Source organism: Lytechinus pictus, unplaced genomic scaffold, assembly GCF_037042905.1.
Source record: "Lytechinus pictus isolate F3 Inbred unplaced genomic scaffold, Lp3.0 scaffold_20, whole genome shotgun sequence".
Lineage (NCBI taxonomy): Eukaryota > Metazoa > Echinodermata > Echinoidea > Temnopleuroida > Toxopneustidae > Lytechinus > Lytechinus pictus.
The window spans coordinates 6,288,927-6,361,015 of NW_026974141.1; the positions used below are offsets into that span (position 1 = coordinate 6,288,927).

Genomic DNA, 72,089 nt, shown 5'->3' on the forward strand with positions numbered 1-72,089 from the left:
TCATTATCATTTCTTTTTTTTTTCAGCTAACTATATAACATAACCCGACTGCGGTCTTCGTGGATACCAAATGATATCTCTTGAGCTAAAGATTATATTGCTCGAGATTGAGCCAAGAGTGTTCCTCTTACTTACTCACGATCACAACATCATCTTTAAACGTCTCACCTGGTTTGTGGCATCCGACGAATATTTTGGTATGTTTTTGTAGTAGATAATGTGTAGATTCGGAGATGCGCAATCCCGTAAGCACACCTGAACACTATAGTCATGTAGATCGCGGTGGTATATTTAAAGGTATTCCATCATTGAGTTTACTGAATCCAAGCTGATGATAAAGTAATTGGGTTTGACTTGTGGCTTACATGATAAACATATAGATCAGTTGATTCCAACTGCCGTCTGACAGTTTGACCTCCAGTTCGTAAAGAAGAAAATATAAACGGCAAGAACGTCAAAGGTGCAACACACGAAAGAGTTTGATTAAAGTAAAGAACATGCACACACAAAAGACGCCTGCAAAAATACGCCAAAATGTGTTGAGAAAATACAGGTAGAGAATTGCGTTTAAGTCTCTGTGCGCGCTATGAGTATATGGCATCATAAATATATGATTTGTCATCATTGTATTTTACTACCTTTTTTGAGGGGGTGGAATATAGGAGGGAGGAGATTAACCCTTTGCACACTGATGTTACAATTTCGTACGGTCGTGTAACTAAATTTTAAAAATCGTAATAATTAGTTTTCTCCCCTAACTTGATATTAGAAAAGCTAATAATTGGCAAAAGTTCTTGGACAACATCTATATAACAATCATTAGTATCAATTTCTTTTTTAATGAAAATCTTGATATAAAGAAAACAATTGTAATTTTCATCCCCCAAAATTAATTCAGCGTGCAAAGAGTTCATAAACTAAGAAACTTTCATTACAATATTTTTTTCATTAGTACAATTTTATATTTCTGTATCAATTGATTTTCCCTTAGTCATAGCTGACAACAAGAGGCTTTGCCGACTTGATGATTATAAAATTTCAGTTAATATCAACTGCCGGCTTGAAAGTGAAGAAACGGGAAATACATGTTATGATTTCAAATAATTTAAGAACTTAATTTCTATTTTGATTATTGTTCAAATGTGATGATTTAGAGATTATCAATTTTACTCAGCTACTCCGACGCTTTCTTGAAAATCACGACACAATGAACTACAGTTTTCTTCTTATTTTTTTTATTGTTTCTCTCTTAATTTCATCAATTCCAGAAGAACAACATATTTCCAGATTATTCAATTCAGTTCAATTCTTTATTCATTCAAAGTCAAATAGGTTAAAAAAACACATGTACAATGCAAACAAATTATAAATGCATAAAATTATACAGAGTAAAACATATTATACATAAACAAAACATTGACTTGATTAAATATCATAATTGAATGAAAGAGAACTTGAGAAGAAAAGCACAGAGGCCTTGTGAGAATAAGTTCTCACAGAAATCACATTTAAAATGGGCCCGATACTTTTGCAAGAAAACAACAACAAAAAAATCGAATTTGTTACCACTAGGAAACTATACTCAATATTTAACTATAACCAATATTGATAAAAAACATATTTCAAGGAAATATCAACAGTGATGAATGATATTGCAATAAGTTACAGGCGCTTGATAAATGCATATCAAGAACTAATATTTGAATATAGATAAAACTATCGTGTCTTAGCATCTGATTAATGTATGAATAAAGAGTTTGATTATAGCTTTATATCTTCAACACATCTTTTGAAAGCTTTTATTCTCCCCAACCAACTGCAATGAATATATGTAATGAAAGTCATTACGACTGTTCATCTAAAAAGAACTACTACATTACGGTATAAATATCGTTTTTGCTATCGCTTGAAATACTCAGATACCATTTTTTAATGTGCGCATATTTACAATGTCTGTATATCAAGAGGAGATCCAAACACACATACAAAGCAAGATCAATACTCGCATTTATTTTGTTTTTATTTCACTTATATCGAAAAGAACAAGTTCAAGTTCAAGTTTGGTTTATTTTATTTCGACTCAACTCAATGCATTACTGATAAAAGATTGTTTCAGATTGTCCAAGTCTTTGTTCCTCATATTTGAATTTAGGTTTAATATTTGATTACTTAAGTACATGTAATATGAAGCCCTTGTTAACATTTAATTAAGATGATTTTGATTTTAACCGGAATAGCTTAATTTGGAGATTTGATGTATAAAATAATTATTCATAAGCATGGCAACAAAATGCAAGTTACTTCTAAAATGTATTAATACAAACAAATCCATATGAAATTTCTCCGAATAGTAGGAATGAAACACATCACCAAAAACAGAGAGGATTTTAAGTAATCTATGTTTTTTTTCTCATATCATTTATGTTTCTTTGTGTAAATATTTCGTTTTGTAATCATGTTTTTTCGTCATTCTTCTTTATCTTTTCGTACAACGTATTGTCATCGCCGATGCCGATTCGAGCAAGATAGCTTAACGTGGGGTATCATAGTCCTCGTAGTTATGAGTGTTGCGGTCTGGTTTGAGGTAGGGTTCCGTGTACAAGGACTTGTCACCTGCAATGTAACCTGCGTATCCCGACGGGACGTCGGGGAGTGGTCCCCGGTCTTTATCATGCATGTATTCGTTCGAGGATGAACGGACCCGACTGCCACGAAAAAAGAGAAAAATGAAATGAAAAGAAAAACCCAATAATGTTAGTACGTTATAGTATTGAGACTGATAAAACCAACCTGGACAGTTTGTTTGTGTGTTGTGAGGTAGTTTTTATTTTATTTTTTCAACACATCAGTAAATCATACAAACGAACGAATATTGCAAAGACTTGCATCAAAATTGTTTTCGGGTATTGGTCAGAGTAAATGGAAAGAGCATTGTCTGATTTTATGATATTGCTAACAAATATTTATAATTCAAATATACATCCCAGGAAAAAAAACGTTCATTATTTTCAGTGGTTGTTTCATAAACCTATAACTGCATGACATTTCAATTGGGTTGAGTAAATCCGCACTGAACATGAACACTCGACGAACCATTCAAGAAAACTCATTTCAAGAGTACTGTAATTAGATTATTACCAAATCAGACCAATCGAAAGTTATATATATCAATATATATATATATATATATACAAACCCCTCAAAAAAGTTTGGAAATCTGAGTTTGGCCATTAATTTCTCCCAACTCCCAATTCTACACAATGCATATTTGACATCATTCACAAGATCATTTAATTCTCTTTAAAATAATACCATGCTTGTTATGACCATACCAAAACGCAAAGACCAGGATTTAAAAGCGTTGGGTGAGGTCTGAATTGAAAAGCTGCAAAACGAGCAGAAATAGTGATGAAGGGTTAATACAGAACATGATTCTTTTGTCTGTGTCAATAGAGAAGAAAATCCATTCAAATCAAGCCCCTGCTTCTTCATTCTGGGAGATAACATGGTTTGAGTCGTGGTTTGAAATACCTATGCATGTGTGTTTGTTTGTTGTGTGTTTGCTTGTGGAGAGGTGTATTTGATTCCATGTTAATGTTGATGTTAAGGTGCATGAAAACAATTAAAAGAAACAGCTGAAAAACGAAAAACTCACTAACTTTCAATATCGTGTCATTTTGCAACTTCTTTAATTTTGACCTTGACCCACATTTCAAGGCACTGCACCTTCATGTGAACCATAATCAAATCATATAGGGTACCATTTTAAAGATAATTAAATGATCTACTCATTAATATTAGTAACACATTAATATTTACTAAAACCGAGGAGAAACACACTCATCACCACGGAAAAATAAACAGTTACTTTCAATATTGTGTCATTTTGCAACTTTTGAATTTTGACCTTGCCCAACATTTCAAGGCACTGCACCTTCATGTGAACCATAATCATAACATGAAGGGTACCATTTTAAAGAACATTACATTATCTTTTTATTGATATTAGTTACACATTGATATTTACTAAAACCGAGGAGGGATTATCGATCAAAGTCAGATTTCCAAACTTTTTTTGAAGAGTTTATATATATATTATACATATATACATACATACATGACTTTCGATTGTGCTGATATATATATATATATATATATACATATAGAATTCTACATCACACCACAAACCGAACACACGACACTGCACACCTCCGAGTCAGCCCGAAAGACCCGAAAGACCCAGAACCCATGAAGAAGGCCTAAGGCCGAAAGCTCGGATTAATTTGTGGTCTACAGCAACGTCAAATCGTCTTGTCATTTTTTCGCCTATATATACATATATATATATACATGTATATATATATATATATATATATATATATATGTGCGTGTGTGTGTGTATTTATATATATATATGTACAAACAAACAAGTAGAAATTAGTGTAACTCCATGCACTACAGATTTGTTTCGTAGGAACAGCAAGAACGCTGCTCCCACTCTTCAGTTAAACTAATTTCTACTTGTTTAATGCTCCTATGTAGTCGAACACTCTTAACATGGTGTTTTGCACTATTCATATGCGGATTAAATATGTGTGTATATATATAATGACTATACGAAACTACAGTTACTAAAAAGTGCTCAACTACATGTACATATATGAGCTTCATGTAGTATAGTAATAGGGTGGAGCGAGTTGCTTAGATTTTAGTTGTACAGACTGTTTCCCCCTGAGGGTTCATCAGCAACTAAATCAAATTTAATGTTGAACTAAAGTACAGTTAAAGAGAACAATAACTCTAGTGCAGTCAATCAAACAAACAAAATACACAATGTAAGGGGGATAAATGACTACAGTGAACAGATAATGGCTATTCTTTAAACTGAGTAAGGAGAATTGGGGTAATGTTGGGGTGGAGTGGGTTTGACACATAAGGGGGGGGGGGGTGTTCTATGGTTAACCATAACCTGAAAGTAAAAATTTCCTCTTGTGTTTACAAGTTGAAATGAGTTCTGTTCTTGAGTTTATCATTGCTGCTTTCTTGGCCGTGATTATGTGGTACTTCTCCCACAGACACAGGTTGCATCTCTTTGTTTTGGGTGAGTAGGGCTGCGCAAGTCTTACGATTCTCCATTTGACTAAGAAGGGCGTTCCTTCATCCTTCAGTCTCCATATGTACTCGCTGAGCTTAGTTTGGTGCCGTATCCCCCGATTGGTGATGCTTGCTTTGTGGTTTGCGTACCTTGTCTTGAATGGAGTTGATGTGAGCCCGATGTACACTTTCCTGTCCCTAGATGCCACTACCTCGGCTTCATAGATGACATTGGTGGCCATGCATTTTCCAGGGATCGGACAGTATGATGAACCCTCAGGGGGAAACAGTCTGTACAACTAAAATCTAAGCAACTCGCTCCACCCTATTACTATACTATATATATATATATATATATATATATATATATATAATGATAAAGGTTAATTAGCATAATACTGACCGTTTCACGAAGATCGAGAAGCCTGCCATTGACATCAACACCAAAACGAAAATGATCGTCGCAGTTACAAGCAGGGCCGTAGTTAAGAAACCTCTGCTCTCCTCGGCTTTTCTATCTGCAGTATTTCCTATACAAAATACCAAAAGGTTTGAAAAAGGGTTTTAATCTAATTTTTTTTTCCATATCATATTTGGTGCTTCATGTTATATATAACCATGTCAAATAACCACTGTTTTAACTTTTTCGGTTAGTAAAGAAAAAAAGAGAAACCTCTCAATTATGTAAATGTACTGAGATGTTTCCAAACAAGGTGTATGATGATAATGATAGATACATATTGATTAGTTTTTACATATTAAGCAATTTAACAAGAAAAAAAAATATTCATTTGATGTAATTTGATATAAACAAATTGCATATACAATGAAATTAACAAGAGGACGATTAATATACACAACCTACTTTTCAGCATAGATGTCTATTCATGGTATTTTCATGGCATATTATGGTACATTATAATTTTGAAAGCCGAATGCATTGATCAAATACATACCTGGAACGGGACTAACATGGCCAAGGGATGGTCTTGGAATAGGGCAATCAATGGCCCTTCCCCGCCATTTACCATCCCGGTGACATTCCCAAATGAACCAATCAGAGTCGCCGTTGCAAGTGACGTTGACCTCGTCGCCGACCTTGTAGCGAGGTTTTAAATTCTCGACAGATGAAACAGCCGGTATGATTGGTGGGTTGCATTCTATACAGAAGTACATGTAGGGAAGCCATAGTCATGATAGTGGAAGTTACAATGAAAAACGTCAATTAGGAAAGACGTTGTTGTTCACTTTATCAATCTATATAAAATGTTGGTAGTTTGTTAATCCTTATTACTTCTTGAATTCGTTCTGGTGTGGGATTTCGAAAACTCGTTATCGAGTTATACGAATAGGACTAGACTTATTGATCCAACGGATCATCCGAGGGATGTGGCTAGCGAAACTTAGGCAGGGTTGGGTCATCATTGAATATATATATACATATATATATATATATACAGTGCGTATCAAAAAAAGTTTACACTTTAAAAGGCCCAGGGAAATAAAAAAAATATACAACATATGGGTATTTTTTTCACATGTATTCTTGGGTTTGGGTCTCTTCTTTCCAATGAATGTAAAAGTTTTGACAGAATGTTACACTTGAGTGAGCACTGTCCATTTTTGTAAAGCTCGCATATTTCTGTTTGCGTAGAAATGCTCGTTTTTAAGCTGTGTCAATGGGAAAGGGCGAAATCAAACTTACCCTGCTAAACATTTCTCTTGCACTTTTAGTCAGTTGAAATAAAACGGATACATTCAAGCATTTTGTAACAATTTTGCCACCCAAATTGAAATGTTAACACTTAGTAAGCACAACCTTTACCTTGTTGTGCCAGCTAGATCTAAGGACATAACTGAATCTGAACAAAAGTTTATATCAGATATCTCCAGCATATTTTCACTAAGTTATTTATCATTTAAAGTGGTTTACATTTCATTTTTCATTTAATACTTGTTTCTCCACACTTTTTCCAAGCTTGACAATGATTAACAAAATGAAAATCAAACCTTAGCCATTTAATGTTAATCACAGCTCAGTGTAAAGCAAATATCGTCACGATGGCCTCGGTGTGTGGGGGAGTGGGGTGGGGCGCAATGCACTCTTCGAAGTGTTTTGGGCAAAGAAACAAGTTAAAAAGGTATAAGATATCTTCAAATCAATTTTACTAGCTAAATTTCATGTGTTCTTCATTATCAAGGCCTACTTTTATTTGCATAACTATTTCAAAGTTCTGCACAAATCATTTTTCGCTAACTTTTCAAAAGTAAGTGGTGCTCACTCAAGCGGAAATATTTTTCGACAGTTATATCGTCATTTGCTCAAATGGTTCTGTACCAATGTTAAAATGTGGAAAAATCGTCAGGATATTACAAATGTATAATTTTACATGATTTTTTCTAAGTGTAAACTTTTTTTGATACGCACTGTATATTGTTTGTTTCGTTTTGCTCATTAGAAATCATGGATATATCTTGCGAAAATTGGCTTGTAAATTAAAATCATAATTGTTTTATTTGTTATTGACTTATTAGTTAATACATTGCTTGCCTCTCCTGATACAGTTTTCTAATTGCCTAACGGTGGAGCGTTGTGACAGCATCTTGTAACAAAAACTCGCTGATGTGGGGGTTTACATACCTACATCTGGTTCCTTGCACACTATGTTTTGTCCGATCCATAACCCTTCTCGACATACCAAGAGGAAGGAACTATGATCTTCATTGCATGTCACGTTAACCCTATCGCTAGGTTTGTATGAGAGACGAAGATTCTGGTTGGTTGAATGACGGGGAATGACCGGAGCACTACAGAAGGTTTGATGGGAGGCACCTGTATGTTTTCAAAACGCCAATACGATTTAATGGAAAAAAAAAATATTTAGATAATATTCAAACAATTTAAACTTGGTGTAATACACAATGAAAACGTTGTTTAAAATTTTAAGCACGTTTTTAAACTTGTCACTCACAGCTACTATTTAATGTCATCTAAATTGTTAAAACAAATTAAACAAAATAATTTTAAAAAAATGGATTGAAAGTTTATTAGGGTAAGATTGGTACCATTGGTGATTTTTGAAATTTTCAAAAAATTGTAGAATGTAGTAAATTTACAAAGGAGTTTTCGGTGGCAATAAATAGGCGCGCAAAACACACTTTAAAAGAAAACTAATGTTCAACGTTTCGTTTGTAATGGAAACGTCTCTGGAGTTTATAATTACGTTGTATGCCCTTTGCAGGCTAGGCTTTCTTGTGCCCTGAGTGAAATTAATCATAACTATTTATCATTAACACATTTATCATAACTTTGTTCATGGATTAATACATAAAATAAGCATGTATACATTTCGGGAAAAAAACTAAAGTAGGAAAGACATACCCGGATCAGGCGCAGGGCAAGCGATATTTGGTCCAGTCCATATTCCATCATTGTTACATCGAAGGGTGAACTGAGAACTACCTCCGTCACAGGATACAATCACCTCGTCATTAGCATTATAGGCCAATTGTTGTCCCTCAATACCTGAATATCTCGGGATAGCAGGAGCATTGCATTGTCTTGGAACTATTTTGGAAATGGGGGATTTAAATGGACATGAAATGAAATATAAATTAGAATAGATTTCCCAAACTTCATTTCCTTTTTGTCCTCATCTCTTTATCGAGGATCTGCACATGAAAGGAAATGATACAATACGCCCGAACATTTTTTGGGGCAGTAAAATTTAATATATTATGTGTTTAAAAACGTGATGATTTTCATAACACCTATTGTTATCCTAGAGAGGTATAGAACAAAAGAATGCAAATGTGTCAACGTACTTGCAAAAAAACATATAAAAAAAATCTATATTATTTGTATCTGAACTCAATGTCATTACCAATACAATGACTCTAAATTAACTCTAATAGATGACTATTGCAGTAAAAAATATTGATGAATTTATCATTAATTACCTTGTGGAGGTTCTGGACAAGATACCGCCTGCCCTTTCCATAGACCGTTCGTGTCACACTGTAGGATAAACTGAGTGGAGCTTCCATCACATGTCACAGTGATTATATCACTATAGTCATAGCTCATTTGAAAGTTCTGAATTGTTGCATATCTTGGGACGTATGGTGCGTTGCATTTTACGGGAGCTGTGAATTTAAAAAAAAAATCATTAATGAAATGATAGGATAACAGTTCTCAGAGATATTCTTAGCTTTAGCGTAATAATTCAATCTAAGACTGAGAAAAAAAATATATTTACTTTAGTCATGTTTATAAGAACAGATACCAAATGGCAAAAGAAAGACCAAAGAAATACGATGCGATTAAACATGATCCCATGTTTATTACACATATCCTTCACGGACATGTTTTAGTGATTGGCTCAATCACAAAGAAGCTACAGAAAATCAACATCAAAATTGAATATGACTGGAACAATCGTACAGCCACACACAAACCATTATGGTGATGTCCCGGCAAACGGGGATAATCTGAAGACGGTATGTGTCTGCGTGTACCCCACTCAGCCACACATAGACATAAACTGTGCTCAGATTATTCCCCGCTTACTGGGACATCCCCTGGGATCTGTGTGTGGCTGTGTGATTGTTCCAGTCATTTGAAATTTTGATTTTAACTTCCTGTAACCCTTTTGTGATTGAGCCAATCACTTAAACATGCATTGAATGATATATTCAATATACTCGAAAGTTTGTTTTATCCCATCTCATTTTCAATACATTTGCCATTATTATACACTCTAGATTCTGAACCAATTAATGTGATTGGCTACATACAAAAAACATAAAAGAACAAAAAATACAATTACTAAGACATATTGAACTACTGGTATGTATTAAATCAAGAAAACCATGTACGTTGTCAATACCCTGCTGGAAAAACACAATGTGAATATATTATTTACACTATGAAAAGGCTCAAATTCAAGAGTGTAAAGATATTTTTACACTGTGGACATCTCGGCAGTGTGACTGTTCACAGCATGTTCGAAATCATGATCAACTATGTCAACATGTGATTCATGCTTTTAAAATGCTCAAATTTAATACTGTGAAGGTGATTTCACATGGCGTTCCACACTGTGGGTTATTGTACAACGCCTTCTTAGCTTGTTGTACGCGAGCAAATGGGAGGCTGAATGTCAAACATTCGTACCGTTGCACAAAAGACGAACCATCCAAAATGTACAGTTGCACGGCTTTAGGAGGTGACGTCACAATACGATTTAATTCATTGCGCTCGGTAAAAATGAACAATACGCGTATAAGCCAGCTGGCAAAATGCGCAAGGCTGCCCAAGGTCATGTGCGCTTGTGGGATTTTGCTTTCTGCTTTCGGCATTTTTGCTCCCTTTTCATAGATTACTATAGGGATAAACTCTTAGTTTTTTTATATTTTCGCTTAATTCCGAGGCGTTGTACAACACAAATAACGAATATTCTTATTCGTGCAATGGTGAAAGAAAGAAACGCTCTATTCAACTCGGCTCACGCCTCGTTGAATAGAGCATCTTTCTTTCACCTCATGCGAAATCTTGCACCATAGCACTCATGCCTATTCGCTATTTGTATACTGTCTTCTTTCCAGAGGGTCAAAAGGTAGATCGCACCAAGATTTCTTCTACAATTGGATTACTTTCTTACGTCTGTAAGGTTCTGGACAAGATACCACTGGGCCACTCCAAAGGCCATTCGTGTGACACATGAGGGTGAACTGTGTAGTACTGTTGTCACACGTTACGGATATTCTTTCATTGAAGTCGTAGCTCATCCTGAGGTCTTTTATTGTGGCATACCTTGGGACGTAAGGGGCGCTGCATTGCACTGGGGCTGTTGAAAAAAAATAATTAAAATCGAAATAATTGATATTTATGTTTGCTACACATTTTGACATCAAGACACAGTTCACCGTTTAATAAAAATTGAGGCTAAATAAGGATAAAAGAAAGTCACAATGTCGAAGAAAAAGAAAAAATCCCCAGAATAACAAAAATCTAACATTGATATACATGCTACCGACTTGAATGAATTATGAAAACAATGTACACGCTTTTAAATAACACGACAATTATAGAGATGCGTTGAACTTCTTTTAAATACCAATATTATAATGTTATGCATATTCCAAAGGCTAAATTCTTAATCAGAAGAAGATCATTGAATAATCTTTGTCGACAATCACAGGGATTTCGATACCCACTCTTAACAACTTCACAAAAAACAAATTAAATTCTTACGTCTGTAAGGTTCGGGACAAGACACTACTGGGCCACTCCAAAGGCCATGCGTGTGGCATCTGAGGGTGAACTGTGTAGTGCTGTTGTCACACGTTACGGTTATTCGTTCATTGAATTCATAGCTCGTTTTGAGGCCCTGGATTGTGGCATACCTCGGGACGTACGGGGCGCTGCAATTCTCTGGAGCTGTAAAGACAAGATATAACAAATACCAAAACAATAGGGATTGATAATAATATTCAGCATTTATATAGCGCTTTAATAACACGTCGGAAGGACGACTCTAAGCGCTTTAAATATATTTTTATCACACCGGTCGTCGGATCCTCGCATGCCCACTCTGAGATAACAAATAATAATAATAATAATAATAATAATAATAATAATAATAGGCATTTATATAGCGCCATCTATCTAGAAATGTTCTATTCCGAGGCGCACAAGAAAAGGAAGAATGAGAAAGTTTTGATGAGTGTCAAAGTGCCAATAACTAATACTGTTAAAGTAAGGTGCATTCATGGATCTGTTTTACCTCAACGCACACATAAACCATCAACAATGACGAAAACAAAATATCGACTGAATTGGATGAAATGGTATCACTACCTTCAATTGGTGCAGGACAAGAAAGAACGCTTCCCATCCAGAATCCATCAGAGTTACACCGAAGGTTATAGCTGTCCGTACTGTTGTCACATGTGATCCTAACACTGTCGCCAACATTGTAGTCCAAACGAAGGTTATCAATTGACCCATACTTCGGGATGTACGGACTGTTACATCGTATCGGTTCTGTAATGTGACAAACACATTGCAAGTAAATGATGTCTTATACAACGGGGCCTGACGTAACGAACCACCCTATATGTGGACTGGTAACTCGCAGAAATGATTTCTGTAATAATTTCAAAAGGAAATCCCTTCACCATGTTCACATTACTTATTTCAACGTACAAATTACATTAGATCATTGACAGACAAGGTGCAAAATCACAATATCACTGGAAAAATAAATGAAGGAAATCGATGTGAATCATGTACGCAGCCTATTCATGTCATTTGGAATAGTTTCAATACAAAATAAAGTGGCTTTTGGGAGAAAGAAAAGTTTATATATTTTAACAACTTCTATAAATTAACGTTATAATTCCATATACTGATAATGAATTCTGGAACAAAAAGTGACCGTTGTATCATTGCATGGGCAATGGCAGGGATGATGATTATGTAATCTTAACAACTCAACAAATATCAAGAATTGGTGTAAGTACTTACGTCTGTAAGGTTCTGGACAAGACACGACTGGGCCACTCCATAGGCCACGCGTGTGGCATTGGAGGCTGAACTGTGCAGTACTGTTGTCAACTTCACAAATATAAAAAATATAAAAAAATCTTACGTCTGTAGGGTTCCGGACAAGACACCACCGGGCCACTCCATAGGCCATGCGCGTCACATCTGAGGGTGAACTGTGTAGTACTGTTTTCACATACTACGGTTATTCGCTCATTGAAGTCGTAGCTCATTTTGAGGTCCTGGATTGTGGCATACCTTGTGACGTAAGGAGTGTTGCACTGTTCGGGGGCTGTACAAAGTAATATTTGAATGTTTAAGAAAATAATATGTAAATTAAAATGTTAAGGGGTGGAAGTTACAATGTTACAAATGAAAGGGAATATTACATTAATAGAAACACTACCTACGCTGATAAAAAACAAACAACGCACACAAAAAACAACGATGTTTTCGAATACTAACACAATTTTAGAGATATATTGACTAACTTCTTTATACATGTTGGTAAACATTATTAATTAAGATACATTCCATATGCTGATTTGGGGGGATTAGAAAGCGAATATTGAACTGTTTTTGTCGACAATGCAGGGAATTCGATTCGATAATCTTAACAAGTGATCAAATAGTAAAGTTGGTCTATATTCTTACGTCTGTAAGGTTCCGGACAGGACACCACCGGGCCACTCCAAAGGCCATGCGTATGACACATTAGCGTAAACTGTGTAGTGCTGTTGTCACACGTCACGGTTATTATTTCATTGAAGTCATAGCTCATTCTGAGGTCCTGGATTGTAGCATACCTTGGGACGTATGGGGCGCTGCACTTTTCTGGTGCTGTTAAGAAAACAAATCGAAAATGTAAGTGCAGTATCAATGGATTATCACTTTATATTGACATGAAGTAAGTTCATGGATCCGTTGTCCTAGCTTTACCAAAATCAACATATAAACCATAACAATGACGGCACAATAGCGAGTGAAATAGTATGGAATGGATATATTGGATGAAATGGTATCACTACCTTCAATTGGTGCAGGACAAGAAAGAACGCTTCCCATCCAGAATCCATCAGAGTTACACCGAAGGTTATAGCTGTCCGTACTGTTGTCACATGTGATCCTAACACTGTCGCCAACATTGTAGTCCAAACGAAGGTTATCAATTGACCCATACCTCGGGATGTACGGACTGTTACATCGTACTGGCTCTGTGATGTTAAATACACATTGTAAGTAGATATGGAATTGATAAGGGTGACATGACAATAACTGGGGGACATTTATTTCACCGGCAACTCGAGCCTAGTTCCTAAGAGAATTTCAAAAGGAAATACATGATAAAATATATGTTGTAAAATTCACATTAAATCATTGATAGACAAGATGCAAATCCTAGGGAATATTGCCAGGTATTTACTGTAGTTTAACGAATGTACCTCCGTCACTTCATATTGTTATTTTACTTTGCTTTTTATTAATGTCTTGCAAATTTTTACTGATTGACCTTTACATCAATCTTGGTTTAGGTGTTAGACGGAAGGATATGTAATTAATCACCTGCAATTGGCGGAGGACATTGTCGCATTTGGCCAATCCATAATCCTGTGGTATTACATTGAAGTGTAAAGGGTTGAACACTGCTATTGTCACATTGTACATTCACACGTTCCCCATGGTTATAGCTCAACTGAAGGGATTGAATCGCGGAGTACCTTGGAATTATTGGCGCGCTACATTTAGCTGGAAGACCTAAAGGGAAATACAAAAAGACATTATATATTAATGGGATGCATCACTCAAGAAAAACATGACTGCTGCCATTTCCTTGCAACACACTAAAGTTTTTAGTCAAATATAATCATCATGTTTTAGTCGAATCGCAAAGATTTTTCAATTCATTTATGCTAATTGAAGGAATCTTATTCACCGACTTCGTTAAATTCCGAAAAAAATAGACGATTTCTTTGCTACGATAGCTTTAGAAAGTACTTCGATTTCATCATACCAAGTGGATATAATGGTGCAGGACAGGAAATTACAGGGCCACTCCAGAGTCCCTTGTTGTGGCACTGAAGGGTAAAGGTATCCGAGCTTGTATTGCAAGTCACAGTTATCCTGTCACCAAAGTTATAGTTCAATCGGCGGTCTGTGAGGTGTGCATGGACTGGAATGTATGGGGCGCTGCAATTGATTGCTCCTGTAAAGATAATGAGAAAATTATGAAAAGGAATTTTGTTCAATTTCCCAATTTCTAACCATTGGTTTCCTAAATGTCTCAGTTGGTTGGAAGCATCTGAGAAGATAAAATGCTTGGTATCTTGCTGAATCTAAAGTTGATGAACATTTGATAGTTTTCAAGCTCGTACGATAATCTCATCACTTTGGACATACGGGCCGTGATGGTAAACTGAGTTATCATTCAGAGCCATTAAAACATTGTCAGTTTCAGCATATTTAGATGATTTTGCATTGTTGACTAGCAAACGTTCGACTCAGATCCCCCCACCCCCCAAAAAAAAACCTGCAAAAAGTGTTTTGTATTCTCACATCAATGATAACGACACATCTAGGGGATTGCCTGTAGATGACATTTTCATATAAAATATGGATATGATCATGCCCATCCCATAAGCCATATCAAATGTACCACATACTTAAGACACAACACAGCAGATATGTTTTGAAATCAACGTAATGACACAGCAGCTACCTTGATGCCATTACTCTGATGTAGGATACTGATGAGGCCCACCTACCACAGATGCTTTATCGCGAATGACTTATTTTTCTGGGACTAGCATTTTTTTCAAATTAGAAGCTCACCTGGTTTGTGGTATCCGACCAATGCTTGGAGTTTGTTTGAATATGGGTAAAACGTGTATTATTGTTGTTCCAACACTGTTAAGCGCAATCAATACTAAGGACATTGGTATGTGAAGGCAATGACGCTTGTCATTTAAGTTAATAGATAACAAGCTGATGACAGATTTTCGGAAGATACTGGTCTTTCTGAATGCACTTGCACGGGAAAAGTTGTCCATGCCATGCCCAATCAAAACAAAGCTTGAAAAAAACGAACACACACGGAACACACATACACACATCACACCCATACATGCACTCCATCATTTAAATACCAGTTAAAACATGTACATGATGACCACAAATCATCGGGGAACACCTAATGTATATCTGACAATCAGCATTTTGCACGATATTGATATGTATGTCAACTTACATTTAAAAGTCAACACATTTATTCCCATCAGTTTATAGGAATAAAATATTTCAACATATTGATAAATCCTTATCCCCATCATTGATTGATCTCAAAGCAAGCTATAACCAGTTAATGTCATGTCTTGAGATAATGTAAACAGTCACGTAAATGAAATCATCAATTATTTACATATTCATTACACCCGGCGATAAGCAAAACCACCATGGTTGCAAATGCACGTTAATATTAATTGGCAAACTATCGTCGCGACCCTAACTACCGTTGCCGACCCTAACGAGCCGACGCGTCGGCTCGTTAGGGTCGGCAACGTGTCCTGAAAACTGAAAGGCCAATATAACTTCTGATATCCGCAACGCCTGAAATCGGATCAGGTTCACCAACAAGTCACACAATTATCATTACTTGAAAAGAGTAAATCCATGATCTAGATCAGTTAGCTTCGGTAATTACATTATTTATAATCATAATACTACTCCTTATCATTCTAGAGGGGTTACCTTTTTACCTTTGCACAGTTTTCAACTTTGTTAAACCAAAAAGTTTTGGGACTGCAGTTCCAACGGGCAACAAATGTATTCAAGCAGATGTTAATCTCTCAAGAAGCACTACAGAAAGTACGGCACTAATTTTGCTTTTGATGTCATCCATTCGAAGCCACCAGTTTCATGTGAAAATCCGATGAGTGATTTTAGGAAATAATCATTTGTGTTAATGTTTCATAATTGAAATGAAATATTAATGGGAAAAAAAATGAAATTTGAGCAAATAGTACAACATCAATACCCAAGCAATAGTTGCGCCAAAAAGAAATTGCCAGATTCTGTCAAATAACCTTTGATCAGTGAAACAGTAATAGTTTTACCTTTTTATAAAATCAGGATTTGACACTTTTCCAATCGTTCCCCCCAAATGAAAATTAAAATGCGTTCATTAGAATAGTGTTCTTCATTATTGTATATGTCAAATCAGTAGCCGCCCACGACCAGTCTAGTAAATTTGAGTCATATTTTAAGAAACGTTGCATCATTTGTTTTCGCATGTCCCCGAAAGAGTGAAAAAATTAAAAATACAAATAAATGAATGAATACATACAATAAACTAAAGCATACGTACTGCTCATAACCAGACCAAGATGCAGCGAGAAAGAATTATCATCACAAATGCATACTTCCCCTTGTAAATGACTTATAGGTACGGGGTCATACGGGAATCTCCCCATTCACAAGGATGGCCGGGCAAGGTGCATGCCTGGCAATTTTCTGCATGTGGCATCGAATGTGTTTCAAAGGGAATACGTTTGCTCAGCTGTTACTTCATCTCATTTTAAATATCCGGGATTAAAATAACATTTAAATTGTATAAGGCTATGGTTTTTTTCAAACGTCTCACCTTGTTTGTGGCATCTGGAAATTCTGGAATTTATTTGGCAATTGAGTAAAGACACAGCCTATTGTGGTGAAATGAATAATATGCATTTTTTGTGTCAATTTACATCTGGGCAATATGGCAGATATGTGCAACGGTAATTACCACTTGTGCTCCCTTTAGACCTAAAGACACAAGCTCACCGGGATGTATACAGAGTGAAAAAATACAAATTCCTGAGTCCCAACGGCCGAATAAAAGTTGATATCTCCGACTGCAGAATAATGATCAGGTCAGCCACGGAGCCGCAAATTGGCATTTCATCATCATTTCTCGTAAATTCAATGGCGTCGGTTAATATTAATTGTACCTTGAATGTCTTAGCTATAAGATCACAATCTTTACCTCTGTTAATGATATGTTACACATATGAAAGCCTCAGAATTTAATAATTGGTCAAACGATGACCATTCAGCCAAAGGCATCTTGGAAATGTCTGCACATTTTCTTTTTCTTCCTGTCTGTTTTTGTACCCATATATAGTACAAGCCAAAGTTGAAGACCTGACCTCTGAAGACATTTGAAGTTAACAAGACCTCTGAATGTTGACCGATGTCGTTGACCCATCATACTGAGCAGCTACATGTAAGTCAATATTTTGGTAAATAAACCTGCTATAGTACTGGGTAGGAATGACTTAATTTTTTCAATGATTTGTATAATTAGCACAATATGAATCTAGAAGCAGCTAACATTCCAAAATCTCACCTGGTTTGTGGCATACGACGAATGCTTGGAATGTGGTTGTGTATGGAGTAAAAGTGCAGTTTGTTGTGTGCAATTCTGTTATGCACTTTAACTCGAGGATCATAGTTGCCGAACGGGTATTTTATTATCGTCACATTTCACGAGTTGCCATTATTAAGTTTCAGACAAATGTTCGGAATATGCTGATATTGACTGTTACAATTGCTGCAGGTTAAAATGCAATGGTTCAATTTTGAAGAACCAACATGATCAACGTAGATCGAAAGTGATCGTGGAAAAGGCAGATTTTCGTAAAGGATGAATTTACATCATGCCTACAGTGTACACGTTTAGATGTCAAACCGTTCATTATGGCATCTATGTAGGAAGGGGGGGGGGGTCTAACTAATACATTAACTATTATACCAACAATTGTTTTGTCTAACCATACGCATATTAATTGTAAGACTAACTGGCATTCGTAATGCAATTATTCCATAAACATTTCTAAGATTGAAAATGCTGTTATGAGGAGGGAAGTTGCTGAGTGTGTTAAAACTAAAAATAAATGTCATACATTTTGAAGGCGGAGGACAGAAGCAGAAAAGAAGGGTAACACAGCGAAGCAAGATGCCTTACCGCATCGTCTTGTAATTAAAAATGTTGGTCACGTTGATGTCTACAAAGCTTGAATAATGATCAGGTCCGGAGACGAGCCGCACACCCGATTATTTGTAGCACATCCAGCAACAAAAACGTAATATCGGTCTATTCATATTTGCGAACATGAAATGAAAAAAAAACCATAGTGTTTCCTGATGAGTCTTGACATCTTTTGTTGCTGATCGAAAATACAGCGGTCGAACAAATACATTTAACACAATTTTCTAACTTTACCGCACGGTTCTGTCATCGTTGACAATATGCTATATATCACAATTTCAAATTTTTAGTATATTGATATTTTTGGGTTTTGTAATATAATTACGTCATACTCATTTGAGCTATTGTTTGATTTCAACGTTTGGCTTGGTTCGTGCTATACCGACCATATGCCTTGGTTTTCAGTATCCAGGTTTATATAAGATGAATTTTTGTTTCATTTCTCCATCACACAGTTTAGAATTTGTCACTATTTAAAATCAATGTATGGAATGTTATCTGTAAGGGTTTCAGTATCTTTCACTTTAAAACCTCACCTTGTTTGTGACATCTGACAAATGCTTGGTATTTTGATTAATATGTAGTGAACGAGCAGCTTTCGTGTTTCAAATCACGTAAGCGCATCTTGTCACTTTCGTCATATGGATCGTGGTGCTGAATTCAACGACATTCACTAACATATCTGAGTAGAGTAACCACAAAAATCTATCGCGCTACTGACCAAATATGCCCAGTAGACCTTCTGATATTCCGTACATCCACAGTTTCGGCTACTTTCTTGAATAGATGATGTAGCAAGGGTATTTTGCCTATTAAATAAGGGAATTTATGAGGTTTACCATCTTGATGTTTGGAGATATGTTAGGGGCAGTTTTTATGTTTCCTTTCTCGAAGATATATCCCAGGAAATTGGTTATGGGGCTTTAGTTGCAGGGCAACATTGCGCAAGTTCTACCGTCACAAATTAAGCGCTTCTGATTTATTTGCCTTGTGTTTGGAACGACAAATTGACAAAAGTAAAATGCAAAACACTTCTCAGTCGTTTTATTAAAACTGTCTCACATCCCTCCACCTTTTCATCCGAACCCTCATATGCAAGTGTGTAATGACCTGCTAGTATACATCAACTAACTTAGGATGCATTTTTTTTTACATATCGAACAAGAAATTGATCCAGTGAGATAGGGGACAAACCCTTCCATTCCGTTGTTATCTCTCTAATGGCCCCCATCATTTTTTTATATAACCAGTTATCGCCATTGCTTTAATAACACAATATATTCTTTGTCTCATCTGGTTTGTGGCATCCTACAAATGCTTGATATTTAAATATATGTACTGTCATAAGCGAATAGCTTTAAGGTTTTCAATCCCGTAAGCGCAACTTGTCACTTTGGTCATAGTGATTGCGGTGCTGAATTTGAGGACATCCCACCAAAGAATCTTCCCCGTTTCAAGCGATATTTTCCATGTACAGTTATATGAGAGCATGCTAGTTGTTTTATGTGACAAAAGGCGTCTCACCTGGTTTGTGGCATCTTAATAAATGTTTGGTATTTGAATATATGTACCGTCATAAGCGAGCAGCTTTAAGGTTTTCAATTCCGTAAGCGCATCTTGTCACTTTGGTCATAGTGATCGCGGTGCTGAATTTAAGGACAGCCCACCAAAGAATCTTACCCGTTTCAAGCGATATTGTCCATGTACAGTTATTGAAAGTGTTTCATATGAGAGCATGCTAGTTGTTTTATGTGATAATAGACGTCTCACCTGATTTGTGGCATCTTATAGATGCTTGGTATTTAAATATATGTACCGTCATAAGCGAGCAGCTTTAAGGTTTTCAATTCCGTAAGCGCATCGTGTCACTTTGGTCATAGTGATCGCGGTGCTGAATTTAAGGACAGCCCACCAAAGAATCTTACCCGTTCCAAGCGATATTGTCCATGTACAGTTATTGAAAGTGTTTCATGTGAGAGCATGCTAGCTGTTTTATGTGATAACAGACCTCTCACCTGGTTTGTGGCATCTTATAGATGCTTGGTATTTGAATATATGTACCGTCATAAGCGAGCAGCTTTAAAGTTTTCAATCCCGTAAGCGCAACTTGTCACTTTGGTCATAGTGATCGCGGTGCTGAATTTAAGGATATCCCACCAAAGAATCTTGCCTGTTTCAAGAGGCACTGTCCGTGTAGAGTAGGTCCTACTGGCAAGTGTTTCATATAAGAGCATGGTAGTTCCCAAGTTCCCAACCATTTAAAATCAAGGAAAGATGTAAAATCTTACAACTTTTTGCCACCAAATTTCGATGACGTGTTTCCCTCCTCACACCATTATACCACACTTTTCATAACATTTCCCAACAAGAAGTTTGCCGATTGTTCATTTGACTACAAGGTGAAAGAAGAGTATTTTGTCAATCAAAGGCTCACGTAGTGTTTATTTGCTAGTTGATCCTGTCCATTTTACTTGATAAGTAGTAAGTAGGGGAATAACAGTTAACTTGTTTTCAATCTTGAAAGTGCACAGAAGCATCATTGCAAAGAACACTGAATTTAACCATGTTCCACAAGGTCTACGTGAAGTAGACATTGCACATACCTTATGTTCGATTGGAAAGTAAACGGATAAACTAGTGTCACCAGTCAAGAGACTCCCTCGCTCTGAAAGTTTGACTGCTAAGAATCGGTATTTCGTCAGGAAAGCACTTTAAACGGAATATTAGCCATGTTAAACCGAACGAGCTCTGTTAGCGCTCTTTAGTAACCCTTACAAAAGTCTCACCTGGTTTGTGGCATCCGATGATACATAGATGTAGAAACTAGCAGACCTGAAATAGCATTTTCTGGCACTGTAAGGATAAGCGCAACTCAATACTAATGTCATACTGTACGAGCGGCTATAATCAATATATTGCTACCACTTGAGCTCCCCGAAACCAAACGTCATGGACGTTATCATGGTTATTGCAGCAGTAAGTGGGAAGACCAGAATGAGAATAGGAAAAGCAGCCAATGTCTACTTCCTAAGCGCATAATATTGAACATTTATTATGGAATGCATAATTTGATCAGGTCCTTCGACGAGCCGCAAACTAGCATCATATTAAAAGTAACCCAACCTTCAAGCATGAATGTCAAATTCAGTTTTTTTTTTCACCATATTCTTCCATCTAGAATATTTAATTGAAACATTTATGTTTAACAATTTAATTTGGGATATAAACTGCTCTACTTAACACGGAACTGGTCACAATAGATCAGGTTGGATACAGTTACAAAAAATATTAATCGAATGAATATCAAACAACTTACAATATATAGAGATTATAATTTTGATTAACATGTATTCATGTATTCATTATCTTTAATCCATTTATTATAATTTTTATTAATTCTTTAATAATTATTATCATGGGGGTATCAATTCGCATGAAGAATTGCAAGACTAGCAAGACTTATACAAATGACGCAGAGAAAGAGTGGACAAATGTGTATTTTCTATCCCCATTGTTTAATTTTCGCATAAACGCCTCACCTGGTTTGTGGCATCTGACATAGAAATTTCGTTTGGCGCTAATGTAGGAGAGCCCATATTCGGTGGTCAATAATTCGTAAGCGCAACCATCCACTTTTGTCATACTGCGCGTGCTGTCAAATTTAAAGATATCCCATCATTTGTTTTTAGTTACCATCTTCTGTATACTGAGCAAACATCTAAAAAAATCCAAGTCAAAGTAATTTTGAGTGTTGGTTACAATGCATGTAAGTCACTATTTTATCAAAACATTAAAACTGATCAGAACGTAGATCGTGCAATTTAAACTTAGAAATGCATTCATGGACTACGCCGGTGGAGAATCCGGGATTAAATACGAGTAAAGGTCGATAATAAGGTAGACCATTTCTTTATCCCATGTAAACGTCATAGCTCACATACATTTGTTATATCTTGATGTGATTTACCATCGCATATTTCAAAAATATAATCATTTGATACTAATTAGGTATTGGAGTAAAATGCCTAACACTGTGCAAACGCGAATGCGTACAAAGCAATGGCCCACAATGGCACAGGACGGCATAATGCTCGGATCTCAGAGGGTGCTACTTCAAAACGACGCAAGAATAAATGTGTATGCTTAACTTCCTTACACATTCTCATATTCAGAATCTAGGTGATCTTGCAACGTATTACATGAGGTAAATAATTGAGTTTAAGAACGGTGAAAAATATATATAACGTATTACGACCATCTATTATTTAGATGATAATATCAACAATATTTTAGTATTTATTATACAAGATGAAATGACTTCCTTTTAATGCATTTACCCTAAAACAACTCCCATACTTTATCTTTTTTTCCCGTTGGCTTTAATTTTGTTAGAACGAGGAGGATCGTATTCTTGTTGTTTAACGTTACCTGGTTTTGATGGTTGTGCAATAGACGAGTTCGTAGTTACCCCATGGACAAGTTTGTTAAAATGATATTTTTTCTAATTTCAAAGCAATATTTTTGTGTAAGCATGCCTGAAAAAATATAGCAGGGTGCAGAAAATGCAAAGACCATGTGATTGGAACAGCGCATCAATGTACACTTAATGAAGGTATTTCTACTCTGCATGAAGTGACATGTTAGTAGTATGTACTTGGCCATCTGACATGTCTGATAGGCCTAAATATCATTTACTAATGACGCATTATTTCTGTCCTGTGGATCTATGAAAAAGTGAGGAAAAAAACAATTGAAGAAATATATGATTAGTGATGTCATTAAAGTTAGAGTATATCTTATTGAATACTTAACAACAATGTCATTCATTTTGATACTACGCAGACTGGAATTACGAACTTGTCAATTTGCCATTTTGACCTCTACCCAGCCTGTGTACTGATCAGGTCCCCAGACGAGCCCAAAAACTGAATCACTTGAATAACTGTCACCATACTGAAGAGTCCCCTGCCCAATATATTTTTAAAACCCACTATTTAATTCAAATTTGCCCAAACCCCAAACAAATAAATAAATAAAACGCAGGTGTATAGTATTGCACAGACGGTAAATATTAAAACAGCATGCGCATAGATATACGGCCATGTTGGGATACTGGAAAAGAATCATGTCATTGAAACGACAACAAATTATGTTCATTCAATATATGATGTTTGTTGACTTAATAAATTTATCATTTCTTGATGAAGGCTTATAGACAAAATTTCCCCAAAAAAAGACTTGTATTGTCTCTCTACCGTTTTTTCATTTATCCTGTATTTTGTTTTGTCATGTTATAGCTTAACGTACATGTATCCTAAATACTTAACAGGCCCGTTGACGAGTTTAACGCCCGCTTTACTTGGTTACTATATTATCATGATTATATTTGGATGACATCAGCTAACTTGACGAAATTCGACATAAAGAACCTTTATAATAATCGAAATATGCCAAAGCATAAATCTCCATGGTCAAAGCAACTTCTGCGGAAAATCTATGAAAGAAGGATTGTGGTATTAAAAAGGAAAACACACAAAATCGCTCATCCCCCGAAAAAATAGAAAATTAAATTAAAGGATACACTGCAGCTTAAAAAATAAATCTTCTACATCAATGCACATATGGACAACTTTTAAAGTAACTTGAAGATATGTAATATCAATCTTTTTAATGGCATATTTTCCTTTACTTACAATCGGAAATATTTCAAGAAATCCAAAAGTCTGGTGAGAGATTTAAATTACAAGTTTTGAAGACGAGCAAAATTATATTCTACTTCCATTTGCTAGCTTGACCTGGACCAAGCCTGAATACTAATCAAGTCCGTAGGTGAGCCCAATTCCTGCCTCTCTTTTGGTTTGGTGTTAACTCAAATATGCCCGCATTGACTTGACATTGAAAAAGCATGAATAGTGAAGTTTGATAGTAAACGATATATGTTGTGTTAGCACTACGGTTAGATGAATTAACAATATTACGGAAAGGGATATCCTACACTCTAAATCCATGGGGTAAAATATCGCCGAGGTAAACACAAGAGTGCTCAATATTGAGCAATAATGTACTTTTTACAACGTACAAGTCTCCTATATTGAGCAAACTCTGACTATTTACTCTTTTTTTTCCTTTTTAAGTTTTGATCATTCTTGTTGAGTAAAGTTTGCTCCAATTTTTGTCTATTTTTAGTTTTGCTCATTCTTGATGAGTAAAGTTTGCTCCAGTGGCATTAAATTTTACTTAACTCTGTGTAAATTGCACTCCCAGATTTACACTGCCTCCACGAAAAGCCCTGCACAGCACGCGGCCGCATAGGAAAAAAACCATGTGTGCATAATACTAAAGGCCATATAGATCTATTAGTACCCAACCTGAGTACACAGCGGTGAAATGGCGGACGACAAAGTTGCTTCGTTGTTGAGGAAATGGGAGCTGACCGACCAAATCGTCAATTTTAGAAGTAAGTATGCATTACCAGTAGACCAGAGTATATATTTCTTTCTAATTCTTCAACATGAGCTCGAACGCACAGCCATTGTACTGGGTGGCGCAGCCCCGGGCTGAGCCGGCCGTGGTCGCGTGCGGTCCTGCCTCCTAGCTGGTACCTGATTTTGGTCTGTGTATGCTGTGTCTAAGTTAAAACTAGGTCTACAGCAGTACAGATTTTTCTTTGATCTTGAATCAACATTGTATAGCATTTATATATTTACTCCATCTGATCTAGATTCTAGGCTACTGACTAACGTTAAAAGACTGCCGAAATCGAAAGACTTCCGAATTCTGAGTTTGCCCGAAATGATATGAGATAGGGAAAATTGTTTATACCAAACAAAATTATAACAAAGATAAATCCTCTTTATTTTTTTTTTCCTACAGGTGTTTTTTGTTTTTGTTTTTTATTTGACTCAAATCATTATAAGAACAAAGCTAGATCCTACAATGTATAGAGCCGAGGGGTCTACATCTAACTTAGATATAGATAGAAATGACTGAAGTAAAAATGCGATTGTCATGTATTCTGTATGGATTGAATCACACCTAGTTAATCATCGTTGTATTGATAATTGATATTTCTTTACAAAAAGTGGAATTTACCATATCTTTTTCTTTCCATTTAGATTGTGGCATTGACTCATCAGCATTCAAGCTGCTTGATGCAAATCTCGTGAAGGACGTGATCCCGCAGTTGGGTCCAAGACTTAAATTCATTAACCGTTTTGATGACTGGAAGAGAAAGGTTAGTAAGCAGCCATAAGATATTCCTGGAAAGAAAATGTTTTCGTGTTGCAAATGTGTGAAATCATTTGAAAAAAGTGGGGATCTATGGAACCATTTAAAGATCCATAACATCAATACGAAGACCAGAACAAAACTTGTGTGTCATGTGCAAGAATGTTTTAAAACATTTTATCATGGTTATAGCTACAAGCGGCACTTACAATATCATGATTCCATTGCACAAAATGTCAGTGATGGAAATGCTGTTTCTGATGATGAAAGTGTATCAGATCAGTCAGAAGTGCTGCCAAATGAAAAACCCAACGAGGAAATATCAGCAAATATCAAACATTCTGTTTCTGAATATGTAGCAAAACTTAAAAGCTCTTCCCTGCCATCATCTACTGTGCAAAGCATCATTTGTGACACACAGGAGCTGCTCAGGAATGTAAATGAAGCAGTTCTACAAGTGTCAGCCCCCGTCATTGAGGACATAGCTCATGATATCAAACCGTCAGATGATAAAATTGACAGTCTACAGTCAGTCCTCCACATGGTGAAAGATCCATTTGATTATTTCAGTTTATCTACTGTCCACAAGCAAAACCAATATGCCCACGAATGTAAAGTTCTTATTGAGCCAGAAGAAATTGTTTTGGGCAAAGCATACAGAGAATGTTTGAATGTGCGTACTGGAAGGACTGAGCAAAAACAAGTTGATGAAACTTTTCAGTATGTGCCAATAGGAGACAGTCTTAAAGTGTTCTTGGAACAACCAGGCTATATGTCGGTCATCAGTCAAGAAAAAGACAGTGCTGGTGAGAAAGAAGTTCTTCAGACTTATAGAGATGGATCATATTATAGGACTTTTGAAGGGAAACAAAACTGTTTGGATATTGAATTGTTACTCTATAATGATGACTTCGAGACAGTAAATCCCCTCGGTTCAAAGAAAGGGAAACACAAACTTCTTGGAGTCTATTTAACTGTTGCTTCTTTGCCCAAGAAATATCAAGCTAAGCTTGAAAATGTACTTTTGGTCGCTTTAGCAAAATCTTCTCTTGTGTCCAAATATGGTGTTAATGCTGTTCTGCAGCGTATTTCTGATGATCTTGAACTTCTCTTTACGGAAGGTCTACATATAGATAGTCCAGATGGATTCAACGGCACCATTCGTCTGAGACTTCTCCAGGCAGTCGGTGATAACTTGGCTCTCAATACCATACTTGGCTTTGCTGGAAGTTTTAGTGCAAACTACTATTGCAGGTTCTGCAAGGCACTTAAGGCAATATGCAGAAAACAGGTAGTTGTTGATGAAAGGTTACTTCGTACTAAAGAAAACGTTGATTATGATATCAGTTTAAAAGATGTATCCCAAACAGGACTCCGGAGATCATGTGCTCTCAATTCACTGAGCTATTACCACGTATCACAAAACTATGCTCCTGACCTGATGCACGATTTCCTAGAAGGGTTACTTCCATTTGAGATGAAACTTGTCCTGTCTGAGCTCATACAACAGGGCAGATTTAGCCTTGATGAACTAAACAGTCGTATTCGGTCATTCAGCTACGGCGTAACAGAACACGCAAACAAGCCCAGCCTCATTCTTCAAAGTCACCTTAACAACCCATTAGGAGCAAGTGGTCAAAAGGCATCACAGATGAGCTGTCTTGTTGAATTCATACCTCTGATTGTGGGAGATAAAGTTGAAGAAGGGTGTGAATACTGGAGGTTGTTCACAATTCTTCTGGAAATCTTCCAGCTGGTCATAGCACCAAACATTAGCATTGCTGTTACCTACTACTTGCAGTCAAGGATTAGTGAGCATCATCAGTTGTATTTGCAACTATTTCCTGATAACCATCTCCTCCCCAAGCATCACAATCTTCTCCACTATCCCCGAGCAATGGGAGAGCTAGGTCCTTTGTCACAGTATGCTTGTATGAGGCAAGAAGGAAAGCACAAGCCTTTGAAAAGGTGGGCAAAAACTTGCAATAACTACAAGAACATTGCCAAAACAATTGCACGTAAACACCAGGAAGATCAAGCATTCAGAATGCTCAAGAAAGAAAACATCAACAGCGAATGTGTATGCATCCACAGTTCAGAATTTGTTAAAGTGTGTGATCTTGATAGTGAGGCAGAAGTATGTCAGCTGTTGAGCTGTGAACCTGATGCTGTACTAGAATTGTGTGATAAAGTAACATTTTATGGATACACATACAGACCTAATATAATGTTGCTAACTGACTGGTGTGGTGAACTACCATCTTTCTCAAGAATTGATTGTCTTATGAGAAAGCAGGATAGACTATATTTGATGATCCAACCATGGAAGACATATTACTTTCATGATCACTTTCAAGCCTATGTTGCATCAGAAGATGAGTTGGCTACATTGCAGTTGGTTGATCCTGAAAACCTGTTTGAACACAGACCTGTTCATGCAGTGAAGAGTCATGGTATTGCAGATCATCGGTGGTACATTCCTACCCGATACATGCTGTCATAAGTGCATCAAAGTTAACTCAGAGCCAAAAATGATGTACAGGTACAATACACTGTAGTTTCAATTCCTCAATACCAGTTCAAACTTATGTACTTTCTTTCAACGAATAAATGTGTATGTACAATTTTTTTTCTTAATAATAGCCTTTACATAGAACTGAATATTTAGAAGGAGCAAAGTAAACCCCTCAAAGACATTTTTGTAATATAACTTTGATCATCCATATCTCTGTTTACTGTAGCACTTCTATGCATCATTATACATTCATATAATAGGAATGTCAGTTCATTTCCATTTCAAACAATACACCATCAGTATTGAATCTCAAATAATGGAAGGTATAAAACACCTTAAATGTAAACACTATTAGTTCAAAAGTGTTTAATTATCTTTAGGATACAATGTTGGCACTCATGCAGAACCACTTCAATATGACAATATCAATTACACTCTATCTATCCTAAAACAAATTAAGAAATTTGACATCGACAGTGAACACTAATTTTCACTTTTGACATGGTACCGTAATTCAGTTGTCTTACACATTCCATAATGTTTAATTTTATAGCTATTTGAACTAGTACAATCAGAAGCATCTTTTCAAAGGAGAATAGACATACATTACAAGTACATTTCAATAATTTTGATTTCAAGTAAAATGATGTGAAAAATCGAGATAATAATTTAAATGTTGAATTGCAGAAACCTTTTGACAGACTGTGTATTTTCATCCTTTCAGGATAAAGCAAACGATTCTGCAGAATCTATACTGACAGGCATGCAGATGGGCTGGGAGTCACCCGAGCTGTCTGATGATTTCATGATATCAGATGTGGAATCAGTTGCTTTAGACCTTTCTCAGGCTTCAACTATTGCAGTAGATGAAGATTCATGCTCATCAGTAGTCAATGATTTGAACAGCAGCAGTGACACGCCACCACTCAAGCGCCAGAAAGCAGTAAGATACGTAAGTTCACATTTCAAAAAAAAATTGTAATTCATTCAGTCTAAATAATTAGGCCATATTATATTATTTACGTGTATTTATATCATGGCTATTCTAAATGTTCTCTAGGTTTTCATGGTGAGTGAGTATTCACAATTGAAAGCTTTCGTTAAACAATCACAATTCCGCTAGCACCGGACCCATTTGTGCGGTTACCACTGCATAAATTGCACTGAATGATTCTTTGAGTTATACTCCTGACGACGAATAGAGCATACTGTTCGAAACATGTCGAGTCGATATCTCCTTTTATTGAAATAATACTATAGTTACAAATATTATAGTTAACCCTTTCAAGAAACCAACCGTTCTTTACAGAAATAAACTCAACAAGGAATACCAACAGTTCTTTTCAGAACTAAACTCTTCGAATTTGTGAACTGGTCACACATTTTCTGATCTTGATCTTTTTCTATTTTTCCTCTTTCCATTTCATTTCATTTTTCAGTGTTTTCAACACCAAAACAAAAAGCTAAAAACGTATCAAATTGAAACCTGAAAAACAAGTCTTGTGTTTGTGTTTTTAAATTCAAATTCCATTGCATTCACTTCCTTTCTTTTATTCCTCTAATTGCCCTATAAGTGGGTCCCTTGAAGAAAGATACATGTATATCAACGGCCTTTTCCCTAAGGCTTACCACATGGCGTTAACGAAAGCTTTCAATCAGATCTATTCTTTTTTATGTGGAAATAAAAGTCAAAACCACTCTGTGTGTCCCTGAGCAAAGTATTTAAGAGCCACGCTGTCTATGATGTTAAGTTCAGAACAATAATAAAAACATTGAAATTGTAAGTCCCTTTAGAATACAGAGATGTAATTAAATTGACTCCCAGTTGCTATTTTTATCACCAAGGTCTGTTGAAAACAAAGAACACTCTATCTGCTGGGTAGCACATTTTTTGCATGTTATTTTGAGCTGTGATTATCCCATTTATTACTATGCATGCAAAATCGATCAAAAATACATGCACTGTATCTGTAAGAATCCCTTTTTAGCAAATGCTTTTGGAAGATGTTGAAATGTGCCAGAAAAGATTTAATACCACCTGTACTATTATGAAAAAAAATTAAAAAACACAAACACAACATTTTCTTAACTCGTGCAATTCTGATTTTTTTATAGGATGTGGGTGAAATTCTAAAGAAAACCATGGAAGGAAGAAAAACGTTGGCGGAAGTAACTCGAATGAAAGTCTGCGCACCACACAACACTCGTGTCGTCTGTAATTTGTGTACAGAGCACCTTGTAAACTTGCATGGCCTAAGGTAATGAATGTTACATGTATTTGCAATGGCTCATATGCTATTGCCTTGTTTCTGTCTGCATTGTGCATTCTTCTTCTTTCTTTTGCAAGAAATCACATTCACTTTACAGCTAGACTTTGACCTTCCTGACTAGGTCCCTTTCTCATGTCCAGTTGATTTGAAAATCCTCCTTTCCCTCATCAGGCATCTCATTTTTCAAAGTATGGTATAACAGGGCTCTGAAGGATATTTGCCAAGCTTAAAATATACCTGCTACTAGTAACCTTGAGTCAAGTGAGACAACAAATAACAAGGCTAACACCGCATATTGTATGGTCTATGGAGGATGAAAGTTTATTCTGGAACTCCCTTCCAAATCATTCAATCTGTATATGAAAACAGAGAGAATAAAAACACATTGTTTAGTGCAATACTCAGAGATTTACATCTTCTTGTCTGCTAATAAACATATATCGCTTCATGGAATAATCAGTTGTCATGAGTGACTTATTTATACGTCAATAGTAGCAAAATTATGTTTTCTTTAAGAATTCAGAAAATCACAAGCTTCACTTGGTTTAAAGAAATTCAATTAACTAGTTGACTAGAAATTTAACGTCCTGTGGAAATACCGAAATCTCCTTAAAACACATGCAATGTATAATCTTTCAAATGTATGATTTTCATTCAAACTACCTAATTTGCTCTTTACTGTATTTAAACCAAACTAAATCCTGAATAAATAAATAAACATTAAACTGTAATGTTAATTTCTCTTACTAAACAGACCTGGCCCTGACATGAAACGGGCAATGGCCTCCTCAATCGTCGCAGAATTCCCCTTCTTGAAAGATCCAGCTGGAAATGGAGATGTGAGTAGACAGTTTGTGGAGACTGACTTTGTGTCAGTATTTCAATTAAAACTCATCTGTGGCACATATCAGTAAAGTCCTTTTAGTCCAAAGAAAAATTTCCTGTTACTCATTAGAATATTGTGATAGGAAGCACATTATTAAATTTTCCCCTGTGCTTCATGATGGAAGTTTCAGTTTCAAATTTTCTGTCTGTGAGTTACTTTCATCTAGCTCTTTATTAATGTGATAATGGCCTGATTAATATTTTATATTTTCTCATGAACTTTGAAGATAGTAATTTATTTGAAGTTATGGCTATATAGTTTACTCTTTGAATTGTTGCATTATTCATGCTAATGCAGATGATTTTTTTTTAAAGGAGGAATGGTACTTCAAAAGCTCCAAATGTCCTGCAGGTGGTAGGATAGAGAATAGACTCAAGTATTTAAGAAGAATAACAGCGGAGAAAGACAAGAAGCAAGTCGGGGTTGGCAGTCCTGAGGATATAGCTTCAACATCTTCCAGTGAGGATCTAGCATCTCCTCAGATGAATTATGGTATGCACTTACAGATGTTACCAATAATTTCCAAAGCATATAACAGTCTAATGCAACCTGTAGAATTTTTACTGGTCCAGTTCAACTGGAACAGTATTATTTTGTTCCAATTTCCAGAGTTACCAGTTGAATTTTTACTGGTGTAACTGGTCCAGTTGATTCCGGTTCTCCTTTTGGATAGTCAAGCAGGCTTAAAAAATACTTGCCCAGTAGCAAGAAATTTGTTCCCGGGGTTCAAGCTAGTAAATAAACATAATTATATGTAGATTGTGTTAATTTTCATAGTTTGGCCGCCATGGGCATGTTTATAGCAAAACTTAGAGAAAGGGATCCGACTTTCTTTGCATTTTTCGAGTTGAATGTAATTTTGTATTTCCTTTTTGTCCCATTGAAGTACTAATTTCTTTGGTTGGGGTCTGGCAAATGCATGTTATAGCAAAATCAGCTCTTTTTGAAGGGAGTAAATGCTGGTAATGTGACACCCTTTTCAATTACAGGTAATTTGGCTATGTTGAATATTTTGGGACCATAGAAATCTGTTTTGCTTGGGAGAAATTTAACCTAGAAGAGTATACATTAAAACATGTTTGCATAATCTGGTCTTAAAGATTGCTTTGACTTGGGCGAATATTTGACGTATGAAAGGTCGACTAATCAGGTTTAACTGTATTAAAAAATAAGTCAAATACTACCTGGTAAAACCTTGTTTACTTTGATACTAATTAGCAGCCAAATTAAATTTTAATGCTGCCTGATAAAACATACAGCTTAAAGTTAGAAAAATACTAGGATGAACAGGAGGTTCATCCATTTTAACTTGGGCTTGATTTGATAATGATTGATATCTTAAGAGTTCCATTATTATTGATCAGATCTTGCAGACATGAAAGTCATCACTGAATGGTTGAAAAGTCATAACACCCCCCAAAAAGATGTTGTGGCCAAAATGCAGCTGACATCAGCATACAGAAAGGACTTTGTACATTCAACACTGCCGGGAAGTTCCAGACAAAAGCCTTTTGTGGCTGAAGTGCTGGATGAGTTTCCACATCTCCTTTCCCCTGGAATGGTAAGTAAATGTTTAATAAGCAGGTCCCTTATCTAACGAAATCAAGATGAAGGATATTAATACAGTCGGTTATAGATCTATGTATGTGATATACGCATGTACACATAAAAATAACTGCTTTTTCTGTTATATCTACATGGAGCATTCAACAAAAACAAAAAAAATACCTGCACACATTCTGAAAATGACATTGTATGAAGAACTCCTCAAGAATCGTCCAGTGAAGTGGTTAGAAAAGTAGGTTAGGGTCTTTTTTTTAAATTTCACCCACTTTATTAATTGTCCAGACATGTTATCTATATTTTCTTTTTTATCTTTTTTTTTGTTGATTTCATTCCCAGAGGAATTCCATGATTCAAAATGTTACATTTAAGCAAATTTGACTGGGATAAATTTTGATACAGTTTATTCAATATCTATTTAATTTGAAGTCCTAGTCTTGTAAATATGCATTCACCCACCCAGTATTTGCTGGATCACATTGCAGACTGTGCACGACTTGTGTTACTTGTACTATTCTTATGATTTTCATGTCAAATTGATGCAGCCAATACATGGCCAAAAGAAGAAAAAAAATACACCCATAAAAAAAAGACAATGAGATATGCATGCTATTGATTTTATCTTTCTGATTCATAGATTGAGCAAGACTACGAAATGCTGTTTTCGGGGAGAGGAAAGCACCTCTATACAAAGTGGCCGGTGGTGTCTGCGTGCATCCTAGAATATGCAAACCGAGTAAGCCCAGGGTGGAAGGCCAGATTTAACGTTCAGCATAGAAAAGACACAGACTTCAGTCAAGGTATGATATTGTTTACAGATATAGTAAGCAAATTGGCAAATAATTGTACTGCTCGCTTCACCATCACCCAAAGTTTTTCTGTAGTTCTTATTGTGTTATGAAGAAAATCTATGATTGAGTAGTTTGTACCAAAATAAAAAAGTTTTCAGATTAAATCTTATTGACATTATGTTTGAAGAAGGAACAAATAACAAACCCATATATACATTGGAAGGGGGGAGGGGTTAATTTTGACTGTGCAGTTGTGATTCCATCTTTTTTTTTCATTTATAGATTTCAGCATTAAAAGTCGTCACAAATATTTTTGTTTAAGTCGATGGATACAATGAAGGCCGAGTCAAATAGTGCATGAAAATATGATAAACATGTATCATCAGTCTAAAGAAATTTTCTTTAATATTATTGATACAGATGAGAGGATGAACCTGGCATTTTGCCTTCTCTCGCATTTGTTCCCTGGAAAGAAGTCAACAAAGGGAGGAAGAGCTTCCATCCAAGAAGCCTTGGATAATTTCATTGACTTTCAAAAGGTAATTATAGCAATGAGAAGATTCATGGCCATTCCAAAAAAGAACTGTTTTTTTTTGGTAGATTGGGAAGGGGAAGTGGTTAGAGGGTAAGAAGGTGAAAGTGAGAAGCATTACATGAAATAGCCCTTCTCTCAAATTTTGTGGGATGATACATTCTATGGCAAATATTTCACAATGGGCTGTGGATATATGTGGCACCTTAGCTGGAGATATTTCTACTTATTTTTGCAACTTTCCAAGACACAATATCACTATTGTTTCTTTCCATACCCAGGAATAACTAAGTTGGTCGATAACAATGTCACTGTATATTTAAAGATTAGATTTAATGGTCAGTCAAATAAGTAATAATACCCCCTGGATAATTTCTGATGCACCTAACATTACATTTCAACTGTACTTCAGCATATGAGAGTGTGTTACAAGCAATTTTTATGCACATTTCATGGTGGCATTTTTTTTTCTTTTCTTTCATGTCAGGAGGGGACCAATGTAGAGGCATATAAATCTACGCATGGGAGAAAGCAACCGTTCATCCTGGCCCTAGGAGGACACTACGGCAATCCAGCTCAGACTTTTGTTGTATTGGAGAACCACGTTCTTGAGCAGAAGAGTCTCATTGCAGCTGTAGATTTGTGCTACAAGATCTTTCAGATCTTTGATCTACAGTATCCATGCCAGGCGCGGGCAATGTGGGTCGTAATGGACACCATTGCTTTTGATGTCAAACCAGGAGGTCAAGAATCTGGTTCAGTGAGAGCCTTCAGGGCATATTACCATTTCAACCAGAAATGAAGCCTTGGAATGTGTTGTTCTATCAACAGGCCTTTTGATATTGAAATGATCACTTAGAAAATTGTCATTAAAAAGAAAACGGATTTATGAACCCCAAACTATTATAATATTTTGAAAGAGTAACTCCTCCCACATCTTCGGTACCATTTTTGTGTGGTATGTGTTTACGCTTGGATGAACATAGCACATTGATCAAAAGATGTAAAAAGTGTCAAAGTAGGGGTGTAGTAAAAATAACCCCCCAAAAAACAACCCCACACATATCAAACTGGTGTAACTTTTTAACGGAACAGTATTGAGCAAAATAACTTAAAAGAAGTGTTCTTACACCTAACAACTACATTCTGTGTAAAAAATGAGATAGATCCGTGGAGCCATTCACGAGTGAGCACACGTCAAAGAAAACAATGATCACTTTTCAAGAGTATCAATAGTCCTTTTTATGTCTATAAGTGACCATTTTCTCTTTGATGTGTGCTCACTCATAGAATACTTGATAGATCAATCTAATCTTTACACAGAATTTAGTCGATAGGTGTAACAGCACTCTTGCTAAGTTACTTTGCTAAAAACCTTTTCGTTAAAATGTTATGCCACTTTGATAAGGATGGAGTTGCTTTTTTGTTGTTTTTATTTTTTGGCACAAGTCGAATTATACATGTTCGCAAACAATGCACCATGTTCAACCAAGCGTAAACACATTCCACATTAAATGGTGACGAAGATGCGGGAAAAGTTACTCTTCCAAAATATGTATAATTTGGGGTTCATAAATTGGTTTTCTTTATAATGAAAATTTTCTAAGTGTTTAGTTTTTTTTAGTCACTTTGTAATGCAGCACAGTTTTTAGATTTACAATTCCTGTTGTTATCTTAGGATTTTAATAACATCATATTCATGTTCTTTGGAAAAACCAATCATACAGAAAGATGCTTTGCAATGCGCTCTCCATTGTTCTCTCAAATAATCAACAACTCTTCGAATTTGTAACATTTTGAATTAGCATTGGTTTTTATATGAGGGCAACTCTTGTGTTGCATATTGTCCTGGGCATGTTTCATTGTTGTAGTTATATGCAGCCAAAACGTTAACAGCATATATTGAGATTTTTATTGTGAACCAAATTTATGGCTTATGTACATGCCATTTTCTGTATTTGTTAATTATATATATGCCAATACAACAAAATACAAACAAAAATGTGGCCAGGACTACTTCACACAAATGGGGCAAACATCATGGTTTTTGCGAAACCCATAAACTGGCACTGGTATGAAGCCATTCTACTAATTCTGAGTGGATATTGGGTGTGAGTGCATTAGTGAAAATGCCAAAATAATAGTGACCACGGTTTCTATCAGCTACATTTTGAGTGTTTTTCTTCTTGTAAAAACAATGAGAAATTACATGGAACAGATGCTTCAGCCTTCTTCAATTTTGACACAAAATTGCACACTCTTTCATGCTGTGAAAATTTGTTAGAATCAGCTTGAATATGAAATTTTTGAAAAATGGAAGATTAAAAAAATTGTATTTTTTCTGTCCTAAGCGTATTTAGTGTTAAAGAACAAGAGCCATTTTTTCTTGTTTGCTCTGCAGATTATTGAAGTTCTTTTGAGGTCAAATTTTAGAGGGTAGACTATAATCATCTGATCATTATCTCTAAATGCTAAATACAAAAGTGCCTTATTTTTCTAATTATGCAACTACCTTTTACTTCTTGTTTCTACAATAATAAATGTTGGGCTTCTTTTTTTCTCTCTCCTTTTTTTTTAGGCTGAATTTCCTTAGATTTCTTAATGTTCTGTGTTTTGATATGCATTTTAATATTTGCTTTCTTGTGTTGCATATTGTCCTGGGCATGTTTCATTGTTATAGTTGTATGCAGCCAAAATGTTAAAAGCATATATTGAGATTTTTATTGTGAACCAAATTTATGGCTTATGTACATGCCATTTTCTGTATTTGTTAATTATATATATGCCAATACAACAAAATTCACATTCCCATGTGGCCAGGACTACTTCACACAAATGGGGCAAACATCATGGTTTTTGCGAAACCCATAAACTGGCACTGGTATGAAGCCATTCTACTAATTCTGAGTGGATATTGGGTGTGAGTGCATGAGTGAAAAAGCCAGAATAATAGTGACCACGGTTTCTATCAGCTACATTTTTAGTGTTTTTCTTTTTGTAAAAACAATGAGAAATTACATGGAACAGATGCTTCAGCCTCCTTCAATTTTGACACAAAATTGCATACTCTTTCATGCTACGAAAATTTGTTAGAATCAGCTTGAATATGAAAATTTTTGAAAAATGGAAGATTAAAAAAAATTGTATTTTTTCTGTCCTAAGCGTGTTAAGTGTTAAAGAACAAGAGCCATTTTTTCTTGTTTGCTCTGCAGATTATTGAAGTTCTTTTGAGGTCAAATTTTAGAGGGTAGACTATAATCATCTGATCATTATCTCTAATTGCTAAATACAAAAGTGTCTTATTTTTCTAATTATGCAACTACCTTTTACTTCTTGTTTCTACAATAATAAATGTTGGGCTTCTTTTTTTCTCCCTTCTTTTTTTTAGGCTGAATTTCCTTAGATTTTTTAATGTTCTGTGTTTTGCATTTTAATATTTGCTTTCTTGTTATAAGATGAAAAAATTAAAAGATCTTTTTGTAAAATACACACCGGCATTAAGGTACCGCCTGCTTTGTAACGTTATGGAGTCTTTTTCAGATATGTTTTTTTTTTAATTTGGACAATTATATACTGGCATATTCCACTTTTCTGTGAGTTTCATGCATACTGGTTTTGAGGCTCTATTTATATGCATAATTTCATAACATAACATCATTCCGTCTTGGCCTTGGAGTTCATTTTCAGCAGAGTTTAAAGATATGTCCTGTAAAAAGGAACATTGGGGTCCATGATGACATTACCAAATAAAAATTGATTTACATAATGAATTGCTAATTTATGACTAAAATGACGTTTACACATGACACATATGAAAAAGGACACATGGTCAAATTTGATGTAAAACATAAATTAAACCACAAGGAGCATTGTGGAAGGAGTTTTCTGGCCTTATTTTAGTAAAAAGAAAATTACCTGAAATTTGAGTAAAACACACTTTACTATTCACTGAGTAAAACGAACCTCAATAATGGGTAAAATATTACCCATCTAGTTGATTAAAAACCTTTACTCAATTCTGACCATGTGCCCATACGACTTCATTTTGAGTAAAATTTTACTCAATATTTCTTAGAGTGTAGTGGTGGAGAATTGATGTTGAACAATAACGGAAGTTAAATGATGCATTTTACTGGAATTGAGGCTATTTTTGATTTGCAATTTCCAAATTCAAGTTTTGCCGGTTACAGGAACATCTCAACAACAAAAAACTTTTCAAACAGTTGCAAGAAAACAAAACAGTTAATTAAATGAGATTAAATACAAAAGGTACGTAGACCTCAATGCACCAATTAGCAAGGGTTGGTTAATTCCTTTGCATTATTTTATACTACGATTTTTTAATTTGTTTTTTAACCGATGATTAATGGTTATACTAGTGTCACTATAAGGACATCAGAAAGAATTGCATTTATGATTTACTAATGCAACTGAATGGTGAATTTGAATAAATCAGATTTTTAGTTACGATAACTCCATTAGTGATGACTAGAACTAATTGAATTAGAACTAATTGAATTCATCCCACCCTCATGGAGTTTGGCAATGAGAGACCTTAGTGAACATCAGTTGGATAAAATACAAACAGAAGCAGGATCGTTTTAATATGCATTCAATTAATTTATTGTAGATAATATGTCTGTAGCTTGAGAAAAAAAATACAATTACATAATAAGAAATACACATTTGTGTTTTGTCCTTTAGGCATCAATATACCCTTATGTTCTGTATTGATATATATTCTGAGTATACATACGTGTACAATGCACAATGGTTTGAAATGAATTAAATTTGAATAACATTTTACAGTAAAATCATGACAAATTTATACGCGCCTACTTCAGTCATTTGATTTTACCCCCATTACAATGGGAACAAGTAAGACAAATATGAAAACACGAGTGGGAGAGTGCTAATAACTTTCGTAAAAATCGATGATATTTTCATTTTTTTTTGTATAATCATTATGAACAATATTATGAATATAATTATACAAAAGACAGTTTTGCTGAAATTTCATATATTCGTATTATTAATTACTATCATTAATTGCCATATGATCTACCTCTACTAATACCACATTTATTATTGTTATTATTAACATTATTAGTATTATCATTATCTTTATTTATCACTGTGTTATTATTATTATTATTATTATAAACGTTATTATTGTTGGTATAATTAAAATTATTTTAATTGCCATTTTTTATCTTTAACCCCATTTAGGTAAATTGGGCTATCCATAAAAATCTCAAAACATTAATCTTTCAACGATTTTCTTTCCGAGACTAACCATCAGACTTCGGTAGAGAAAATAGTGTCTATCTCGTTATGAATTAAAAGAGTTATAGATAATTAATCAACCAGCTCACCCTTTCTTTAATATTACAAAAATTTTAACTTGAATAAACTGAGTAGAGAGAAGTCAGAAACTTATCGGACACCGTGAATATGGTGAACACAATGCACTATCAGACGTGTATTTGTTAACAGTACTCTTTTTTAATCAATGTCTTAAACTTTGGTTATTTGCGGATACCATAATCACTAGTTTAAACATTTATTTCATTCGATGAGAAACACGGTTTGGAAAAACTGGGGGAATCACTCTTTTACTGTTTGTTCGAATGACAAGGTTACACGGGGCATTACTCCCCATAATGTCCACCAACATTCATAGTTATAAAGTACTTAATTGTAGGTTCAGTAAATACATTTTCTTCGCATTAGTATAACTATTAGTTGCATTTTAGTTCCGATTTCCGAAGCAATAATAAAACAAGAACATTAAGGAGAGTGAAAACAAAATATTTACATAGTCCCAACCGAAAAAAATGAAAGTCCTTCATTGCATCTACTAGAGCGTGTTTTCCTCACAAAAGCATGCACCCCTCCTCTATCTCTATAAATTGGTTGAAATCATTATGTTGCGTCAGGAATAGCGTTTGCAATTGGATGCGTAGACAGTGTGGATACACCTATAACTAAACCAAGCAATTTTCGCTTGAGGACGAAACGCGAATTTACCAAGTAGGGCGAATTCAGGAGTCCAAAAAAGAAGGCAGCAATTAACCTTATTCGTGTCATGTACAATTATTCTAATGTAACCGCATAACTCATTAATCACAACGGATGGAAAAAAAAAGATTTGCCTATTGCAATTTTAAATAAATTGATAAAGGTATCGGATTCGGTTATTCGTACTTCTTCTCACATTAAACCCCCTCAAGCTGAAAATTTAAGAAAAAGCTGAACGTTGGCTAAGTCTATACCGATTTTTAAAAATACATTATTCATTATTTTGTTTAATCTTCTCTCATTAAAAAGACATAATTTTGCAGTATCCACACACACCCTTATTCGTGCCTGAATGTATTGTTTTATTGGATAAAAGCACAAGACGCTATGATATTGTTGAACTTGCTTAAGCCTCTAAATCCTCGAAATATAAACAAATTACGAATTGTCACAAACATAACATCAACTAATGCCCACTCCAAAGTACCTATGAATCGGTCTTTTTTCTCTTTCGTCCCCATATTACTGTGGCCATCAACCAGTGGAATACGTGTTTATTTTATTCCAAAGGATGAATAGCTATTGTGTGTTTTTTTTTCTTCAGAGATTAGCATTCATTTTTACATTACAATCGGTTAAATTGATCACATATTTATAACATATGTTTTTGCGTTTATTCTTGAATATACACATAACTTATTTGAATCTTATTTCATATACAATACAGAGACATACAGTTAAATACGAAAAGAACCCTTGGTGGTAATCGTACGGTGACATTGCCTTCTGCTAAATTATGTATTTCAAAGCATAGAGGAGGTCTACAGCTAAACTAACCGTACACTGCAAAAACACCGGTGTTGATTTAACACCAGCCCGGAATCTATGTATGTCCACACCAGAGAAGTGTTAAACTACACCAGTTTGGTTTTGGTCTAACACCATATAGGTGTTTATACAACACCGATTATTATTAAAACAGCATGAGTTTGATTCCAAACTGGTGTTGTTTCAATACTGCTCTGGTGTGGACATATATAGAGTCCGGGCTGGTGTTAAATCAACACCTGAGTTTTTTGCAGTGTAATGTTAAAAAACCATTTGTGGCGTATCTTCCTACAACATGCACAATAGAGATTTATAACCGTGTTACAGATTAAATACATTGTAAGTTTTGTTTTGAATAATTAAATTGGGAAACTAAGTTTACACGTTTTTCACTCTACAATCATATAAGTTCCGTACATCCACACACACTTACTCATATACACTATGGTGCATCAACTGTATATGTTTTATGATATATATTAGTCATACATGTAGGAGAAATTTCCTGGACGTAATAATTAGGAAACGAACAATAAAGCAATTTATTAATGGGGGGATTTATGGTTTAATAAATAACTTTCACTGTGAAATTGCCATAGGTCTTACCTTTTCCACAAAGGAACGCATACTTCACTTTGCGGAAAAATAAATAGACCTAGGTTGCACAATGACATGGATACACAAAAACATCCCTTCTCACAAATCCAAAGCTTCCGGATATTAAACAGTAATTACAAGCTAAGCAAAATATAAATATTATCAACACAATGTAGTGAGAAGATCTGGAGATGCTTCAATTGTATACACAAATCGAAATCACTTCAGTTTCTCTCTACAAAGAGGTGGTTTCAGTTCACGCAATTAATTCAGACTGGTTTTTCGTAGACCTCGTAGCTGGGGCTTGGATCTCCGTTTTGCTTGAGGTAAGGTTCAACGTAGAGGGATTGTTCACCAGCAACATAGTTTGCATATCCTTCAGGAACTTCAGGTAGCGGTCTTCTTTCTCCTTTCCCATTGATCTCTTCTTTTGATGATGATACCAAGCCATAACCACGACTGAATAATACAAATTAAGAAACATGAAGCGAGTAACAAAATGAAGAAAACAAATACAAAAAAAAAGGAAAAATTGTCTGTCCATCTGACGGTAAATTGCCAACTTGTCCAATTATTTTACGGTCGACCTTATACCATGTAGTATAAAGCCATTCTGTCCATCAACATTTTTTCTATCAACCTTTTGGTCCAGGAACCATTTGGTCCAATAATCACTTTGTCTAATCACCAGTTTGTCTATTGCAATTTCAGTTAGTTAGTCTAATATTCCTTTTTCCCATTCATTTTGACTTAGTCAAATTAGAACTAATGGTACATGGACTAAATGGTCATTGGAGCGAGTTGTTATTAGACGAAATGGTGAGTGGACGAAACGGCAGTTAGACCCTTTGGAGGTTGGACGAACTGATGGTAGACCAAATGATATTAGACGAGTTAGTTATTGTACGAATTGGCATTAGACCAATCAGAAATAAGCAAACCCATCTTACCTGTCCGTAACAGAATTACTCAGACGGATGGTATATTAAAATCGAATATAATATTTTCGATTTTACCAATGAAAGCAAATGCTACTCTCTAAAAAGGTAATCAAACATGGCAAAGTGTCAAATAGGACATTTCTTAGTAGGTCCATGGTCTGTATAGTTCCATCTTCCACCACCCGTTCCCTCCCTCTCTATGCCAATGTTTATTAATATTATGTTCTCGTTATTAGCGTTGCTCTATACAAAATGTTCCACGTATTGGCATGTGATGATAATAAATAAATTAATTAATTAATGAATTAATTAATCAATGAAAAAAAGGGATAACTTGAATGCATTACATTATTATATTTTGTAATTATTTGGAATTGTCGGTAAATGCAATTCAATTTAAAATTATTTATAATTGACATTCAATACATTCCAGTTGTCCTTTAGACGTCATCGTTATAATCAATGTATCTGCGATTAAGGTAAGATTTCATAAAACCCTCCAAATATGTTACTGAAGGTAGAATTTATTATCAAAATTTACAAGTCACAATATCAGTGCCCACCAAGCTGTATTTCGTGTCACTTTCATTGGGACAAATATTTTTATTGTCAATTCTAAATTGTCGCCAGGAGCATTGGGATGTGTTCTATATAATTTCTAAATGGCTAAACTGTACCTATAGGTGTGCTTTCAAATATAATTAACCAGACTAAATGTGATTATACTGATGGGGGTAAGATGTTGGTGTCGACAACATACATGTAATTTTTGAAAGACTCACTTTCTCACAAAAATGAAGAACATCGCCAAGCTCATTAGAACAACGATAAACAAAATGACGGCTGTTACAAGGAGGCCAGTGATAAAGAATTCTCGTTTGCTAGTTCCGTTGACTTGGTTTACTATGGGTGCTGGAGCTCCAGGGTTTTCATCTGTATGATAATAAAGGTCATATTGGTATCAGACAAAAAAAAAATAGATTCTGAATTGAAAAAAATATGTAATAGTGACGATTGAAATTGTTAATATTTTATACCGGATTACTTAATGTATAATATGTATGATAAATATTTTATCCGTATTCACATTGGAAATATATATAAAACTAATGATACGAACGTCGGCGACAAATTATTATACATATTGTATACTCACACACTTGTCAAATCTTGGTTCCGAATAGTTACAGCACGGATTTGTAAAAATATATATATATTTATAGAAATGCGTGTAGATCTATCATGTTATAAAGTATACAAATTGTTGAAAAAAATAATGCAAAATAAATAATGTGTTTTATGGTCAAAAGATAAATCAATTTACCATTAGGTGCTGGGCGGATTGGTGAGCACATTATGGGCTCCCCACGCCACATGCCATCATTACTGCATTCCCACACAAACCAATCAGGGTCGTCGTTACATGTGATATTGACTTGATCACCAACCTTGTACCGAGATTTGCCAGCTCGAAAGGATGAGGCACTCGGTGGTATAGGTGGATTGCAGTCTGTTAATAAAGAAGTGGGAGATACAACTTATCAATGGTCATGGTTCCATTGGAGGACAGTTTGACCGATGTGTTACTGAAAATTATTACCCTAGAGTAAATAACGCAGACAACTTCAAACTGTTGAATGCGGGTACAGGCTAGAGTGACATACAGCTAATGAAACCCTTCTGTTATGCAGTATAAGATCTCAATGAAAAACTATTAATTTACGATTTAAAACCTATATAAAGATTTGGCAGAGGTTCAATATTGAAATATAATTCAATAATTTCAAACTTACACAAGTGTACTGACCGATATATCACTTAATTCATACCTACTCTTAACAAAATATTGTTAATTGGTTTTCCATGTTTGCATGTAAAGAACTTTGTGAAAATTTGTTGGCAAGCGGAGCACCCCCCCCCCCCCCCTCACACACACCTCGCTAAAATGTCATATTTCAAGGTTCAAATCAGATATTTATTTTGTACACTTATCTATGTCCAAGCTCGAAACTCTTGATTATTTTTGTGTTTGAACGGGTTATTGAGTGGGTGTCGATGTGGGTAGGCATATTATATATCTGTTTAGTCAAGACGTTATGCATTTACGTAATCGCGCCGCCGTCTTAGAGGCTGAAGCCATTGCTTCACAGGAGTTGGTGCAGCTGGCGTAACTCTAACAGCGGCTGTTTTCGCGTATTTCTATATCCTCTGAAGGACGTCTTTTTACATCTTTTTAATATAAATTATATTCATCTTACCGACGACAGGGGCACTGCAAACAATGTTTTGCCCCATCCAGGTCCCATTCCTACATGTCAAATTGAACCAATCGGAATCCTCATTACACGTAACGTTGATGTTGTCACCATTTTTGTACGACAGGGCAAGGTTGTGGACAGATGAGAAAGGGGGCAGCGCCGGAGCATTGCAACCAGTAGGAGCGGACACAGGAGCTGCAGAGGAAAAGTTTGAGGATACAAATACCAGTGAGTAAAATATTCTTAAGCATTTTATCATACTTTTATTGGTTTTTTTAACGTTGCATACTAACAAATATGTCGGCAATAATTAAGACAGAGACCAATCTGGAGTAATGATAGAACAATCACATTAAGACACCGCGCAGACACATGAAACAAGGGTTAATTATTTCTTTTCTGATTGTGCCAAAGGCTAGCAAAATAAACAAATCAACTGTAATGGTAGAATAATATACTAACATAAATGAAAAAGAAAAGAAGAAGAAAAAGAAGATGATGAAGAGGGAGAAGAACAACTAAATAGAATTCACATATACGATTTTGCCATAGCGCACACGTACAAATCCCTAATAAAAATAAAAAGGAATAGTTTCAAATACTTTATATATTCTTTAAACTCAGTATAAGAATGCAATCTTTTTTGCACCCGTTAGCTAACTCTATTTCGACCCGTTGGCTACATATTTGTCATTTAACACCACTGAAAATCGTAAAAATAATATTTTAATAGAAAAAAATATTACTTAAATGATGATGATGATAAGAATGGTATTGATGGTACGAGCATTATTGACCATTATTGACAAAACAATTTGAATTTTTTTTTTATAATAATAAAATAATAACAATATTAATAATGATAATTATATAAATAATACTTATGATGATAGTGATGATAATGATTTAGATGATAATAAAAAATAATGATGATGATTATAATAACAATAATGAAAATGATACTTGTAGTAGTGATCGTAAATCTGTTAACAATAATTATATGAATGATCACAAATAAGATGATTATCATTAATATATTATAATCATAAATTGACCCAAACTCGGGTGGTCACGTGTATGACATAAAGAGCAATTTTAGAAATACAAATATATAATTAAATTGAAGAAGTTGAACACAAAACATTATATAAATCGTCACACCTTCACTAGAGATATGGACATGATGGAGGTATGACGTATAGGGGGTGGTTGTCATTAGTTGATGACAAAGAAAAAAAAAATTGTTCAACATTGATCAATTATTCATTAAACCACATTACTTTGGAAATAATATTAACTCATTATCAAGCAATACCTGTTATCACGTCATGCTCATGTTCGAAACTTTATTTTTTTACTTGGCTAATAGTCATATAATGATTATCCCACGTTTTTTCAGTATATCTATGCAATGGTAGATCTATCGTCTATTTGGATATCAAGCTGGCCAAAACTACCCAGTATGAGAAGCATGAGGGACACTGTCCATTACTGATATGACAGGTTAAAGTTAATGTGGTTTTAAATATGTTCATTGTACATGATATAGGCATATATATATATAATATATATATATATATATATATATATAATTATGTATATATTTATAAGTATTTTTTTAAAACGACTGGTAACATTGGTTATTTTATGTATGTGGTTCTCGTTCTTTTACATGAGGGATCACCGTATGAATAATGGAATTGGCATTCTAATTAAACATTATAAAGAACACTCACCGGCTGGTTCGGGACAGACCACGACAGGTCCGCTCCACAATCCCTTGTTGTGACATTGCAAATTGAATGCCTCATTAGTGGTATTGCATGTGACGGTCACTCTTGAGCCAAAATCATAATTACGTTCAGCAACGTTGACCCAGGAGTGGTGAGGCAAATAAGGGGCGCTACATTGTATGGATCCTGAAAGAACAATTTAAAGAAGCATTTACATATTAACATGTTTTGGGAAATATGCCGTGTTTATAATCAACATGAATACATGCAAGATATTTGGTCAGAACTTGGCACATTCCACATCCTTCCTTTTTGCAGCCACCACGTATTTTCGACTGTATTACCTATTAGGGCATTTGGAAATGTGACCCTTTTTTCTCAAATATCAAAACTACAATTTAGTCATTTTTAACGTATTCCCAGTCTTGAATTATTGCTTTTGGACATTGATAAGGTAAATATTGAATTTTGTATGAATCAATTTATTGTAAGATATGTTCTCTATTACAGATCGTGAAACTATTAGCGTTTAACAGTTGATTAATATTTCAACTAAACATTATTAAACAAACTTTAAAAGGGACACTGATTATTGCATTGTCATTTCATTTAAACGAATCAAATAATTTAAGAAAAATAAAGGTGAAGAGCAAAGTCGTATTTATATACATACAAAAATATATATTGAACAAGTACATTGATTACCATAAACATATATCGACATTGCATTTACACAATCAATTGACCTGTTGCATGAAAGAAAAGCTCCGATTTGCTTTTTTCTTGTTTTATCAACATTTTTTTTTTTTTCATGGGGGGAAAAACCACAGGCAAAGTTTTACGCACAGGCGCCTTATTTGACAAAGTGACATCGACAAATGCATGCATTAAAAATATGCTAGGTAGTTGTTTTTGAATGTTTTTTTTCGCAGGCAAAATCATATTACTAAGAACCAATGACCAGCTGGAAACAAATATGGAAATGAGTTTCCTTTCCCGGACAATAAACGCCACATACATATACATATATATATATATTGGGGGGCTATTCGTTGCTCCTACTGAAAATGTCATTAAAGAGTGACACCAAATATACACGTTTTCAAAATACTGAGACTGATTTTATTAATCGAAATACCACAACAATATCCATAACAATGAGACAACATAGTAACGTAAATTTCGATGATAAAAACAATACTTGCAATGAGCAATGAACGTAAAACTCCATCATATTAATGATGAATGCATGGAGCTATTAATAGCTCTATGATGAATGTAAAACATAATTGTTTTTCATGTTATGTACAGTATTAAAGGAAAGCAGCAGTGGAGCGTTCTCTCTATGAGAGAACGTATGAGAGAACGTCTCAATGAGATTGGATTAATCTGATTAAGATTTAGAAATGACTGTAAAGGAAGCGGACGTCGAAAGTATGAATTAATATTCTTGTACATTGAAAGTTGAATCACAGTAGGAATATTGAATTTCGTCAAACATATTGAATTGCTATCTAACATGTAACCTGTCTCGCGTTAATAATGCAGATGATTACAAGTGTACTCATACAATAATTCTAGAACCATGTTTATGAGTTATCGTTGAAATTTATGACAGTTAAAGTTATACACAGTCCCTTCCAACTTCACCATTGACATGTCTGGTATTATTGCACTTTATGTTCTTTTCATTTCCCGCTCACCAAGTGCATCCCCGAAATCTGTAGTGAGAATATAGTCTGTCGTAACGGGCGATGTTTAACTAGATGGAACTAGCTTTCGTAAGCTATTTTTAACGAAATGTAATTTGCGGATTAAAGCACTGATACAGATGAAATCAATGGAAACTGAGAAAATTACTGAGTCTTTGTTGCTTCCTAAGCAGTAACCACGTGAGTAGAGCCAAGTACTAATTGCAGTATCAAGGTACAGAAAAACACAGCAAAGAATACTTTTGCTGGCCTCTTCAAATGCATTATTTTCATAATATCATCGTAAAATCTCCCCCATCTTGGTAATAAATGGTTGGTGTTTTCTTAGAAGTCCAGTCACAACGAAGATGTTTAGATGGTGTTCAGTGCATGCCATGCTCTCTTACTTCTTGCAACTGTAGGCGTGGTGTAGGTGGAGTTGTGAGGGGGATGTCTAATTTTCCAGGCTAAGAGTGCGAGGGAATTGTCTATGAAAAAGAAGCGAAATAAAAAAGAAAGCTAGTCTTGAGCAGTGATCTATGTTCAAAAGGAATATGAGTAAGCTGTGGATATTAGAAGCAAAATACTATTCCACTTACCGTGACAACGAATGCCGACCTTTTGTCAAAGGACTTACATCCTAAATAAGCAATAGTAGATGTGCGTATATTTAGATTTCATGATATCAAATCAATGACAAAGAATACAGTGTTTCCATTTTACAACCTTTTAATTTATTATTTTGTTTAAAGGCATGTTTAAGAAATTAAAATTGCTCTTGCAATTCAATTACTAGATGCTTTAATTTTGTTTGATAGCTTATGAACCCTTGAAATAATAGACACTAAAATGTACTGAATATTTATAATCCATCTCACTATCTAATTGCGTCATTACAGAGTAAACAATATTTCTTTCTGACTCAAGGACAGGCAAGTGGTAACGCTAATATATATTTCAATATTGCTCAATACTGCTAAGAAGATAAGTCGCAAGAGACGGCTTTAAGATTTCAGTTTTACAGTTATGTGCTGCTCAAGCACTCCTGAGTGTAAATGATTCAACTCAGATTGATTAAAAACTAAAACAAAACATTGTATTGTAGAATATATAATTGCTCTACATTCGTAAATTGTTCCGAGGTGCTATCATTAGATTGCAATCAAACAGCCTTCAACACGAAACTTAAATTCAAATCAAACCGCCATGAAAGTTTAAGATCATGTGCACATTTATGGCAGCATATCATGTTTATAATCAATGCAACAAAGGAAACTCCAATTATAATGTAACATAAACATTGAAAATTAGTAATCATCATCATCACCCAATTTTAAGATGTATATACATTCGAAAGAAAAAGTGTAACTCATTAAAAATAAAATAAGAAATAAATCCGTGGGCTCTTACCTTGGATGCAGTTCCCATGTCTGTGTGTCATTTGACATCTTTGAAGTTGCAAAAACAGTGACCAGCTCGATCTGGGCAACGAGGTAGAACGATGCTGTACTCTCGCAAGACGTGTTCAGTGACTTGTCCACGGTGAGCCGAATGTTTGACAAGCAGAGCTGAATATTCTTTCGAAACTATGTTCTCTTTTCCATGTTTACATGAATACGTCGACCCCACCTAACCCGCCCCTCTCTCTTTCCTTGTCACTCTCACTCTTACTTTACATACATTATACAGGGTCTCCCTCTCACTTATAGAGGCCTCTTTCTTGACGATATGGACCTCACCTGGTTTGTGGTATCCCACGATTGCTTGGCGTTTCAATGACACTGTATCAAACGTGCAGATTTGGGTAACTCGAAAATTATCCACGAACTTCGATCGGTAAATACGACATGAACTTATTCAAATGTGTAGTACATACGATGGAAAGAACTAAGCTTTGAACATTCATAACTATTTCAGAAATAGTAAATGCGGCGGTATCATCTGTCAAATCCACATTTTACTTAAACTTGTAAGAAATGCAATTTTTTTGAAAAAAAAACATCAACAACACATGTCATGTAAGATGTAAGAGTATTCGTACAGTAGAATACAAAGCTGAAGGACTAAGTTTAAGACTTCAGAAACCGACGATCACAATAAGGCAAAAAGAAAGGATTCGCGATTCCGATTAGTTAATACATGTCATGGCGTATCCACATCTCATTATTACTTCTTGCCCATAAGAGCACTAGCTTCTGCCGAGCCTCTCTTTTTTCTTCATTTAACTGATATTTGGATGAAGTAATTTGATCAGTGTATGTGATAGGACTCCATGAATTTAAACTGGCTTTAAAATGGACTGAACGTAAAGTTTGCAGTGGTATCTTTTTTAATGTTGCATTTTCATTCATTGTTGGCACGTTGTATATTGTTTGAATCGGAAATAATGACGATAAGAAAAAATAAAATATTTTATTTAGCCCTTGCTGGCAACTAAGATAGGTAATATGGCAACCAATTATATGTATCTGGATTCGTAGTGAATTGGTCAGAAGGTAATGACACAATATCATTCAAAACTTTATGCAATCGATGGAGGCGCCTTATAGTCAATGTCACTTACAAATAAATGACATATTTTAGTCAAAGGCATTTTATAGAAAATGTTTTAACATTTAAATTAACTTCCAAAGAATCAACGTCCTAAATTTCGCCAGAGGAAAAAAAAATAAAAAATGCGTTGATTACAAGTAGATTGGTGATTAATTCAATTGGATCTGATTTATCTATTGACATACAGGGTTTACTGTAAATTTGCGTTTTTTTAATCAGAGCTTCTATCTACAAGTAGTATGTGATGATGTTATTACTGACCTTAGTGCGATTAAACATCAACGGTTAATAAAACGAAATCAGTTACAAAAACACATATGCAAACAGTATTGACAATGTATTTAAAAGAAATTATAGAAATCAATATAATCTCTTCAGAACGCCTCACCTGGTTTGTGGCATCCGACAAATACTTGGTATTTTTCTGACAATGTACGAAACGTGCAGCTTTGTTTGTGAAGTTTCTCCGTAAGCGCATGAGTCCATATTTGCCGTTTTTTCTCAGAGTTATTGTCATTGAACTAATGATATATGCTATTATTTTACTGTTCTTATACCAGGGCAAATGCTCATGAAAAAAATTTAAAGAAATAAATAATGATATATACATTTATATATATAGTTTCATATTTTGTGTTTCTAGGCGCTTTACATTGTATTCATTATTACCCCGGCCATTCGATCTATCATTGTTCCACGCATAAAGTGCACCATCTCCACTCCCTGGGGAACATTCTGACCGGGCAACGTTTTTATCGGATCATTTATCGGACTTTCGCATCACATGGGGTACCCATTTAACACCTTGGTGGAAAGTGACAAACCTTGATACGTGCCTTGACAAATGGCATAAGCGCCGGGTAGGATTCGAGCCCTGGACTCTTTGGCTCAGAGTCAAGTGATATAACCACACGACACCTCCACAGAATGGTTGTTTTGTGTGGACTTAGATTAGACATCCAACAAGCTAACCATGCTAACAGTAGAGCCTCGTGAATAACTTTAAATTCCCTTTCAACAGCCGAATACATGCATCTTGGTATCATGGATGCATCACCATGATCACGAGTGGACAGCGTCACCTTATGAGGGCGTTTTTTTCCAACTTTAAAAATATATATATATATATATTTCTTCGTGTGTGCCCCTTTTTCATTCCATAACATAGGCATTCTATTATACGTATTTTAATCAGGTTACAAGTCTTGGCACTTGTTATTTTCAAAGTCTCACTTAAGTCTGAAAAAAGAGTCTTTAGAAGGTTGCCTTTAATGCGATTAAGAACCACTACCATTGCCATTGTAAATGCTCTCATTGTCCCATAGCGTCACGTTGACGAGTTGCTCGATTTGTTGTAAATGACTTTACATCTTTATTATTCGTGTCCATAAACATTAATGTAGAAGATTTAATGAAAAAAATAACCCCTATTCCGACGCCAGGAAGAAGATGCTAAGGGGGGGGGGGGGGCTTCCGCAATACGTTCCAATGAATGCATGAAAGTATTGCATGTGCATACCCTAGGCTGAGGAAGCGATTTCATTTCCCGCAATTTACACCCAACGAGGCTATATGTGTGAAAGCAAGTTCCCATTATTAATGTTGCTAAATCTATGGATTTACAATTTTAGTAGAAAAAGGGGCTTACTCTGCATATGCTCATATCGTATCTACGAAAATGTCTATTTCATATTTTTCTTTCTTTTAATTTATTTTTTGTAGGGAAGGGGGTAGGGTCTTGAATGCCCATGATCGTTGGACAGTTACCCAAACGCCTCACCTGGTTTGTGGCAGTCGATAAATGCTTGGTATTTGTATGAGGCTGTATGGAACGTACAGCTTTGGTTGAACGAATTCGTTTAGCTCACCAATTATGACATACTAGTCGTGCCGTCTAGTTCAACCCATGCTCCCAGTTAAATGATCCCAAAAAATTCGAAGCAATCCATATAAAAAACTATGACGATCAGAACTTGAGTTACCAACAAAGTAGACCTCAACTGCCACCATGCCATGTGCCTTCATTTCAAGCTAGATATTCGAAAGCAACTTTAACATTTTCAACATTCCTCCAGTGTATGTCTCTAAGAGAAAAAACACAATTAATGTGCTCCATCAGATGGGGGAACAATGTCAAAAATATAGGTAACAGAGAAAACATTCTGTTTTGTTCATGTTCTGTTTGGTCGTCGTATGCAAAGAAAAGAAAGAAAAAAATATATTGGTCTCCAGAAGTATAACGTGTAAGTTGCTATATAGGCCTAAAGCGTAGTTTATTTACCTAACCTGGCGTGAATGCAGCATGGATCGTATTCCGCAGTGGCTGGGATTTGAACTCACGACCCCCGATTTCAAAGTCGAGAGTCAGAATGATAAGACAACAATGCTAAACATAGGTCATAACAAAGTCAAAGGTCATGCTGATCATGATATCATTCTCGATGCTCAAATTCACGCCTGCCAAGGTTATGAAAAATACCAATCAATCTTATTACCCAGCCCGATTTTCAGATCAGGCAAGAAGACAGTGCACATCATACCAATATCAAAGGGTGGATAGAGATGCAACGAACTCTCGTGAGGCAAAAAAGAAAGTACTCCAAAGGTCAAAGGGTCAAGCGCGCACAAAGATTTACATTTCTTTTTCGTGTACATGCATATTGCGTTGCGTACTTTACGAGTTGGTATGGTCCCATATACAATAAATTATGTACTTAGAGTACCTTTCCATGTGCCCAAAGGTCGTGCGTGCGGTAGAGGACAAGTTCCATCAAGCTTGTGGATATCGATGGTAAGGAAATGTGTTTTTACATCTCTTTCAACTGTCCCGCCGATTTCACCACCAGTATAAGAGGGTTGGGAATCAGTTGATATATAAACTTGTCATTGTAGCTTGTCCAGTACTGTGTGCGCCTCACCGGCGACTGACTGGAATACTCCCCAGGGAGTGGAGGATATGCACACATTGTGTGCGGGAATGACTGATTGAATCCGATGACCGGGGTAATAATATATCTGTAAAGCGCTTAGACACGTCGTTCCGATGTATTAAGCGCTATATAAAAAACGGATTATTATTATTATTAAACAATGGCTATCAAAAAATCGTTGACAATCTGTAGCATTCATGGAAAATTGAAGAAAAAAAAACATTTTCTCGAATATAATATATGTCATACATTATTATTAAATCTGTAGTTTTGTTTACTTTCCAGCAGGTGACATTTGTCCTACTACTAGGAAATTGAATTAAAAACGCCTCACCTGGTTTATGGCAAGCGACAAATACTTGGTATGGCTTTGTCACTGAAGAAAACGAGCAGCTTTGGTAAAGACATTACTGTAGCCTAATTGCTCACTCTTCATACACTTTTCGTACTGCCAATGTCAAAGTAATCCCACTAATGCTTTGAAACAATGCCTGAGTTGTATGGTACGTAAACAGGTTATATATATAAAAAGATACAGTGGAATCCAACTGCCACCACTAAGCTTGACCTGTACCTATATTCTTTAATGAATCAGGTCCGCGAACGAGCCGAATTCTGCACACGTTAATCAGTTGTCAGGAATCCGTTGTAACTAAGTAGTCATCATGGTCAGGATACTGTACACGCAGCAGTTCTATGATGACCATAAGACCAACGATCGTGTTCACATGGATTTTCGTTTGACGAACCCCGACCTATGGGCAGGGCTGGGAGGGGGGTGGGGGTCAGCCCCATCGAAAGTACGGGGCTATCCTTAATACCCTTTATTTTCACATTGTCTTTTGCAGAAGCGTGTAACCAGTATGCGTAACCCTCATGGACAGAAAGGAACTTGGAGGCAAAACGGGAGAAAAAAAAACGACCAAGGCTTAGATCTATAGCATTACATTCCATCAATTCAATACTGTATCTAAACAGAATCATCGATGGCTCGCTAGCAATTAAAGTCGTTGGTAACGAATAGTTATTTGTACAGTGTGTGTCGCGGATGTACATTATTTTAGTTTTTTAGCCATTTGAAGATCAGTCTGAAATCCATCTGGATTTTTTGTTATTGTTATTATTATTTGGTTTCTTCTACACAAGATGATTAGGCATCTTCGGGGATGTCCCATACGCTTAATTTATTATTCCGCCAGAAATCGGGTTTAAGAGTTTAAAAGATTCGTATTATGTCGACAAAGTGCACCGAGGTGCTTCTGAGAACAGGATTCTATTCATTTTCAAAACCTGAAGGTCATCATCAACTACTACATCAACAGGCCGGCTGAGTTGGTGTTCCTTCCACAGAGGCATTTTAGTGCACATAATTATCGTATAGCGTACATCTGGCTTTGACTGTTCAAAATTGAATGATCTTCCAGTATCGGCCACAGTGGTGTTAAAAGGGTATAGTACCTTAAATTCGGCATACAAACCGCAAATTTAACGTCCCCGTTGAGGTCGAGAAAAGGTCCTATTGTAATATTCGTTCTTGCAGGAGAACAGGCCAACCTTCGAAAATTAAATGGTCCAGGGCTTAAAATGGTGCAGGGGTATCCTGTTCCACCCTTGCTTTTTTGCGGAGTGTGCTACCCCCCCCCACCCCCACCTCATTAAGACGTAATGAATTGCCGTTTTCTAAGTCTGATTCAAATCAATTAAGTAAAAGTGATGAGTTAGTGGGGAAAAAACATCACTGAGTCAATACCTAACAATAAAACAAACAAACGAACAAATATTTATAATAAATCAAATTTGGTTCTGACAAAGAGTCCTTACATAATCAACCAGTACTTAAGAAACACCCTTTCCCAATGCATACATTGAGAAAAAGAAATATCAACGAATAATTTTAAATGAAAATGTTGATCGCAATCACACAATGCCGCACTGCCGAGAGCTTCCAGGAAAGAAATATCTCCCCTCTCTCCGACTATCAAGAGTTATAATACCCTGACACTATAAGGGTTATGGGTTTCTTCACCATTACTTTCTGTGGTAAAACCGTTTAAGCCTATACTTGACTTTCTCGACATGCATGATATACAAGGGTCGTTTTGACATAACGTTGGATTCGAAAAAAAAATAAGTCAAGATCTCACAAACCATAAAATATCAACCGCTGGGCAAAAAGTCCAGATAAGTTGTAATATTTGGCCGTCCAGAAGATCTAATTGATAATTCCACTGGTTTGTTTTAAAATTTACAGAATGATTCAGGTTAGTGAAGTTCAATTCAACGTGAGACGTATAGTCAAATCCGCTATGATGACATTTATTTTTTTCTTCCTCTTAAAAGTTCACTGACATATCCATTAATTCTAAATCATATTCAAGATACGGGGGAAAAATAGATGTGTATGTTTTGGTTAATATGTCTAAATATTTTCAAATAAGATAGGGACGATATTGAGGTGGGATAAAGACTTGAGAGGAACTTTATTCGCATCCGTCATAACAAGAACAAATCCGTTCGCCAGATTTAAATAAAGATGCGTTATATCAGAGTACAAGCGGAAAATCATTGTTTCATCTTTTTGCCCCTTAGCCCCTCAACAACCTCACCTGGTTTGTGGCATTCGACGAAGAGTTGGTATGTACTTGATTCTGCATAAATAGAGCAGATTCGCTGTGCATAAATCTGAAGAGCACTACACTTTAGACATAATGATCGCGTTGCGATGTTCAAAATAGTACCATCAATTACACTCGCTACTTGAAGACAAATGTGTTGTTAAATCATATTTAAGCCATTTATAACCCTAAACTCGAAAAAAGGTCAACTCCAACTGCCAATTGCCTTCTTGACCTGTACATTGCTTTAAAAATGATCAGGTCCCTGTGTAAGCCGGATACCTGTATACAGATGACATTAAATGCCATATTTAATCGTCATACGAGTCATTTGACTACTCAAATTAAATGCGATTCAATTGTTACACATCCTCTAATGACCTTATTAAATTGAGACCTGTTACGATTCTGTAATTTCAAAGAAGATTGGGGATAGTACATTATCTTATCTTCCAAACGTTCCTGAGAATCTCCATACTTGCTCAAAAATCTCACCTGGTTTGTGGAATCCGACGAAGAGTTGGTATTTGTTTGAATGTGTATTGAACGTGCAGCTTTGTTGTGCAACAGAACAAAGAGCATCACAACTATGTCATAGTGGTCGTGCTGTCAATTTCAAAGAAGTCTCACCGAACTACTAACAATTTGAAGACATTTGTGTCGTTAAGTTATATTAAATGCTATCCATGAACTTAAAATAATCTACTTGAACTGCCAATTGACCGCTTGACCTATACATTGATTTCAAAATGATTAGGTCCGAGTGTAAGCCGAATATCTGCACACAATATACTCTAAGATTAAATATAAATGTAGTTTAATAGCATCATTAATTGCCAACGAGGCGACCGCTGATATTCGATATGATTTGATGATGGAAAATATTGTAATTATATTTAGTTGATTCTAATATAGACATATTACGAATGCGTTATTTAAGGAACGTATACGTAGGCGGTACATTATTATACACACAACTGCCCAAACATCCAGTAGCAACTTCCTTTCACACTTAACTATCTCACCTGGTTTGTGGCATTCGATGAAGTGTTGGTTTTTATTTGAATATGTATTGGACGAGCAGTCTCGTTGTTCAAAACACCGAAAAGCATCACGTAATTAGTGATCATGGTAAATGCCCTGTCAAATTCAAAGTAATCCTACCAATCAATAGGCCTAGGATAAAATGTGTGTTTAATAATACCCAACCAATTTTGACCTTAAAGTACTTCAATGCAATTCAACTGCCAATTGCCAGCTTGACGAATACCTTGTTTTAAAAATATTGATAAGGTCTGTACATGAGCCCAATATCGTTATTATCGTATATCAATCCTAACAACGACTCCGATGAAAAATATTCCAGGCTATGTGGTGGGGGGGGGGGGGGTTCGGTTGGTCATCGGGAGGGCAAGGGAACGCCGACCCTCCCATCCTGCCCTCCAAACATGCTAAATGCCCCCAATCTTACGATTGCGTAAGATTGTGTGCAATGTTCAGAAATCATATTCACACAACAATATAATCTGTTAAGAAAAGGTAATCATCGACTTTAAGACTCAATCGAAAAAATTATGTTTCTAAAAAAATGGTCTAGTTTCTAATAAAGAAATATCACGAACAACCCGGAGACATGCTTCCTGGCAAATCAGTTATGGATAACATTATTGAAATACCAGTAAGATCTGTATTAACTTTTACTTTAATATGAACCATAAAAATGAGAGGGTATACTCTTGAAAAAAAAATCCAAACGCTAAATTATATATATATATATAATTGTGAAGAGCAGGGACCTGTACATTGCAAGGTGCTTTCTAGTATATATTTGAGAGGATGCTTTAAATACAGCAAGAATAAGCTGTAATATATGTATATATATATATATATATATATATATATATATATTTATATAAATTAACATATTTCATGGAGACAGAAGAGAGGGATAGAAGGTATTCCGTCTTTTATTTCACCGATTTATTTTGTGAGAGGAGGATATTTATTCAAATGAAAGAGGTTTACCAAAGCATACACTGTAAAAAAAATATTGGGTAAAATTATAAACAAAACGAGGGCAGTATTTTACCCAATGTAGAATGCATATTGTTTAATAAGGTTTAAAAATAAGCAGCAATTACTTTATAGTGGGCATAATCTTCATCACACTGAATAAGTAACAATGCCCAAAATAAATGCCCAATGTTGGTTGGACACATAATTACCACCATATAGCATTGTTACCTTATATTTTTTAGAGTGTAGTTCGTTGCCAACAAATATCTGCAAAATACAGGTTAACATAACTTTATGGGAGTCATCTCCAACAGTCGTCGAGGTAGAATAAAATAAAACGATAGCAAGCGGGTCAACCTCAGAAAAAAGTGGATGGCTCTGATAGTAGTACGTTACATTTTATATTACTGTTTATGGTTCGAGCAATGAAGATGATATGAGAACAGTAGGAGAAGGAAAGATAGCACTGAGCGAACCGAATGCTAAGGGCCACATACCTGTGAAAAACCGCCTCCTTGTCTAAGTTCGTCAGTCTTTTTCGCTGCCAACGAGAGCTGATGAGGGGTAAAAGACGCCTCGACCAACATCACAGACAACAGTAGGTTGAACAGTTTGACACGAAAAGTGGAATCATACGTCCAAACAATACGAAAATATCACTTGACGCCTTACCAAGTCTAACAATGGGCATGATTCGTGGTTTCGGATTCGATCAAGAACACAGGAATTATTCCGACTATCGCACTGGGCTGTATACCTTGCAACAATATATTTTACATAGAGCTTGTACGTCATCTCAAATTTGTTTTTTTTTTCCATTTTCTATGGGTCTTTGTGCATGTTCATTTAATTTTCATTCATATTATTAACACTTTTTGGGGTTTTGTATGTAATGTTAAAGTATCAATGTCGCCGTAGTCGGAGTCATCGAAACATGCGTTTGCTCTGATATGCCGAAAGGCAACAGTCAGTAGCAAGCCGCCATGTTGTTGAGGGGATTTTTTTCTATTATCCTTTCAAACCCAGAGCCAAAACGGAAGAGTGGTCCAGAAGCTCCACATGCTAGACATCATCGAAAAGCTCACACCAGGTATAGTGGTATCACGAACATTCTTTTAAAACGACTTTTTTTTCCATGTCGCCTGTCGTCTTACCTGCGATTTGGCACCCTCTCGTTTGCTTCCGTCGCCTCACCATTTATCAACATCTCTATCATTGCATCGGTATTTACATGGAAGCACACGAATATCTGATCGTTTGGCTGGTTGGATTCTTCTTCATGCATGCTATGGATGACCTCAGTGATTTGCATGTCACCTATTCGAACTAAGACCACGGCTTTGTACATTATGATGTCATAGTTGTTGTTTGGCGTTCGTTCATATACATAATATTTACGCCAAAGCAATACTTTGTAAAAAAAATAATTATTTTGGGTATTATTATAAGTATTTTTATTTTTGGGGAGTGTAATCTCGAACCCACTGGACCAAGCAGTAGAACCGCACACACCTTATTGCCAAACAGGCGCTTAATGTTGCGCACTCTGTTCATATCGATGCGACTATGGTATATCAAATGAATGATGGTAAAAAAACAACATTTATGGGAAAATTCTACCTTCTGGTGTACAGAGGGGAGGGGGGGGGGGGAGGCTGAGGAAGAGAGAAAGGATAATTTGGCCATTCAAACAATGCATTAATAAAATAAATAAAATTAATTAAAAAAAATAAGTCTGCATACACCTACAAGTGTAAAACATTATTATGTAAAAATAAGGCTTGATTTGCAAATTTATACCCCACCTCTTCCTTGAAAATACAAAAAAAGAAATGCATGAAACATACTTAACAAAATGCACATTTGTTAACTTTTTCCCTCCCTTAAAAATAAATCTAAAACAACTACAGCGCAAAAGGAAGAGAAATTTGGGCTTTATTTTCACTTAAATTATATATGTAGGTAATACATGAAACAAGTATAAACTTATTGTGTCATTTATTAGGGACTGATTTTGCATTCACATGTTCTTTGTATGAAAACTCGAACTTCCCCAAAAAATATTTATCGTCATTATTTGTTTTGTTTTATTATTTTATTTATTTTTTGTTACAATAGGTAGCAGGGTATTTTCATTATTACGCCCTCATATAAGTCGTACGCCGTTGCTCGCGAAATGTAATTTGAACAAGGAACTAGTAGGCATACTTGAGAGTGTCATTGAAAATCAACAACAACGTATTTGAAAACAAGAGTCTTCCACTTCATGCACTTTTAAGAAAGAAAGTGATTATTTGACAGAATGTATACAAAAGTAATATGAATAAGGAAACACTTAGCTTCTCAAGGGAGGTGCACAAAAGTATACGAAATTCATAAACAATGAAAACGTTGTTTTAAAATTTATAAAACCCTGTTTACTACATCTTGTAGTATTCATTTAAACAACCAGGCTTAATTAATTGAGAATTAAATGTACAAAAAATGAACTTTGTTGTCATGTATATAGCAAATGCTAGGGAAGTGTGCAAGGAATCCTACAGGTTTACTTGAGGAAAACAAGCATCCCTGTCAAAAGCCTGGTTGCTTTGCAATCTCGCTTTTGAGTTTATTCGATTTTTATCACGCCTCTTGCGGCTACAATTTTTCTTGAAGAAAGAAAACCCACCCCTGTCAAAAGCCTGGTCGCTTTGCTATCTCCCTTTTGGGTTTATTCGATTTTTATCACGCGTCTTGCGGCTAGGCACACGCAAAACGTAATTATGATTATTCGTAACTAACATCAATACGAGAGACCATGGTATGTTTCAAGTAACAATGCAAAATAAATGTTACTTCATTCATACGAATCATACTGGCAAAACACAGAGCAGGGATTGAGAATACTTTCCAACTCCATGACCCAAAATAACTCGTACTACATGGCTCTGTTTATTGTGATTTATGGCGTTAATAAAAAAAAACGAAACATCACAAACAAAAGGACTAAAATTAGAGGGGGAAAATGGTACGACAACAATGCGAAACAAGTCCTCTTTCAAGAAAATAAGTATTTAATCGGCTTTGATAACGGGGATAGAATTTCAAATTAGAAGCAAGACTACGAAAACACTTAACTTTAAATTCGTGCCAACAATATAAGTACGTAAGACCTCAACGTCATACGTAATATGAGTACCCAGAAATAAGTTTATATATGTTTGTTTTTCCCGCCTTACAATTTGTGGTCGTAGTGAATCATCAGTAGTATGCCAATGTTAAAAGAAAGCTAGTAACTCCTGGTGGTGGGTGGAGAAGCAACCATTCTTTATTCTTCTCCGTATTTTTTTTTATGACACATACCTGGATGCGTCAAATGACCAGTACAGTGGGAAATAATACATTTCTTTTTCTTTAATGGCAACAAGCATCCCCTAGTTTAATGCATGAAACATAATGCTTGGCGTGCACTTAACAGTGTAGAAAACGAGCAGTGTCGAGTCATGTCTGATACGATGATACGTCTCGTGCTTAATTATAACAATGCCACGTTTTGTATTGAGCAGATATATCTATTGTTCATGAATGTAACTAAGTATAATTTAGTCAAAAGATACTCCTCGTGCGCATGCAAGTACCATATTTTGGGAAAGGGTGGGGCTTCACTAAGGATGTTTGATACCATCTATTTCTTGTGATACCTAGCGATTATACAGAAAACATCAGTCTTTTGAAAAACACATAGCTTACAAGTTATGGCAGTAAGGGAAGAAAAAGGCTATTACTAACATCTCACATAAATTATATACGACTGACTTGGTAATGACGTCATTAATTTTACATTATCAATTATGATAAATAAACAAACCAAAACAAATATTGCAACAATTATTCTGAAAAAAAAAATGCATATAACCATGCAACATCAGATTAATCATCCTTAAAAAGTAAAGTACTACCCATTTCTAGTTTGAGAAGACTAACATCGGACGCCTCACCTGGTTTGTGACATCCAATGAATGCTTGGAGTTTTGTTGAATATCCTGAATTGAACGTGTAGCTTAGGTAATGCACAAACTATTTAAGCGCAGCTGCTCACCAAAGTCATAATGTCTGAGCTATTATGCAAAAACACCACCTAAACTCCACAAGTCCAAGATGACGACATAAGTTCGCGATATATTGAAAGTCATCATATAAGTTGCAACTTAAGCTGTTTGAAATAAATTGGGCTATTTCGTTAAATTCTAGTCCACTTTCCGCAATCATTCAAAAGAAACGAACTAAAGCTAGCGACATAGCATGTATAGTATGAATCTTACTTTAAATCACTGCTAATTAAGGCAGCCATAACGGGGGGGGGGGAGGGCTTCCAAAGAATAAAGCCAGTCCCAATGAGTTGCATACATTTTTAAGTTACGTATATTTAAGCCCCCCCCCCCCCCCCCCCCCGTTAGAAACCACCATAAAAATAGCATCGAAATCAAATTGGTCTTAATGTAACTCGTTCATGTCGTTGCTTCATTTATATTTAAAGTAAAAAAATGAGAGAAAAAAGAAGAAGAAAAGAGGAGGGAATAAATATAGTAACCGACTTTGGTAAGTTTATACTATATTTTCTTAGAATTTTATATTGTATTCATTAGGTATGATGGGCAAGATTTGTTTGCCTATGTTCTCTACATCTGGAATAAGTTTATATTATATTTTCTTAGGATTTTATATTGTATTCATTAGGTATGATGGGCAAGATATGTTTGCCTATGTTTTCTACATCTGGGAAATAATAAGACCACATTGGTCAAATACGCAAACCAGTGACTGTATTAGAATACATGTAGAAGAAAGGGAACATTTGGTTTCAGTTAATTGTGTAGAAATGTTTACGGTAGGACTAATCATTGGTATTATACTTTTTTTAATCGAATGTATTAAAAGTTGCTTTCCTGTCATTAAAGGCCGAACGGTGTTGAACTATCTCTGTAAATATTTGGGACACGTCCCGTGCTTTGTTGAGCAATCACCTCACCTGGTTTGTGGCATCCGACGTATGCTTGGTAATTATATGGCAATGTCTCAAACGTGCAGCTTTAGTGGTGCGCGATAGGGTAAGTGCAAATTTTAGCTCAAGGTTGTCATACTGATCAAGCCGCTATGGACAAATCTACCCACATTTATGTAAGTGTGCAGTCACCGGCCCCGATTGAAACGTTGGTCAAGAGATGGATCTTGACATAGAATTTGCACAAGTACATCTTGATGTCGGGCATTTATCTGCACAGTACAATGCCAGGGTATTTCAAGCACAGCGCAACACCCCAATTATGGGTCTTCAAATCGTTGCAAGCGCACATGTTTTGCATACAATAAACATGTGTATATGAAGGATATCAAATAAAGTTAACAAATCAGAAGCCAACATCCCAGTTATTACTATTATTGATGGTGTGAAATCGAACGAAATGAAAGAAGAAATACATTTATAAACCGTACATTAGTCCAATGCTATGAAAATAAGGTTTAAAATGTGAATTTCTTTCAAAAAGACCAACCAAAGACTCTTCAGGCAGTAGTCATGTCTCACAATGACTTTTGCAAGAATCTTTTATATGGTCTTCCTGATACACAAATTAACAAACTGCAGAGAGTATGAAATTTAACCGCTAGGCTAATTGCTAATCATCGTTCACATGAGTGTGTCACTCCACTGCTGAGGGAGCTTGACATGCTAGGGGTCCGGGAACGAATTGATTTTAAGATCTTCTTGCTGATATTCCAATGTTTGAAGAAATCAGCTCCAGTCTATCTTCAAGAGTTGATATCAGAATATTCACCCTTCCGCAACTTGCGCTCAAGAAAAAAATCACTCTTAATAGTTCCTGCCACCAATACCCAGTCTTATGGTTCACCATCTTTTTATTCCGCATCCCCTCATCTCTGGAACAATCTACCACAAAGAATAAAACAAGCAGATTCAACATAGAAATTCAAATCCATGTTAAAAACCTACTTTTGTTTTGTTAAATAGCCTTTCGCTTCGCATCTGAAGCCTTTCAACTGTCTACAGTCTACTGAGAACTACAGGTATACAATTACTTTAGTTTTTTGCTGAACTTCCTTCTCTCTTTTTATTTAGTGTTTAGAGACATTTTATGTGATGCGCAATGCAAACAATGTTAATTATTGTTATTTTTATTATTATTGTTATGTGAGACTTTTCGGAGGATTTTTACGTCCGAAAAAAATCGAAGCTAAAAAAGTCATCTAAATTTTTTTTTTCTTGACCGGAAAAAAAAATATGAGCGCGTTCAAGAAATATGAAGTGTATATCGCTGTAAGTATTGTGCAATATAATTGTGCGTAACGATTATGCAAGAAAAAAAAACAACTCCAATGTCAATGTAAAAAAAAAATCGTGACGCACTTTACATTATCAGAAGGGCTGTTCGCTAATCATTTTTTTTTCATCGCAACAACCTTGTACAACACGTGAACATCTGAGTGAGCGAAATAAGCTGTCGGCCTTCACGTCGTATGACGTCATTTCTCGAGGTTTCGACGCGTAAAATTATATTTTTTTAAAGGCCTTTTGGAGATCACAACTTTTCTCTCTTTATATGAGGCTGGCTCAGAGAAAAGTAAACCTTACAAGGAATGAATCCTCGTGAATATTCATATATACTTTGCGTGAGGTTTGGTCAACAAATAATAGCCGGTTTTCAACATGTCTCGTTTGAAAACACGATAAATTTTCAAGTTTTACCTCATGGAATTGAATATTTGTTTTACATACATCAAGTTCATGAAAATGTTATTTAGTGTAGGAAGCTTCAGCGCATGAAATGCCGGCAAAGTTACGCAAAAAAAAACACAGAATGTTTATTTTTATTGGCTACATTTTCGATCGCCCGTGAAAGTCCGTTACAAATAGATGGGTAGTTTAATAATCAGATGCGAATTGAGGGTCTAGCGCTGTGCCTGCTTTGGGCTGCATAATGTTCCTAGAAAGAAGGGATTGCAATGCAAGTCCTTAATACACTGAAAAAAAATATTCATAGGTTGGAAAATAAGCCAGTTTCATACACTTTATTTCTTTACTCATACTTGAACCCCCACCCTTGAATAACCACCATAGCAAATCGCATCGAAACCAAGTCAGTGTTAATCGTTGCTTCAGTTAATTTTAACGTAAAATTAAAGAGGGAATAAGTATATTAACTGACTTGTGTAAGTTAATAATATATTTTGTTAGAAATAGAATGTAACATGAATTGGGAATGCTGGGTTATATATTTATTTACTTTTTTTTATTTTTCCTTACATTTGGGAAATGAAAATAACATATTGGTCGATATGGGAAATGTGTGGCTAGATCACAAAATAAGATGGGACATTTGGTTTCAATGTGTGCTCAATATATATAGGAAATCTTACAGAAGTACTATTTATGCAGAGCTGCCAACCTGAACAAGAATATTTCAGTATTTTCAAGGCTGAAAATCAGTATTTTGGGTAGAAAATTAGTATTTTCACAGGAATACCATAGGACAACAGATAAACTGAAACTTTAGAAATCAGTATTTTGCATGAAACCATCAGTATTCTTCTCTGTTTTCAGTATTAAATACGGAAAATCAGTACTACTTGGCAGCTCTGTTTATGGGTATTCCACGATTCTTCTCGAATGTGTCCTATGGAATAATCATAATATTAAAAACGCAGTTTTTGTATAGCACATATCACATTCACCGTGTTTACACTTAATCGGCTTTTGGTTCAGAACCAAAAGCCGATGCAGAATCGGCTTTTGGTTTATCTTGCACTGCGTTTACACGATGTTACAGCTCGCGTGTCAAACACCTGGGGAGCGTTTCATGAAAGGGCTTGTCGGACGTTTTATCCGACAAGTCCAATTTTATCCGACAGTTACCATAGTAACAGTACCTCTCATCCAATCAACATCAGAGAAAGATGTCAGATCTGACAACTTGTCGGATGAAAATGTTGATGAAACACTCCCCAGAAATGATACGCACACCAACAATATACGTCATAATAAAGACAACGCTGAATCCGTGCGCTTACAATGTTACGTCACAATGGTAAAGTAAATGAGATGCGCACCAATTGCCGATGCAGAATCGGCTTTCTGTTTACACGTAGTAAAAAAGCCGATTCTGCATCGGCTCGCGGTTCTGAACCTACTACTTTGGTGGTGCAAAATTGCCGGTTCTGAGCCGCGAGCCGATGCAGGTTAATCGCGTTTACACGCTATGAAAAGCCGATGCTGCAAAAGCCGATTAAGTGTAAACACGGTATTATGTCATAACGTCCCTTTACGTTTCCAAAGGACTTGGATATTATTAGCCCCGCAGCCATTAACAGCGCGATGGCATTTCAAGGAATAAATTTCTGCCAGGTACTACTTCATCTCGCCTGGGTTGGATGAATTCCTTGCTGAAGGAAATTATGCCATGGCTGGGATTCGATCCAACGACCCTCTGTTTCAGAGTCAGAAGACTAATCCACTGCATGGGCCACAGCGCTCCATTTACAAACAACCATTTCTGCATAGAATGGGGAACAAGTCTTGGGCTTTGTTGAAAAACAATCACCTCACCTGGTTTGTGGCATCCGACGTATGTTTGGTATTTATATGACAATGCAGCAAACGTGCAGCTTTAGTGGTGCGCGATATTGTAAGTGCATCATTTAGCTCACGGCCGTCATACCAATCGAGCTGCTATGGGCAAAACTATCCTAGTATACTGTCTTCAGTTCACACAGGCCTCAAACACCGCTACAGTCCCTGGACTCTCTCTAGACTGAAGCGGTGTTGACTTCAGTGTGAATGCTCAGACCCGCCATAAACTACTCCCGGATTACATTGCCACACTATATAACCTCTCAACAAGTTTTGCTCTCAAACCATACTAATAGCAACGGGCAGTCCTTTTGCTTTCGATGTGAAGGTAAATCGCTACAGCATGGGGATCAACCAATTTTGATTTCTTTACTTTCCAATTTTCTTCGCAAAAAAGTATAAAAAGTGAAATAAAAAATTAGATTTACCGATGATTTCAAATCTATTTAATTATTACGTAAATATTAGCCTAATTTTCCTTTAAAATTTCACTTGAAATGATAATATAATTCCTAATAAAAACAAAAACAAAAAATAGCACTGATCTGTACACCAAGACCAATCCATGGATTCTGGTAATATCGGGGTCACTGAATCTCACGGGGTCCCGAGGATGCGTCTGTTCTTTATGCGGAGGTTATAACAATCACCCGCTGCAATGTGAATGGTACGTGGAATTTACCTCGAGACTGTGTCGGGACAAAGTCACTCTTCAGGCACCGGCCCTAATTAAAACGTTGATCAGCAGGTAGATCTCGACAAAGGGCTGGCACAGCTTGCAGGGCCGTAGCTAGAGGGGGGGGGGGGGGGTATGGGGGTGTGACCCCCCCCCCCCCCCCAACATTCATGGCAGTCGGCAAAATCATGTACCAGTTGGCAAAATGGAGGATAGGGGAGAAAAAGAAAGAGGGAAAGAAAGGAAGAGAAAAAAAGAAGGAGAGAGGGGGAGAGCAAGAAAGAAAAAAAAAGGAAAGGAAAAATAGGGGTACTAACTTCGAAGAAGGTTACGACTTATAGAGTAAAGGCAACCAGTTGGCAAATCCAAGTCCATGTAGCCAGGCTTAGAGCCCTACTAGTCAGCAAAATACAAAGGACAAAACAGATAGAGCTATAATAACACACAAAGTAAGCCCCCGGTCCTCCCCCAATATAAGCAAGCTTGTGAGTTTGCAAATTATACCACAATTATTGACGATTTAACAAACACATTAGTTTTGTAAAATTAGAGGCAAGACTAGGTAAAAAAAATATGGGGTGGGATGAATTTCCAAGGTTTAAAGGACAAGTCCACCCCAACAAAAACTTGATTTGAATAAAAAGAGAAAACTTCAACAAGCATAACACTGAAAATTTCATCAAAATCGGATGTAAAATAAGAAAGTTATGACATTTTAAAGTTTTGCTTCATTTCACAAAACAGTTATATGCACATATCGGTCGGTATGCAAATGAGGAACCGATGACATCACTCACTCACTATTTCTTTTGTATTTTATTATATGAAATATGATTTTTTTTTTCATTTTCTCGTCATTGTCATATGAAATGAAGTTTCATTCCTCCCTGAACACGTGGAATTCCATTATTTTAACATTATGTGCTTCAGGCAAGGAGGCCATTATTGTCAAATTCGTAAAAATTGATGATATTGTATAATTCAAACAATAAAAAACAAAAGAAATAGTGAGTGAGTGACGTCATCGACTCTCTCATTTGGATGTAACTGGCTCGTTCATATAACTATTTTGTTAAAAATAAGCGAAACTTTGAAATGTCATAACTTTCTTATTTTACATCCGATTTTGATGAAATTTTCAACATTTTGCTTGTCTGATTTTTCTCTATTGATTCAAATCAACATTTTTCTGAGGTGGACTTGACCTTTAAGTTAGATAATCAAAGCCAAAGTATAGTTGGCAAATTATAAAGTTTTGCTATTAAAGTGGCAGAACACTACGCTCTACCAGTCAGCAAAGTGATATACAAGTACTGCCCCGTTTCAGATCTGAAAAGAACAGAACACAAGACTTAAAAAACTGGTAACTCTGCAGTTGGCACATTCATGAAGACAAGTCTACAACTTGTAGACTTGTCTACACGTTTGCAGTTGGCAAAAAAATTAAGTTATTTTTACTAAATTCTGTCGCCGAATAATTTTTTTTTAATTTATGGTGTCAGAATGTGCTTGGGGTGGGGATGGGTGGGAGTGGGGGCAGGTTGGGGTTGAATGGTGACACCAATGCAATGGATGCTCAAATTCAGGCTGCAGTGTGAGATAAATGGGTACCCGGTAGGAAGAAATTCCTTCAATGCTTTGAGCGCCTAGGTAGCCCAGCTAAAGCCGGGGTAATAATAATAGCAGGGCCCGCTGGGAGAACAGTTTTCGGAACTGAAGCGGCTTCCCTGGGTAAATATACCTGTATTATTATTATTATTATGCACCTATGCCAGGAAATTGGACATTGATCCAGAGCAGGACTACCAGAGGCACCATCGCGTTAGACGCCCACCAGCAAGGCTTGATGACGCTCCTCACACTGCAGCAGCATTATCACTCCATGCATTCTACAGGAAAGATTTCAAGAGCGTATTGGATACACTGATACTGCAATTCAAGGACAAAATGCAGCCAACACTTGACAAAGTGAAGCCAATGTCACGTTTGCTCTTGCCTCCAACGCCAGCAACTCCAACTATGGCAGATGTTGTTGACTTTTGTAAACTCTTTCCAAAAGGAGTAGATCACGAGGCATTGAAAGTGGAACTAGAATGCTTCCATGACATGGCAGTGGCAAGATATCTGCAAAGTGTTGCTGACGCAGCCACTTTGGCATTTGACAAGAAGTCTATTCTTCTTCTCACTTGGAATGCTTACAAACTTCTCATGAAAGCACCAATAAGTGTTGCAAAGGATGAACGCACTTTCAGCCATATAAAGTTTATTAAGAACTTTTATAGATCAACCATGGGAGACCGGCGACAACTTGGTCATCAAAACCAAGACGTTAAATATGATATAGAATAACATACAAGATAAAGGTAACTTCAATAATTTCTCTAACATTTTTAATGGCTGAAAGAGATACATGTTAGCAGTAGCACTCTTGAAATTTTAGTTGAGACATCTTGCACAGAAGGTCAATTAAATTCGAAAAATCTTTGATCTTTATATTATTAATGCATAGGGTATATCATTATACTGCAAATTAGCAACTACGGCACACTAGCCTTTCTATTTTGATCCAAAATGTTTATTTTTACAGTGCAAATATCTTTGTATATCTTCGTATAATTTACCTTAAAGTATTCACCAAATGCCACTAATTCAATTCTAAAAATTCAAAATCGTTTAGCATGTGATTATTGTAGGGGGGGGGGGCAATCCCCCATCAGACTCCCCCTGTGCTCACGTTGGCGCTATCACGCCAAATTTAGTTGGCAAATTTAGCTGGTACACCCCCCCAACAAAATGCTTCTGGCTACGGCCCTGGGCACAAGTACAACTTAGCTGTACGGCATTTCTGTACACACAATGATAGGGACTTTGGGCCGGGGGGGGGGGGCGGGGGCACTTCCATTGACCAGTGGGTACCATGCGTGACCATAAGGTTTCGAAAAGCACCCTAAACAAGTATTTTCCATGTAAAAAAACGCACGCCTTAACAAGCATTGGCGTGTGAAACCCTACCTATTGGAAACAAACTGTACCATTGACAGGTATTCCGTTGATTTAAACCCTAAACAAGTACAATGATGTCACGGACGATCACGGACGTCGGCTTTACCTTTACTTTCATTGGGCTTAGTACCACCCCACACACCTCGCTCACATCGGACCATAAACACGTACTGTTGGGGCAAAAAGTACATTCTTTATAAAGTATTTTAGTCCTTTTAATTTCTATACCCTCGCAAATTGAACCGTGAAAACGTAGTTTTTGTAAAGCAAATGATGATTTTTTTTGACGTTGGAGTATTGCGGGATGGTATAGTATAGTTTAGTAAGAGATGAAATTGATTACATTATCATTAACCAATTAGTAATAACATTTTCTTAGTTAATTCTCTAATCATACAAAACGTAGTAATACTTTCAGCTTAGCTATGCTATTCCTGAATACAAATGGTTAAGAATAATATATAAGTTGTAGCGTTGTATTCCTCCGATTATCCTACAGTTGTACGCATGTTCATGAAATTGCGATAAAGAAATTCCGAAAAAAAAACCAGAAGGCGCAAACGTATCGAGTCAGGAAGTAGTGAAACCTTAGCATACTATTAAAGTGAAACCAAGTATTACGAATGACTTTCAAATAAGCTGAAGAACGACAAAACTGGATTTGAAGTGTTGAATGAAGAGAAGCATGGTTAAGTGCTGGAAAGGACCCCCCACCTTGCGACTTTCTAATTAAATGATTAAGTTTTAGTGGTTAATGGACAAATATCTAACAATTCAAAAATGTCTTTGGAATTAAACAAAAATCCATATATTTGTTGTGAAGCAGTTCATATGAATTTGCAATAACACAAGGATAAATTTTCCATTGCAAGTTTTTATGTTCACATTTGTAGATACATGTAGGTCTAAGCGCGGGAGTTGAATGACTGCTCTAGAGATTTGGCGTTTCTAGAATGTAAAATTAGGCAAACTTTAGCATTGCAACGGCATTCACTGATACGAAAAAAAAATTCGACGGAATTTGTATTTTATTTTAGTTAGTGTATCATAGGAGATTTAAAGCATCCATCGGGTTTGATTGAATACATGACTGAATCTTGATTGAATACATGACTGCATTCTTGCAAAGAAAATTACACAGTGCAGAAGTCGATT

The 72,089-nt window shown here is 35.8% G+C and overlaps 3 protein-coding genes across 3 annotated transcripts; 2 read left to right on the forward strand and 1 right to left on the reverse strand.

Moving 5' to 3' along the window:
* The first annotated feature begins 24,694 nt into the window (after positions 1-24,694).
* LOC129283458 (uncharacterized) lies at positions 24,695-37,930 on the forward strand. The gene is made up of 10 exons (XM_064114934.1): positions 24,695-25,122; positions 25,781-25,899; positions 29,132-29,359; positions 30,523-30,665; positions 31,432-31,516; positions 31,878-32,055; positions 32,928-33,124; positions 33,764-33,926; positions 34,338-34,456; positions 34,937-37,930. The coding sequence occupies exons 1-10, from the start codon at positions 25,053-25,055 to the stop codon at positions 35,249-35,251; spliced, it is 1,617 nt and encodes a 538-aa protein (XP_063971004.1). The 5' UTR covers positions 24,695-25,052; the 3' UTR covers positions 35,252-37,930.
* LOC135157860 (uncharacterized) lies at positions 25,884-29,059 on the forward strand. Its single transcript, XM_064114932.1, has one exon. It carries the CDS (start codon positions 25,936-25,938, stop codon positions 28,393-28,395), a length of 2,460 nt encoding a protein of 819 aa, XP_063971002.1. The 5' UTR covers positions 25,884-25,935; the 3' UTR covers positions 28,396-29,059.
* A 2,010-nt stretch (positions 37,931-39,940) lies between the features above and the next one.
* Positions 39,941-56,881, reverse strand: LOC135157880 (uncharacterized). The gene is made up of 6 exons (XM_064114990.1): positions 56,608-56,881; positions 46,831-47,013; positions 45,095-45,289; positions 44,161-44,346; positions 43,619-43,769; positions 39,941-42,354 (listed from the first exon to the last, which is right to left on the reverse strand). The coding sequence occupies exons 3-6, from the start codon at positions 45,129-45,131 to the stop codon at positions 42,165-42,167; spliced, it is 564 nt and encodes a 187-aa protein (XP_063971060.1). The 5' UTR covers positions 45,132-45,289; positions 46,831-47,013; positions 56,608-56,881; the 3' UTR covers positions 39,941-42,164.
* Between the last annotated feature and the right edge of the window lie 15,208 nt (positions 56,882-72,089).

Bases quoted from the DNA above. Each gene is read 5' to 3' on its own strand.
- LOC135157860 (XM_064114932.1), top strand. From the start codon at position 25,936: ATGTTTTCGTGTTGCAAATGTGTGAAATCATTTGAAAAAAGTGGGGAT.
- LOC129283458 (XM_064114934.1), top strand. From the start codon at position 25,053: ATGGCGGACGACAAAGTTGCTTCGTTGTTGAGGAAATGGGAGCTGACC. The intron at 29,360-30,522 runs GTAAGTTCACAT...ATTTTTTTATAG, and splicing joins GCCAGAAAGCAGTAAGATAC to GATGTGGGTGAAATTCTAAA. The intron at 33,927-34,337 runs GTATGATATTGT...TTATTGATACAG, and splicing joins AGACACAGACTTCAGTCAAG to ATGAGAGGATGAACCTGGCA.
- LOC135157880 (XM_064114990.1), bottom strand. From the start codon at position 45,131: ATGGGGCAAAACATTGTTTGCAGTGCCCCTGTCGTCG. The intron at 43,770-44,160 runs GTAAATTGATTT...ATTATCATACAG, and splicing joins AATCCGCCCAGCACCTAATG to ATGAAAACCCTGGAGCTCCA. The intron at 42,355-43,618 runs GTGAGTCTTTCA...TGTATTATTCAG, and splicing joins TTCTTCATTTTTGTGAGAAA to TCGTGGTTATGGCTTGGTAT.